The following is a 70,096-nucleotide window of genomic DNA, read 5'->3' as shown; positions in this document are numbered from 1 at the left end:
CTAACGGAATGCCTAAGCTCGTCTCCCCTGGAGGTTTTCCTAATGTATCTGTGCCAGGGAATGCTAGGGTGGTTTGCAGGTTATCCCAGTGACAGAGGCTGCCTCCCCAAGGTCAGGGAAAGTATTTCTCGGACTTCCCCGAACAGGGAACACCTGTGACTGACGAGAGCTGCATGGAGTTGTCTCTCGAGCTCCCCCACGCAATGACAATTGTTCCGGAATCCTGAGCGTGGGGAGGTTCCACCAACTTTCGGTAGCGCGTGGTTTCTAACGGAATGCCTAAGCTCGTCTCCCCTGAGGGTTTTCCTAATGTCTCTGTGCCAGGGAATGCTAGGGGGGTATGCAGGATATCCCAGTGACAGAGGTTGCTTCCCCAAGGTCAGGGAAGGTATTTCTAGGACTTCCCCGAACAGGGAACACATGTGACTGAAGAGAGCTGCGTGGAGATTTCTCTCGAGCTCCCCAACGCACTGAAAATGGTTCCGGAATCCTGAGCGTGGGGAGGTTCCACCAACGGTCGGCAGCGCGTGGGTTCTAACGGAATGCCTAAGCTCGTTTCCCCTGAGGGTTTTCCTAATTTCTCTGTGCCAGGGAATGCTAGGGCGGTTTGCAGGATATCCTAGTGTAAGAGACTGCCTCCCCAAGGTCAGGGAAGGTTTTTCTCGGACTTCCCCATACAGGGAACACCTGTGACTGAAGAGAGCTGCGTGGAGTTGTCTCTCGAACTCCCCCACGCACTGACAATGGTTCCGGAATCCTGAGCGTGGGGAGGTTCCACCAACGGTCGGCCGCGCGTGGGTTCTAACGGAGTGCCTAAGCTCGTCTCCCCTGAGGGTTTTCCTAATTTCTCTGTGCCAGGGAATGCTAGTGGGGTTTGCATGATATCCCAATGACATTGGATGCCCCCAAGATCAGGGAAGTTATTTCTCGGACTTCCACGAACAGGGAACACCTGTGACTGAAGAGAGCTGCGTGGAGTTTTCTCTCGAGCTCCCCCACGCACTGACAATCGTTCCGGAATCCTGAGCGTGGGGAGGTTCCACCAACGGTCGGCAGCGCGTGGGTTCTAACGGAATGACTAAGCTCGTCTCCCCTGAGGGTTTTCCTAATATCTCTGTGCCAGGGAATGCTAGGGGGTTTTGCAGGATATCCCAGTGACAGAGGCTGCCTCCCCAAAGTCAGGGAAGGTAATTCACGGACTTCCCCGAACAGGGAACACCTGTGACTGAAGAGAGCTGCGTGGAGTTGTCTCTCGAACTCCCCCACGCACTGACAATGGTTCCGGAATCCTGAGCGTGGGGAGGTTCCACCAACGGTCGGCAGCGAGTGGGTTCAAATGGAATGCCTAAGCTCGTCTCCCCTGAGGGTTTTCTTATGTATCTTGCCAGGGAATTCTAGGGATGTTTACAGGATATCCCAGTGACAGAGGTAGCCTCACCAAGGACAGGGAAGGTATTTCTCGGACTTCCCCGAAGAGGGAACACCTGTGACTGAAGAGAGCTGCGTGGAATTGTCTCTCGTTCTCCCCCACGCACTGACAATGGTTCTGGAATCCTGAGCGTGGGGAGATTCCACCAACGGTCAGTAGCGCGTGGGTTCTAATGGAATGCCTAAGCTCGTCTCCCCTGAGTGTTTTCCTAATGTCTCTGTGCCAGGGAATGCTAGGGGGGTTTGCAGGATATCCCAGTGACAGAGGCTGCCTCCCCAAGGTCAGGGAAGTTATTTCTCGGACTTCCCCGAACAGGGAACACCTGTGACTGAAGAGAGCTACGTGTATTTGTCTCTCGAGATCCCCCACGCACTGACAATGGTTCCGGAATCTTGAGCGTGGGGAGGTTCCACCAACGGTCGGCAGCGCGTGAGTTCTAACGGAATGCCTAAGCTCGTTTCCCCTGAGGTTTTTCCTAATATCTCTATGCCAGGGAATGCAAGCGGTGATTGCAGGATATCCCAGTGTCAGAGGCTGCCTCCACATGTTCAAAGAAGTTATTTCTCGGACTTCCCCGAACATGGAACAACTGTGACTGAAGAGAGCTGCGTGGTGTTTTCTCTCGAGCTCCCCCACGCACTGACATTGGTTCCGGAATCCTGAGCGTGGGGAGGTTCCACCAACGGTCGGCAGCGCGTGGGTTATAACGTAATGCCTAAGCTCGTCTCCCCTGAGTGTTTTCCTAATTTCTCTGTGCCAGGGTATGCTAGGGGTATTTGCAGGGTATCCCAGTGACAGAGGCTGTCACCCCAAGTTCAGGGAAGTTATTTCTCAGACTTCTCCGAACAGGGAACTCTTGTGACTGAAGAGAGCTGCGTGGAGTTGTCTCTCGAGCTCCCCCACGCACTGACAATGGTTCCAGAATCCTGAGCGTGGGGAGGTTCCACCAACGGTCGGCAGCGCTTGGGTTCTAACGGAATGCCTAAGCTCGTCTCCCCTGAGGGTTTTCCTAATGTCTCTGTGCCAGGGAATGCTAGGGGTGTTTGCAGGATATCCCAGTGACAGAGGCTGACCCCCAAGGTCAGGGAAGGTATTTCTCGGACTTCCCCGATCAGGGAACACCTCTGACTGAAGAGAGCTGCGTGGAGTTGTCTCTCGAGCTCCCCCACGCACTGACAATGGTTCCGGAATCCTGAGCGTGGGGAGGTTCCACCAACAGTAGGCAGCGCGTGGGTTCTAACGGAATGCCTAAGCTCGTCTCCCCTGATTGTTTTCCTAATGTGTCTCTGCCAGGGAATGCTAGGGGTGTTTGCAGGATATCCCAGTGACAGAGGCTGCCTCCCCAACGTCAGGGAAGGTATTTCTCGGACTTCCCCGAACAGGGAACACCTGTGACTGAAGAGAGCTGCGTGGAGTTGTCTCTCGAGCTCCCCCACGCACTGACAATGGTTCCGGAATCCTGAGTGTGGGGAGGTTCCACCAACGGTCGGCAACGCGTGGGTTCTAACGTAAAGCCTAAGCTAGTCTCCCCTGAGGGTTTTCCTAATGTCTCTGTGCCAGGGAATGCTAGGGGGGTTTGCAGGATATCCCAGTGACAGAGGATGCCTCCCCAAGTTCAGGGAAGGTATTTCTCGGACTTCCCCAAACAGGGAACACCTGTGACTGAAGAGAGCTGCATGGAGTTGTCTCTCGAGCTCCCCCACGCACTGACAATGGTTCTGGAATCCTGAGCGTGGGGAGGTTCCACCAACGGTCAGCAGCGCGTGGGTTCTAACGAATAGCCTAAGCTCGTCTCCCCTGAGTGTTTTCTTAATATCTCTGTGCCAGGGAATGCTGGGGGGGTTTGCAGGATATCCCAGTGACAGAGGCTGACTCCCCAAGTTCAGGGAAGATATTTCTCTCCCTTCCCCGAACAGGGAACACCTGTGACTGAAGAGAGCTGAGTGGAGTTTTCTCTCGAGCTCCCCCATGCACTGACAATGGTTCCGGGATCCGGAGCGTGGGAAAGTTCCAACAACGGTCGGCAGCGCGTGGTTTCTAACGGAATACCTAAGATCGTCTCCCCTGAGGGTTTTCCTAATGTCTCTGTGCCAGGGAATTCTAGGGGGTTTGCAGGATATACCAATGACAGAGGTTGCCTCCCCAAGGTCAGGGAATGTATTTCTCGGACTTCCCCGAACAGGGAACACCTGTGACTGAAGAGAGCTGCGTGGAGTTGTCTCTCGAGCTCCCCCACGCACTGACAATTGTTCTGGAATCCTGAGCGTGAGGATTTTCCACCAACTGTCGGCAGCGCGTGGGTTCTAACGGAAAGGCTAAGCTCGTCTCCCCTGAGGGTTTTCCTAATGTCTCTGTGCCAGGGAATGCTAGGGGTGTTTGCAGGATATCCCAGTGACAGAGGCTGCCTCCCCAAGGTCAGGGAAGGTATTTCTCGGACTTCCCCAAACAGGGAACACCTGTGACTGAAGAGAGCTGCGTGGAGTTGTCTCTCGAGCTCCCCCACGCACTGACAATGGTTCCAGAATCCTGAGCGTGGGGAGGTTCCACCAACGGTCGGCAGCGCGTGGGTTCTAACGGAATGCATAACCTCGTCTCCCCTGAGGGTTTTCCTAATGTTTCTGTGCCAGGGAATGCAAGGGTTGTTTGCAGGATATCCCAGTGACAGAGACTGCCTCCCCAAGGTCAGGGAAGTTTTTTCTCGGACTTCCCCGAACAGGGAACACCTGTGACTGAAGAGAGCTGCGTGGAGTTGTCTCTCGAGCTCCCCCACACACTGACAATGGTTCCGGAATCATGAGCGTGGGGAGGTTCCACCAACGGTCGGCAGTGCCTGGGTTCGAATGGAAAGCCTAAGCTCGTCTACCCTGAGGATTTTCCTAATGTCTCTTTGCCAGGGAATGCTAGAGGTGTTTGCAGGATATCCCAGTGACAGAGGCTGCCTCCCGAACGTCAGGGAAGGTACTTTTCGGACTTCCCCGAACAGGGAACAACTGTGACTGAAGAGAGCGGCGTGGAATTGTCTCTCGAGCTCCCCACGCACTGATAATGTTTCCGGGATCCTGAGCGAGGGGAGGTTCCACCAACGGTCGGCAGCGCGTGGGTTCTAACGGAAAGCCTAAGCTCGTCTCCCCTGAGGGTTTTCCTAATGTCTCTGTGCCAGGGAATGCTAGGGGGGTTTGCAGGATATCCCAGTGACAGAGGCTGCCTCCCCAATATCAGGGAAGGTTTTTCTCGGACTTCCCCGAACAGGGAACACCTGTGACTGAAGAGAGCTGCGTGGAATTGTCTCTCGAGGTCCCCCACGCACTGACAATTGTTCCGGAATCCTGAGCGTGGGGAGGTTCCACCAACGGTCGGCAGCGCGTGGGTTCTAACGGAAAGCCTATGCTCGCCTCCCCTGAGGGTTTTCCTAATGTCTCTGTGCAAGGGAATGCTAGGGGTGTTTGCAGGATATCCCAGTGACAGAGGCTGCCTCCCCAAAGTCAGGGAAGGTATTTCTCGGACTTCCTCGTACAGGGAACACCTGTGACTGAAGAGGGCTGCGTGGAGTTGTCTCTCGAGCTCCCCCACGCACTGACAATGATTTCGGAATCCTGAGCGTGGGGAGGTTGCACCAACGGTCGGCAGCGCGTGGGTTCTAACGGAATGCATAAGCTCGTCTCCCCTGAGGGTTTTCCTAATGTCTCTGTGCCAGGGAATGCAAGGGTTGTTTGCAGGATATCCCAGTGACAGAGGCTGACCCCCAAATTCAGGGAAGGTATTTCTCGGACTACCCCGAACAGGGAAAACCTGTGACTGAAGAGAGCTGCGTGGAGTTGTCTCTCGAGCTCCCCCACGCACTGACAGTGATTCCGGAATCCTGAGCGTGGGGAGGTTCCACCAACGGTCGGCAGCGCGTGGGTTCTAACGGAAAGCCTAAGCTCGTCTCCCCTGAGGGTTTTCCTAATGTCTCTGTGCCAGGGAATGCTAGGGGTGTTTGCAGGATATCCCAGTGACAGAGGCTGCCTCCCCAAGGTCATGGAAGTTATTTCTCGGACTTCCCCGAACAGGGAACACCTGTGACTGAAGAGAGCTGCGTGGAGTTGTCTCTCGAGCTCCCCCACGCACTGACAATGGTTCTCGAATCCTGAGCGTTAGGAGGTAGCACCAACGGTCGGCAGCGCGTGGGTTCTAACGGAAGCCTAAGCTCGTCTCCCCTGAGGGTTTTCCTAATTTCTCTGTGCCAGGGACTGCTAGGGGTGTTTGCAGGATATCCCAGTGACAGAGGCTGCCTCCCCAAGGTCAGGGAAGGTATTTCTCGGACTTCCCCGAACAGGGAACACCTGTGACTGAAGAGAGCTGCGTGGAGTTGTCTCTCGATCTCCCCCATGCACTGAGAATGCTTCCGGAATCATGAGCGTGGGGAGGTTCCACCAACGGTCGGCAGCGCCTGGGTTCTAACGGAATGCCTAAGCTCGTCTCCCCTGAGGGTTTTCCTAATATCTCTGTGCCAGGGAATGCTAGGGGGGTTTGCAGGATATCCCAGTGAAAGAGGCTGCCTCCCCAACGTCAGGGAAGGTACTTCTCGACTTCCCCGTACAGGGAACAACTGTGACTGAAGAGAGCTGCGTGGAGTTGTCTCTCGAGCTCCCCCACGCACTGACAATGGTTCCGGAATCCGGAGCGTGGGGAGGTTCCATCAACTGTCGGCAGCACGTGGGTACAAGGGAAAGCCTAAGCCCGTCTCCCCTGAGGGTTTTCCTGATATCTCTGTGCCAGGGAATGCTAGGGGGGTTTACAGGATATCCCAGTACAAGAGGCTGCCTCGCCAAAGTCAGGGAAGTTATTTCTCGGACTTCCCCGAACAGGGAACACCTGTGACTGTAGAGAGCTGCGTGGAATTGTCTCTCGAGCTCCCCCACGCACTGACATTGGTTCCGGAATCCTGAGCTTGGGGAGGTTCCACCAACGGTCGGCAACGCAAGGGTTCAAACGGAAAGCCTAAGCTCGTCTCCCCTGAGGGTTTTCCTAATGTCTCTGTGCCAGGGAATGCTAGGGGGATTTGCAGGATATCCCAGTGACAGAGGATGCCTCCCCAAGGTCAGGGAAGGTATTTCTCGGACTTCCCCGAACAGGGAACACCTGGGACTGAAGAGAGCTGCATGGAGTTGTCTCTCGAGCTCCCCCACGCACTGACAATGGTTCCGGAATCCTGAGCGTGGGGAGGTTCCACCAAAAGTAGGCAGCGCGTGTGTTCTAACGGAATGCCTAAGCTCGTCTCCCCTTAGGGTTTTCCTAATGTCTCTGTGCCAGGGAATGCTAGGGGTGTTTGCAGGATATCTCAGTGACAGAGACTGCCTCCCCAAGGTCAGGGAAGGTATTTCGCGGACTTCCCCGAACAGGGAACACCTGTGACTGAAGAGAGCTGCGTGGAGTTGTCTCTCGATCTCCCCCACGCACTGAGAATGCTTCCGGAATCCTGAGCGTGGGGAGGTTCCACCAACGGTCGGCAGCGCCTGGGTTCTAACGGAAAGCCTAAGCTCGTCTACCCTGAGGGTTTTCCTAATGTCTCTGTGCCAGGGAATGCTAGGGGGGTTTGCAGGATATCCCAGTGCCAGAGGCTGCCTCCCCAAGGTCAGGGAAGGTATTTTTCGGACTTCCACGTACAGGGAACACCTGTGACTGAAGAGAGCTGCGTGGAGTTGTCTCTCGAACTCCCCCACGCACTGACAATGGTTCCGGAATCCTGAGCGTGGGGAGGTTCCACCAAAGGTCGGCAGCGCGTGGGTTCTAACGGAATGCCTAAGCTCGTCTCCCCTGAGGGTTTTCCTAATGTCTCTGTGCCAGGGAATTCTAGGGGGGTTTGCAGGTTATCCCAGTGACAGAGGCTGCCTCCTCAAGGACAGGGAAGATATTTCTCGGAATTCCTCGAACATGGAACACATGTGTCTGAAGAGAGCTGCGTGGAGTTGTCTCTCCAGATCCCCCACGCACTGACAATGATTCCGGAATCCTGAGCGTGGGGAGGTTCCTCCAACGGTCGGCAGCGCGTGGGTTCTAACGGAATGCCTAAGCTCGTCTCCCCTGAGGGTTTTCCTAATGTCTCTGTGCCAGGGAATGCTAGGGTTGTTTGCAGGATATCCCAGTGACAGAGGCTGACCCACAAATTCAGGGAAGGTATTTCTCGGACTTCCCCGTACAGGGAAAACCTGTGACTGAAAAGAGCTGCGTGGAGTTGTCTCTCGAGGTCCCCCACGCACTGACAGTGATTCCGGAATCCTGAGCGTGGGGAGGTTCCACCAACGGTAGGCAGCGCGTGGGTTCTAATGGAATGCCTAAGCTCGTCTCCCCTGAGGTTTTTCCTAATGTCTCTGTGCCAGGGAATTCTAGGGGGGTTTGCAGGATATCCCAGTGACAGAGGCTGCCTCCCCAAATTCAGGGAAGTTTTTTCTCGGACTTCCCCGAACAGGGAACACGTGTGACTGAAGAGAGCTACGTGGAGTTGTCTCTCGAGCTCCCCCACGCACTGACAATTGTTCCGGAATCCTGAGCGTGGGGAGGTTCCACCAACGGTCGGCAGCGCGTGGGGTCTAACGGAATGCATAAGCTCGTCTCCCCTGAGGGTTTTCCTAATGTCTCTGTGCCAGGGAATGCTTGGGGGGTTTGCAGGATATCCCAGTGACAGAGGCTGCCTCCCCAAGGTGACGGAAGTTATTTCTCGGACTTACCCGATCAGGGAATACCTGTGACTTAAGAGAGCTGCGTGGAGTTGTCTCTCGAGCTCCCCCACCCACTGACAATGGTTCCGGAATCCTGAGCGTGGGGAGGTTCCACCAACGGTCGGCAGCGCGTGGGTTCTAACGGAAAGCCTAAGCTCGTCTCCCCTGAGGGTTTTCCTAATGTCTCTGTGCCAGGGAATGCTAGGGTTTTTTGCAGGATATCCCAGTGACAGAGGTTGCCTCCCCAAGGTCAGGGAAGGTATTTCTCGGACTTCCCCGAACAAGGAACACCTGTGACTGAAGAGAGCTGCGTGGAGTTGTCTCTCGAGCTCCCCCACGCACTGACATTTGTTCCGGAATCCTGAGCGTGGGGAGATTCCACCAACGGTCGGCAGCGCGTGGGTTCTAACGGAAAGCCTAAGCTCGTCTCCCCTGAGGGATTTCCTAATGTCTCTGTGCCAGGGAATGCTAGGGGTGTTTGCAGGATATCCCAGTGAAAGAGGCTGCCTCCCCAAGGTCAGGGAAGTTATTTCTAGGACTTCCCCGAACAGGGAACACCTGTGACTGAAGAGAGCTGCGTGGATTTGTCTCTCGTGCTCCCCCTCGCACTGACAGTGATTCCGGAATCCTGAGCGTGGGGAGGTTCCACCAACGGTCTGCAGCGCGTGGGTTCTAACGGAATGCCTAGGCTCATCTCCCCTAAGGGTTTTCCTAATGTCTCTGTGCCAGGGAATGCTAGGGGGGTTTGCAGGATATCCCAGTGACAGAGGCTGCCTCCCCAAAGTCAGGGAAGTTATTTCTCGGGCTTCCCCGAACAGGGAACACCTGTGACTGAAGAGAGCTGCGTGGAGTTGTCTCTCGAGCTCCCCCACGCACTGACAATTGTTCCGAAATCCTGAGCGTGGGGAGGTTCCACCAACGGTCGGCAGCACGTGGGTTCTAACGGAATGCCTAAGCTCGTCTCCCCTGAGGGTTTTCCTAATGTCTCTGTGCCAGGGAATGCTAGGGGTGTTTGCAGGATATCCCAGTGACAGAGGCTGCCTCCCCAAGGTCAGGGAAAGTGTTTCTCGGACTTCCCCGAACAGGGAACACCTGTGACTGAAGAGAGCTGCGTGGAGTTGTCTCTCGAGCTCCCCCACGCACTGACAATGGTTCCGGAATCCTGAGCGTGGGGAGGTACCACCAACGGTCGGCAGCGCGTGGGTTCTAACTGAATGCCTGAGCTCGTCTCCCCTGAGGGTTTTCCAAATGTCTCTCTGCCAGGGATGTCTAGTGGGGTTTGCAGGATATCCCAGTGTCGGAGGATGCCTCCCCAAGGTCAGGGAAGGTTTTTCTCGGACTTCCCCGAACAGGGAACACCTGTGACTGAAGAGAGCTGCGTGGAGTTGTGTCTCGAGCTCCCCTACGCACTGACAATGGTTCCGGAATCCTGAGCGTGGGGAGGTTCCACCAACTGTCGGCAGCGCGTGGGTTCTAACGGAATGCCTAAGCTCGTCTCCCCTGATGGTTTTCCTAATGTCTCTGTGCCAGGGAATGCTAGGGGGGTTTGCAGGATATCCCAGGGACAGAGGCTGCCTCCCCAAGTTCAGGGAAGGTATTTCTCGGAATTCCCCGAACAGGGAACACCTGTGCCTGAAGAGAGTTGCGTGGATTTGTCTCTCGAACTCCCCCACGCACTGACAATGATTCCGGAATCCTGAGCGTGGGGAGGTTCCACCAACGGTCGGCAGCGCGTGGGTTCTAACGGAATGCCTAAGCTCGTCTCCCCTGAGTGTTTTCCTAATGTCTCTGTGCCAGGGTATGCTAGGGGGGTTTTCAGGATATCCCAGTGACAGAGGCTGCCTCCCCAAGATCAGGGAAGATATTTCTCGGACTTCCCCGAACAGGGAACACCTGTGACTGAAGAGAGCTTCGTGGAGTTGTCTCTCGATCTCCCCCACGCACTGACAATGTTTCCGGAATCCTGAGCGTGGGGAGGTTCCACCAACGGTCGGCAGCGCGTGGGTTCTAACGGAAAGACTAAGCTCGTCTCCCCTGAGGTTTTTCCTAATATCTCTGTGCCAGGGAATGCTAGGGGGGTTTGCAGGATATCCCAGTGACCGAGGCTGCCTCCACAAGGTCAGGGAAGTTATATCTCGGACTTCCCCGAACAGGGATCACCTGTGACTGAAGAGAGCTGCGTGGAGTGGTCTCTCGAGCTCCCCGACGCACTGAAAATTGTTCCGGAATCCTGAGCGTGGGGAGGTTCCACCAACGGTCGGCAGTGCGTGGGTTCTAACGGAATGCCTAAGCTCGTCTCCCCTGAGTGTTTTCCTAATGTCTCTGTGCCAGGGAATTCTAGGGGGGTTTGCAGGATATCCCAGTGACAGAGGCTGCCTCCCCAAGTTCAGGGAAGGTATTTCTCGGACTTCCCCGTACAGGGAACACCTGTGACTGAAGAGAGCTGCGTGGAGTTGTCTCTCGAGCTCCCCCACGCACTGACAATGGTTCCGGAATCCTGAGCGTGGGGAGGATCCACCAACGTTCGGCAACGCGTGGGTTCTAACGTAAAGCATAAGCTCGTCTCCCCTGAGGGTTTTCCTAATGTCTCTGTGCCAGGGAATGCTAGGGGGGTTTGCAGGATATCCCAGTGACAGAGGATGCCTCCCCAAGTTCAGGGAAGGTTTTTCTCGGACTTCCCCAATCAGGGAAAACCTGTGACTGAAGAGAGCTGCGTGGAGTTGTCTCTCGAGCTCCCCCACGCACTGACAATGGTTCCGGAATCCTGAGCCTGGGGAGGTTCCACCAACGGTCAGCAGCGCGTGGGTTCTAACGGAAAGCCTAAGCTCGTCTCCCCTGAGGTTTTTCCTAATGTCTCTGTGCCAGTGAATGCTAGGGGTGTTTACAGGATATCCCAGTGAAAGAGGCTGCCTCCCCAAGGTCAGGGAAGTTATTTCTCCGACTTCCCTGTACAGGGAAAACCTGTGACTGAAGAGAACTGCGTGGAGATATCTCTCGAGCTCCCCCACGCACTGACAATGGTTCCGGAATTCTGAGCGTGGGGAGGTTCCACCAACGGTCGGAAGCGCGTGGGTTCTAACGTAAAGCCTAAGCTCGCCTCCCCTTAGGGTTTTCCTAATATCTCTGTGTCAGGGAATGCTAGGGGGGTTTGCAGGATATCCCAGTGACAGAGGCTGACTCCACAAGGTCAGGGAAGGTATTTCTCGGACTTCCCCGAACAGGGAACACCTGTGACTGAAGAGAGCTGCGTGGAGTTGTCTCTCGAGTTCCCCCACGCACTGACAATTGTTCCGGAATCCTGAGCGTGCGCAGGTTCCACCAACGGTCGGCAGCGCGTGGGTTCGAACGGAAAGCCTAAGCTCGTCTCCACTGAGGGTTTTCCTAATGTCTCTGTGCCAGGGAATGCTAGGGGGGTTTGCAGTATATCCCAGTGACAGAGGCTGCCTCCCCAAGGTCAAGGAAGGTATTTCTCGGACTTCCCCGAACAGGGAACTCCTGTGACTGAAGAGAGCTGCGTGGAGTTGTCTCTCAAGTTCCCCCACGCACTGACAATGGTTCCGGAATCCTGAGCGTGGGGAGGTTCCAACAACGGTCGGCAGCGCGTGGGTTCTAACGGAAAGCCTAAGCTCGTCTCCCCTGAGGGTTTTCCTAATGTCTCTGTGCCAGGGAAAGATAGGGGTGTTTGCAGGATATCCCAGTGACAGAGGCTGCCTCCCCAAGGTCAGGGAAGTTATTTCTCGGACTTCCCCGAACAGGGAACACCTGTGACTGAAGAGAGCTGCGTGGAGTTGTCTCTCGAGCTCCCCCACGCACTGACAATGGTTCTGGAATCCTGAGCGTGAGGAGGTTCCACCAACGGTCGGCAGCGCGTGGGTTCTAACGGAAAGCCTAAGCTCGTCTCCCCTGAGGGTTTTCCTAATGTCTCTGTGCCAGGGAATGCTAGGGGTGTTTGCAGGATATCCCAGTGACAGAGGCTGCCTCCCCAAGGTCAGGGAAGGTATTTCTCGGACTTCCCCGAACATGGAACACCTGTGACTGAAGAGGGCTGCGTGGAGTTGTCTCTCGAGCTCCCCCACGCACTGACAATGGTTTCGGAATCCTGACAGTGGGGAGGTTCCACCAACGGTCGGCAGCACGTGGGTTCTAACGGAATGCCTAAGCTCGTCTCCTCTTAGGGTTTTCTTAATGTCTATGTGCCAGGGAATGCTAGGGGGGTTTGCAGGATATCCCAGTGACAGAGGCTGACTCCAAAAGGTCAGGGAAGGTATTTCTCGGACTTCCCCGAACAGGGAACACCTGTGACTGAAGAGAGCTGCGTGGAGTTGTCTCTCGAGGTCCCCCACGCACTGACAATATTTCCGGAATCCTGAGCGTGGGGAGGTTCCACCGACGGTCGGTAGCGCGTGGGTTCTAACGGAAAGCCTAAGCTCGTCTCCCCTGATGGTTTTCCTAATATCTCTGTGCCAGGGAATGCTAGGGGGGATTGCAGGATATCCCAGTGACAGATTCTGCCTCCCCAAGGTCAGGGAAGGTATTTCTCGGACTTCCCCGATCAGGGAAAACCTGTGACTGAAGAGAGCTGCTTGGAGTTGTCTCTCGAGCTTCCCCACGCACTGACAATGGTTCCGGAATCCTGAGCGTGGGGAGGTTCCACCAACGGTCGGCAGCGCGTGGGTTCTAACGGAAAGCCTAAGCTCGTCTCCCCTGAGGATTTTCCTAATGTCTCTGTGCCAGGGAATGCTAGGGGGGTTTGCAGGATATCCCAGTGACAGAGGCTGCCTCCCCAAGGTCAGGGAAGGTATTTCTCGGACTTCCTCGTACAGGGAACACCTGTGACTGAAGAGAGCTGCGTGGAGTTGTCTCTCGAGCTCCCCCACGCACTGACAGTGACTCCGGAATCCTGAGCGTGGGGAGGTTCCACCAAAGGTAGGCAGCGCGTGGGTTCTAACGGAATGCCTAAGCTCGTCTCCCCTTAGGGTTTTCCTAATTTCTCTGTGCCAGGGAATGCTAGGGGTGTTTGCAGGATATCCCAGTAACAGAGGCTGACTCCCCAAGGTCAGGGAAGGTATTTCGCGGACTTCCCCGAACAGGGAACACCTGTGACTTAAGAGAGCTGCGTGGAGTTGTCTTTCGATCTCCCCCACGCACTGGGAATGCTTCCAGAATCCTGAGCGTGGGGAGGTTCCACCAACGGTCGGCAGCGCGTGGGGTCTAACGGAATGCCTAAGCTCGTCTCCCCTGAGGGTTTTCCTAATGTCTCTGTGCCAGGGAATGCTAGGGGGGTTTGCAGGATATCCCAGTGACAGAGGCTGCCTCACCAAGGCCAGGGAAGGTATTTCTCGGACTTCCCCGAACAGGGAACACCTGTGACTGAAGAGAGCTGCGTGGAGTTGTCTCTCGAGGTCCCCCACGCTCTGACAATTGTTCCGGAATCCTGAGCGTGGGGAGGTTCCACCAACGTTCGGCAGCGCGTTGGTTCTAACGGAAAGATTAAGCTCGTCTCCCCTGAGGGTTTTCCTAATGTCTCTGTGCCAGGGAATGCTAGTGGTGTTTGCAGGATATCCCAGTGACAGAGGCAGCCTCCCCAACGTCAGGGAAGTTACTTCTCGGACTTCCCCGAACAGGGAACAACTGTGCCTGAAGAGAGCTGCGTGGAGTTGTCTCTCGAGCTCCCCCACGCACTGACAATGGTTCCGGAATCCTGAGATTGGGGAGGTTCCACCAACGGTCGGCAGCGCGTGAGTTCTAACGGAATGCCTAAGCTCGTCTCCCCTGAGGGTATTCCTAATGTCTCTGTGCCAGGGAATGCTAGGGGGGTTTGCAGGATATCCCAGTGACAGACGCTACATCCCCAAGGTCAGGGAAGATATTTCTCGGACTTCCCCGAACAGGGAACACCTGTGACTGAAGAGAGCTGCGTGGAGTTGTCTCTCGAGATCCCCCACGCACTGACAATGGTTCCGGAATCCTGAGCGTGGGGAGGTTCCACCAACGGTCGGCAGCGCGTGGGGTCTAACGGAATGCCTAAGCTCGTCTCCCCTGAGGGTTTTACTAATGTCTCTGTGTCAGGGAATGCTAGGGGGGTTTGCAGGATATCCCAGTGACAGAGGATGCCTCCCCAAGTTCAGGGAAGGTATTTCTCGGACTTCCCCAAACAGGGAAAACCTGTGACTGAAGAGAGCTGCGTGGAGTTGTCTCTCGAGCTCCCCCACGCACTGACAATGGTTCCGGAATCCTGAGCCTGGGGAGGTTCCACCAACGGTCAGCAGCGCGTGGGTTCTAACGGAAAGCCTAAGCTCGTCTCCCCTGAGGTTTTTCCTAATGTCTCTGTGCCAGTGAATGCTAGGGGTGTTTACAGGATATCCCAGTGAAAGAGGCTGCCTCCCCAAGGTCAGGGAAGTTATTTCTCCGACTTCCCTGTACAGGGAAAACCTGTGACTGAAGAGAACTGCGTGGAGATATCTCTCGAGCTCCCCCACGCACTGACAATGGTTCCGGAATTCTGAGCGTGGGGAGGTTCCACCAACGGTCGGAAGCGCGTGGGTTCTAACGTAAAGCCTAAGCTCGCCTCCCCTGAGGGTTTTCCTAATATCTCTGTGTCAGGGAATGCTGGGGGGGTTTGCAGGATATCCCAGTGACAGAGGCTGACTCCACAAGGTCAGGGAAGGTATTTCTCGGACTTCCCCGAACAGGGAACACCTGTGACTGAAGAGAGCTGCGTGGAGTTGTCTCTCGAGTTCCCCCACGCACTGATAATTGTTCCGGAATCCTGAGCGTGCGGAGGTTCCACCAACGGTCGGCAGCGCGTGGGTTCGAACGGAAAGCCTAAGCTCGTCTCCACTGAGGGTTCTCCTATTGTCTCTGTGAAAGGGATTGCTTGGGGTTTTGCAGGATATCCCAGTGACAGAGGCTGCCTCCCCAAGGTCAGGGAAGTTATTTCTCGGACTTCCCCGTGCAGGGAAAACCTGTGACTGAAGAGAACTGCGTGGAGATGTATCTCGAGCTCCCCCACGCACTGACAATGGTTCCGGAATCCTGAGCGTGGGGAGGTTCCACCAACGGTCGGCAACGCGTGGGTTATAACGGAAAGCCTAAGCTCGTCTCCCCTGAGGGTTTTCCTAATGTCTCTGTGCCAGGGAATGCTAGGGGGGTTTGCAGTATATCCCAGTGACAGAGGCTGCCTCCCCAAGGTCAAGGAAGGTATTTCTCGGACTTCCCCGAACAGGGAACTCCTGTGACTGAAGAGAGCTGCGTGGAGTTGTCTCTCAAGTTCCCCCACGCACTGACAATGGTTCCGGAATCCTGAGCGTGGGGAGGTTCCAACAACGGTCGGCAGCGCGTGGGTTCTAACGGAAAGCCTAAGCTCGTCTCCCCTGAGGGTTTTCCTAATGTCTCTGTGCCAGGGAATGCTAGGGGGGTTTGCAGGATATCCCAGTGACAGAGGCTGCCTCCCCAAGTTCAGGGAAGGTATTTCTCGGACTTCCCCGAACAGGGAACACCTGTGACTGAAGAGAGCTGCGTGGAGTTGTCTCTCGAGGTCCCCCACGCACTGACAATGTTTCGGGAATCCTGAGCGTGGGGAGGTTCCACCAACGGTCGGCAGCGCGTGGGTTCTAACGGAAAGCCTAAGCTCGTCTCCCCTGATGGTTTTCCTAATGTCTCTGTGCCAGGGAATGCTAGGGGTGTTTGCAGGATATCCCAGTGCCAGAGGCTGCCTCCCCAAGGACAGGGAATGTATTTCTCGGACTTCCCCGAACAGGGAACACCTGTGACTGAAGAGAGCTGCGTGGAGTTGTCTCTCGAGCTCCCCCACGCACTGACAATGGTTCCGGTATCCTGAGCGTGGGGAGGTTCCACCAAAGGTCGGCAGCGCGTGGGTTCTAACGGAAAGCCTAAGCTCGTCTCCCCTGAGGGTTTTCCTAATGTCTCTGTGCCAGGGAATGCTAGGGGGGTTTGCAGGATATCCCAGTGACAGAGGCTGCCTCCCCAAGTTCAGGGAAGGTATTTCTCGGTCTTCCCCGAACAGGGAACACCTGTGACTGAAGAGAGCTGCGTGGAGTTGTCTCTCGAGGTCCCCCACGCACTGACAATGTTTCGGGAATCCTGAGCGTGGGGAGGTTCCACCAACGGTCGGCAGCGCGTGGGTTCTAACGGAAAGCCTAAGCTCGTCTCCCCTGATGGTTTTCCTAATGTCTCTGTGCCAGGGAATGCTAGGGGGGTTTGCAGGATATCCCAGTGACAGAGGCTGCCTCCCCAAGGTCAGGGAAGGTATTTCTCGGACTTCCCCGAACAGGGAACACCTGTGCCTGAAGAGAGATGCGTGGAGTTGTCTCTCGAGCTCCCCCACGCACTGACAATTTTTCCGGAATCCTGAGCGTGGGGAGGTTCCACCAACGGTCGGCAGCGCGTGAGTTCTAACGGAATGCCTAAGCTCGTCTCCCCTGAGGGTATTCCTATTGTGTCTGTGCCAGGGAATGCTAGGGGGGTTTGCAGGATATCCCAGTGACAGAGGCTGCATCCCCAAGGTCAGGGAAGGTATTTCTCGGACTTCCCCGATCAGGGAAAACCTGTGACTGAAGAGAGCTGCGTGGAGTTGTTCTCGAGCTCCCCCACGAACTGACAGTGATTCCGGAATCCTGAGCGTGGGGAGGTTCCACCAAAGGTAGGCAGCGCGTGGGTTCTAACGGAATGCCTAAGCTCGTCTCCCCTTATGGTTTTCCTAATGTCTCTGTGCCAGGGAATGCTAGGGGTGTTTGCAGGATATCCCAGTGCCAGAGGCTGCCTCCCCAAGGTCAGGGAAGGTATTTCTCGGACTTCCTAGAACAGGGAACACCTGTGACTTAAGAGAGCTGCGTGGAGTTGTCTCTCAAGCTCACCCACGCACTGACAATGGTTCCAGAATCCTGAGCGTGGGGAGGTTCCACCAACGGTCGGCAGCGCGTGGGTTCTAACGGAAAGCCTAAGCTCGTCTCCCCTGAGGGTTTTCCTAATGTCCCTGTGCCAGGGAATGCTAGGGGGGTTTGTAGGATATCCCAGTGAAAGAGGCTGCCTCCCCAAGTTCAGGGAAGTTATTTCTCCGACTTCCCGGAACAGGGAACACCTGTAACTGAAGAGAGCTGCGTGGAGTTTTCTCTCGAGCTCCCCCACGCACTGACAATGGTTCCGGAATCCTGAGATTGGGGAGGTTCCACCAACGGTCGGCAGCGCGTGAGTTCTAACGGAATGCCTAAGCTCGTCTCCCCTGAGGGTTTTCCTAATGTCTCTGTGCCAGGGAATGCTAGGGGGTTTGCAGGTTATCCCAGTGCCAGAGGCTGCCTCCCCAAGGTCAGGGAAGTTATTTCTCGGACTTCCTCGAACAAGGAACACCTGTGACTGAAGACAGCTTCGTGGAGTTGTCTCTCGAGCTCCCCCACGCACTGACAATGATTCCGGATTCCTGAGTGTGGGGAGGTTCCACCAACGGTCGGCAGCGCGTGGGTTCTAACGGAATGCCTAAGCTCGTCTCCCCTGAGGTTTTTCCTAATGTCTCTGTGCCAGGGAATGCTAGGGTTTTTTGCAGGATATCCCAGTGACAGAGGCTGACCCCCAAATTCAGGAAGGTATTTCTCGGACTTCCCCGAACTGGGAACACATGTGACTGAAGAGAGCTGCGTGGAGTTGTCTCTCGAGCTCCCCCACGCACTGACTTTGGTTCCGGAATCCTGAGCATGGGGAGGTTCCACCAACGGTCGGCAGCGCGTGGGTTCTAACGGAAAGCCTAAGCTCGTCTCCCCTGAGGGTTTTCCTAAATTCTCTGTGCCAGGGAATTCTAGGGGGGTTTGCAGGATATCCCAGGGACAGATACTCACTCCCCAAGGTCAGGGAAGGTGTTTCTCGGATTTCCCAGAACTGGGAACACCTGTGACTGAAGAGAGATGCGTGGAATTGTCTCTCGAGCTCCCCCATGCACTGACAATGGTTCCGGAACCCTGAGCGTGTGGAGGTTTCACCAAAGGTCGTCAGCGCGTGGGTTCTAACGGAATGCCTAAGCTCGTCTCCCCTGAGGGTTTTCCTAATGTCTCTGTGCCAGGGAATGCTAGGGGGGTATGCAGGATATCCCAGTGACAGAGGCTGCCTCCCCTAGTTCAGGGAAGTTATTGCTCAGACTTCCCCGAACAGTGAACACCTGTGACTGAAGAGAGCTGCGTGGAGTTGTCTCTTGAGCTCCCCCACGCACTGACAATACTTCCGGAATCCTGAGCGTGGGGAGGTTACACCAACGGTCGGCAGCGCATGAGTTCTAACGGAATGCCTAAGCTCGTCTCCCCTGAGGGTTTTCCTAATGTCTCTGTGCCAGGGAATGCTAGGGGGGATTGCAGGATATCCCAGTGACAGAGGCTGCCTCCCCAAGGTCAGGGAAGTTATTTCTCGGACTTCCCCGAACAGGGAACACTTGTGACTGAAGAGAGCTGCGTGGAGTTTTCTCTCGAGCTCCCCCACGCTTTGACAATGGTTACGGAATCCTGAGCGTGGGGAGGTTCCACCAACGGTCGGCAGCGCGTGGGTTCTAACGGAATGCCTAAGCTCGTCTCCCCTGAGGGTTTTCCTAATGTCTCTGTGCCAGGGTATGCTAGGGGGGTTTGCAGGTTATCCCAGTGACAGAGGCTGCATCCCCAAGGTCAGGGAAGGTATTTCTCGGACTTCCCCGAACAGGGAACACCTGTGACTAAAGAGAGCTGCGTGGAGTTGTCTCTCGAGCTCCCTCACTCACTGACAATGGTTCCGGAATCCTGAGAGTGGGGAGGTTCCACCAACGGTCGGCAGCGCGTGGGTTCTAACGGAAAGCCTAAGCTCGTCTCCCCTGAGGGTTTTCCTAATGTCTCTGTGCCAGGGAATTCTAGGGGTGTTTGCAGGATATCCCAGTGCCAGAGGCTGCCTCCCCAAGGACAGGGAAGGTATTTCTCGGACTTCCCCGAACAGGGAACACCTGTGACTGAAGAGAGCTGCGTGGAGTTGTCTCTCGAGTTCCCCCACGCACTGACAATTGTTCCGGAATCCTGAGCGTGGGGAGGTTCCACCAACGGTCGGCAGCGCGTGAGTTCTAACGGAATGCCTAAGCTCGTCTCCCCTGAGGGTTTTCCTGATGTCTCTGTGCCAGGGAATGCTAGGGGGGATTGCAGGATATCCCAGTGCAGAGGCTGCCTCCCCAATGTCAGGGAAGGTATTTCTCGGACTTCCTCGAACAGGGTACACCTGTGACTGAAGAGAGCTGCGTGGAGTTGTCTCTCGAGCTCCCCCACGCACTGACAGTGATTTCGGAATCCTGAGCGTGGGGAGATTCCACCAAAGGTAGGCAGCGCGTGGGTTCTAACGAAATGCCTAAGCTCGACTCCCCTTAGGCTTTTCCTAATGTCTCTGTGCCAGGGAATGCTAGGGGGGTTTGCAGGATATCCCAGTGACAGAGGCTGCCTCCCCAAGGTCAGGGAAGGTATTTTGCGGACTTCCCCGAACAGGGAACACCTGTGACTGAAGAGAGCTGCGTGGAGTTGTCTCTCGATCTCAACCACGCACTGACAATGCTTCCGGAATCCTGAGCATGGGGAGGTTCCACCATCGGTCGGCAGCGCCTGGGTTCTAACGGAATGCCTATGCTCGTCTCCCCTGAGGGTTTTCCTAATGTCTCTGGGCCAGGGAATGCTAGGGGGGTTTGCAGGATATCCCAGTGAAAGAGGCTGCCTCCCCAACGTCAGGGAAGGTACTTCTCGGACTTCCCCGTACAGGGAACACCTGTGACTGAAGAGAGCTGCGTGGAGTTGTCTCTCGAGCTCCCCCACGCACTGACAATGGTTCCGGAATCCTGAGCGTGGGGAGGTTCCATCAACGGTCGGCAGCGCGTGGGTTCTAACGGAAAGCCTAAGCCCGTCTCCCCTGAGGGTTTTCCTGATGTCTCTGTGCCAGGTAATGCTAGGGGGGTTTGCAGGATATCCCAGTGACAGAGGCTGACCCCCAAATTCAGGGAATGTATTTCTCGGACTTCCCCGAACAGGGAAAACCTGTGACTGAAAAGAGCTGCGTGGAGTTGTCTCTCGAGTTCCCCACGCACTGACAGTGATTCCGGAATCCTGAGCGTGGGGAGGTTCCACCAACGGTCGGCAGCGCGTGGGTTCTAACGGAAAGCCTAAGCTCGTCTCCCCTGAGGGTTTTCCTAATGTCTCTGTGCCAGGGAATGCTAGGGGGGTTTGCAGGATATCGAAGTGACAGAGGCTGCCTCCCCAAGGTGACGGAAGGTATTTCTCGGACTTCCCCGAACAGGGAACACCTGTGACTGAAAAGAGCTGCGTGGAGTTGTCTCTCGAGCTCCCCCACGCATTGACAATGGTTCCGGAATCCTGAGGGTGGGGTGGTTCCACCAACGATCGGCAGCGCGTGGGGTATAACGGAATGCATAACCTCGTCTCCCCTGAGGATTTTCCTAATGTCTCTGTGCCAGGGAATGCTAGGGGGGTTTGCAGGATATCCCAGTGACAGAGGCTGCCTCCCCAAGGTGACGAAAGGTATTTCTCGGACTTACCCGAACAGGGAACACCTGTGACTTAAGAGAGCTGCGTGGAGTTGTCTCTCGAGCTCCCCCACGCACTGACAATGGTTCCAGAATCCTGAGCGTGGGGAGGTTCCACCAACGGTCGGCAGCGCATGGGTTCTAACGGAAAGCCTAAGCTCGTCTCCCCTGAGGGTTTTCCTAATGTCTCTGTGCCAGGGAATGCTAGGGGGGTTTGCAGGATATCCCAGTGAAAGAGGCTGCCTCCCCAAGTTCAGGGAAGTTATTTCTCGGACTTCCCCGAACAGTGAACACCTGTGACTGAAGAGAGCTGCGTGGAGTTGTCTCTCGAGCTCCCCCACGCACTGACAATGATTCCGGAATCCTGAGATTGGGGAGGTTCCACCAACGGTCGGCAGCGCGTGTGTTCTAACGGAATGCCTAAGCTCGTCTCCCCTGAGTGTTTTACTAATGTCTCTGTGCCAGGGAATGCTAGGGGGTTTGCAGGTTATCCCAGTGCCAGAGGCTGCATCCCCAAGGTCAGGGAAGGTATTTCTCGGACTTCCTCGAACAGGGAACACCTGTGACTGAAGAGAGCTTCGTGGAGTTGTCTCTCGAGCTCCCCCACGCACTGAAAATGATTCCGGAATCCTGAGTGTGGGGAGGTTCCACCAACTGTCGGCAGCGCGTGGGTTCTAACGGAATGCCTAAGCTCGTCTCCCCTGAGGTTTTTCCTAATGTCTCTGTGCCAGGGAATGCTAGGGTTTTTTGCAGGATATCCCAGTGACAGAGGCTGACCCCCAAATTCAGGGAAGGTATTTCTCGGACTTCCCCGAACTGGGAACACCTGTGCCTGAAGAGAGCTGCGTGGAGTTGTCTCTCGAGCTCCCCCACGCACTGACTATGGTTCCGGAATCCTGAGCGTGGGGAGGTTCCACCAACGGTCGGCAGCGCGTGGGTTCTAACGGAAAGCCTAAGCTCGTCTCCCCTGAGGGTTTTCCTAATGTCTCTGTGCCAGGGAATGCTAGGGGGATTTGCAGGATATCCCAGTGACAGAGGATGCCTCCCCAAGGTCAGGGAAGGTATTTCTCGGACTTCCCAGAACAGGGAACACCTGTGACTGAAGAGAGCTGCGTTGAGTTGTCTCTCGAGATCCCCCACGCACTGACAATGGTTCCGGAATCCTGAGCGTGGGGAGGTTCCAGCAACGATCGGCAGCGCGTGTGTTCAAACGGAAAGCCTAAGCTCGTCTCCCCTGAGGGTTTTCCTAATGTCTCTGTGCCAGGGAATGCTAGGGGGGTTTGCAGGATATCCCAGTGACAGAGGCTGCCTCCCCAAGGTCAGGGAAGGTATTTCTCGGACTTCCTCGTACAGGGAACACCTGTGACTGAAGAGAGCTGCGTGGAGTTGTCTCTCGAGCTCCCCCACGCACTGACAGTGATTTCGGAATCCTGAGCGTTGGGAGATTCCACCAAAGGTAGGCATCGCGTGGGTTCTAACGAAATGCCTAAGCTCGACTCCCCTTAGTGTTTTCCTAATGTCTCTGTGCCAGGGAATGCTAGGGGTGTTTGCAGGATATCCCAGTGACAGAGGCTGCCTCCCCAAGGTCAGGGAAGGTATTTTGCGGACTTCCCCGAACAGGGAACACCTGTGACTGAAGAGAGCTGCGTGGAGTTGTCTCTCAATCTCAACCACGCACTGACAATGCTTCCGGAATCCTGAGCGTGGGGAGGTTCCACCAACGGTCGGCAGCGCCTGGGTTCTAACGGAATGCCTAAGCTCGTCTCCCCTGAGGGTTTTCCTAATGTCTCTGTGCCAGGGAATGCTAGGGGGGTTTGCAGGATATCCCAGTGAAAGAGGCTGCCTCCCCAACGTCAGGGAAGGTACTTCTCGGACTTCCCCGTACAGGGAACACCTGTGACTGAAGAGAGCTGCGTGGAGTTGTCTCTCGAGCTCCCCCACGCACTGACAATGGTTCCGGAATCCTGAGCGTGGGGAGGTTCCATCAACGGTCGGCAGCGCGTGGGTTCTAACGGAAATCCTAAGCCCGTCTCCCCTGAGGGTTTTCCTGATGTCTCTGTGCCAGGGAATGCTAGGGGGGTTTACAGGATATCCCAGTGCCAGAGGCTGCCTCCCCAAGTTCAGGGAAGATATTTCTCGGACTTCCCCGAACAGGGAAAACCTGTGACTGAAAAGAGCTGCGTGGAGTTGTCTCTCGAGTTCCCCACGCACTGACAGTGATTCCGGAATCCTGAGCGTGGGGAGGTTCCACCAACGGTCGGCAGCGCGTGGGTTCTAACGGAAACCTAAGCTCGTCTCCCCTGAGGGTTTTCCTAATGTCTCTCTGCCAGGGAATGCTAGAGGGGTTTGCAGGATATCCCAGTGACAGAGGCTGCCTCCCCAAGATCAGGGAATGTATTTCTCGGACTTCCCCGAACAGGGAACACCTGTGACTGAAGAGAGCTGTGTGGAGTTGTCTCTCGAGCTCCCCCACGCACTGACAATGGTTCCGGAATCCTGAGCGTGGGGAGGTTCCACCAACGGTCGGCAGCGTATGGGGTCTAACGGAATGCATAAGCTCGTCTCCCCTGAGGGTTTTCCTAATGTCTCTGTGCCAGGGAATGCTAGGGGGGTTTGCAGGATATCCCAGTGATAGAGGCTGCCTCCCCAAGGTGACGGAAGTTATTTCTCGGACTTCCCCGAACAGGGAACACCTGTGACTGAAGAGAGCTGCGTGGAGTTGTCTCTCGAGCTCCCCCACGCACTGACAATGGTTCCGGAATCCTGAGCGTGGGGTGGTTCCACCAACGATCGGCAGCGCGTGGGGTCTAACGGAATGCATAAGCTCGTCTCCCCTGAGGATTTTCCTAATGTCTCTGTGCCAGGGAATGCTAGGGGGGTTTGCAGGATATCCCAGTGACAGAGGCTGCCTCCCCAAGGTGACGAAAGGTATTTCTCGGACTTACCCGAACAGGGAACACCTGTGACTTAAGAGAGCTGCGTGGAGTTGTCTCTCGAGCTCCCCCACGCACTGACAATGGTTCCAGAATCCTGAGCGTGGGGAGGTTCCACCAACGGTCGGCAGCGCGTGGGTTCTAACGGAAAGCCTAAGCTCGTCTCCCCTGAGGGTTTTCCTAATGTCTCTGTGCCAGGGAATGCTAGGGGGGTTTGCAGGATATCCCAGTGAAAGAGGCTGCCTCCCCAAGTTCAGGGAAGTTATTTCTCGGACTTCCCCGAACAGTGAACACCTGTGACTGAAGAGAGCTGCGTGGAGTTGTCTCACGAGCTCCCCCACGCACTGACAATGATTCCGGAATCCTGAGATTGGGGAGGTTCCACCAACGGTCGGCAGCGCGTGAGTTCTAACGGAATGCCTAAGCTCGTCTCCCCTGAGGGTTTTCCTAATGTCTCTGTGCCAGGGAATGCTAGGGTTTTTTGCAGGAAATCCCAGTGACAGAGGCTGACACCCAAATTCAGGGAAGGTATTTCTCGGACTTCCCCGAACTGGGAACACCTGTGACTGAAGAGAGCTGCGTAGAGTTGTCTCTCGAGCTCCCCCACGCACTGACTATGGTTCCGGAATCCTGAGCGTGGGGAGGTTCCACCAACGGTCGGCAGCGCGTGGGTTCTAACGGAAAGCCTAAGCTCTTCTCCCCTGAGGGTTTTCCTAAAGTCTCTGTGCCAGGGAATTCTAGGGGGGTTTGCAGGTTATCCCAGTGACAGAGGCTGCCTCCCCAAGGTCAGGAAAGGTATTCCTCGGACTTCCCCGAACAGGGAACACCTCTGACTGAAGAGAGCTGCGTGGAGTTGTCTCTCGAGCTCCCCCACGCACTGACAATGTTTCCGGAATCCTGAGCTTGAGGAGGTCCCACCAACGGTCGGCAGCGTGTGGGTTCTAAAGGAATGCCTAAGCTCGTCTCCCCTGAGGGTTTTCCTAATGTCTCTGTGCCAGGGAATGCTAGGGGGGTTTGCAGGATATCCCAGGGACAGATGCTCACTCCCCAAGGACAGGGAAGGTGTTTCTCGGATTTCCCCGAACTGGGAACACCTGTGACTGAAGAGAGATGCGTGGAATTGTCTCTCGAGCTCCCCCATGCACTGACAATGGTTCCGGAACCCTGAGCGTGTGGAGGTTTCACCAAAGGTCGTCAGCGCGTGGGTTCTAACGGAATGCCTAAGCTCTTCTCCCCTGAGGGTTTTCCTAATGTCTCTGTGCCAGGGAATGCTAGGGGGGTATGCAGGATATCCCAGTGACAGAGGCTGCCTCCCCTAGTTCAGGGAAGTTATTGCTCAGACTTCCCCGAACAGTGAACACCTGTGACTGAAGAGAGCTGCGTGGAGTTGTCTCTCGAGCTCCCCCACGCACTGACAGTGATTCCGGAATCCTGAGCGTGGGGAGGTTCCACCAACGGTCGGCAGCGCCTGGGTTCTAACGGAATGCATAAGCTCGTCTCCCCTGAGGGTTTTCCTAATGTCTCTGTGCCAGGGAATGCTAGGGGGGTTTGCAGGATATCCCAGTGACAGAGGCTGCCTCCCCAAGGTCAGGAAAGTTATTCCTCGGACTTCCCCGAACAGGGAACACCTCTGACTGAAGAGAGCTGCGTGGAGTTGTCTCTCGAGCTCCCCCTCGCACTGACAATAGTTCCGGAATCCTGAGCGTGGGGAGGATCCACCAACGGTCGGCAGCGTGTGGGTTCTAACGGAATGCCTAAGCTCGTCTCCCCTGAGGGTTTTCCTAATGTCTCTGTGCCAGGGAATGCTAGGGGGTTTTGCAGGATATCCCAGGGACAGATGCTGCCTCCCCAAGGTCAGGGAAGGTGTTTCTCGGATTTCCCCGAACTGGGAACACCTGTGACAGAAGAGAGATGCGTGGAATTGTCTCTCGAGCTCCCCCATGCACTGACAATGGTTCCGGAATCCTGAGCGTGGGGAGGTTCCACCAACGGTCGTCAGCGCGTGGGTTCTAACGTAATGCCTAAGCTCGTCTCCCCTGAGGGTTTTCCTAATATCTCTGTGTCAGGGAATGCTAGGGGGGTATGCAGGATATCCCAGTGACAGAGGCTGCCTCCCGTAGTTCAGGGAAGTTATTGCTCAGACTTCCCCGAACAGTGAACACCTGTGACTGAAGAGAGCTGCGTGGAGTTGTCTCTCGAGCTCCCCCACGCACTGACAATTGTTCCGGAATCCTGAGCGTGGGGAGGTTCCACCAACGGTCGGCAGCGCGTGAGTTCTAACGGAATGCCTAAGCTAGTCTCCCCTGAGGGTTTTCCTAATGTCTCTGTGCCAGGGAATGCTAGGGGGGATTGCAGGATATCCCAGTGCAGATGCTGCCTCCCCAATGTCAGGGAAGGTATTTCTCGGACTTCCCCGAACAGGGAACACTTGTGACTGAAGAGAGCTGCGTGGAGTTTTCTCTCGAGCTCCCCCACGCACTGACAATGGTTCCGGAATCCTGAGCGTGGGGAGGTTCCACCAACGGTCGGCAGCGCGTGGGTTCAAACGGAATGCCTAAGCTCGTTTCCCCTGAGGGTTTTCCTAATGTCTCTGTGCCAGGGAATGCTAGGGGGGTTTGCAGGTTATCCCAGTGACAGAGGCTGCCTCCCCAAGGACAGGGAAGGTATTTCTCGGACTTCCTCGAACAGGGAACACCTGTGACTGAAGAGAGCTGCGTGGAATTGTCTCTCGAGCTCCCCCATGCCCTGACAGTGATTCCGGAATCCTGAGCGTGGGGAGGTTCCACCAACGGTAGGCAGCGCGTGGAATCTAACGGAAAGCCTAAGCTCGTCTCCCCTGAGGGTTTTCCTAATGTCTCTGTGCCAGGGAATGCTAGGGGGGTTTGCAGGATATCCCAGTGACAGAGGCTGCCTCCCCAAGTTCAGGGAAGTTATTTCTCGGACTTCCCCGAACAGGGAACACCTGTGACTGAAGAGAGCTGCGTGGAGTTGTCTCTCGAGCTCCCCCACGCACTGACAATGGTTCCGGAATCCTGAGCGTGGGGAGGTTCCAGCAACGGTCGGCAGCGCGTGGGTTCTAACGGAAAGCCTAAGCTCGTCTCCCCTGAGGGTTTTCCTAATGTCTCTGTGCCAGGGAATGCTAGGGGGGTTTGCAGGATATCCCAGTGACATACGCTGCCTCCCCAACGTCAGGGAAGGTACTTCTCGGACTTCCCCGTACAGGGAAAAACTGTGACTGAAGAGAGCTGCGTGGAGTTGTCTCTCGAGCTCCCCCACGCACTGACAATTGTTCCGGAATCCTGAGCGTGGGGAGGTTCCATCAACGGTCGGCAGCGCGTGGGTTCTAATGGAAAGCCTAAGCCCGTCTCCCCTGAGGGTTTTCCTGATGTCTCTGTGCCAGGGAATTCTAGGGGGGTTTGCAGGTTATCCCAGTGCCAGAGGCTGCCTCTCCAAGGTCAGGGAAGTTATTTCTCGGACTTCCCCGAACAGGGAACACCTGTGACTGAAGAGAGCTGCGTGGAATTGTCTCTCGAGCTCCGCCACGCACTGACATTGGTTCCGGAATCCTGAGCGTGGGGAGATTCCACCAAAGGTAGGCAGCGCGTGGGTTCTAACGAAATGCCTAAGCTCGACTCCCCTTAGGGTTTTCCTAATGTCTCTGTGCCAGGGAATGCTAGGGGTGTTTGCAGGATATCCCAGGGACAGAGGCTGCCTCCCCAAGGTCAGGGAAGGTATTTTGCGGACTTCCCCGAACAGGGAACACCTGTGACTGAAGAGAGCTGCGTGGAGTTGTCTCTCGATCTCAACCACGCACTGACAATGCTTCCGGAATCCTGAGCGTGGGGAGGTTCCACCAACGGTCGGCAGCGCCTGGGATCTAACGGAATGCCTATGCTCGTCTCCCCTGAGGGTTTTCCTATTGTCTCTGTGCCAGGGAATGCTAGGGGGGTTTGCAGGATATCCCAGTGAAAGAGGCTGCCTACCCAACGTCAGGGAAAGTACTTCTCGGACTTCCCCGTACAGGGAACACCTGTGACTGAAGAGAGCTGCGTGGAGTTGTCTCTCGAGCTCCCCCACGCACTGACAATGGTTCCGGAATCCTGAGCATGGGGAGGTTCCATCAACGGTCGGCAGCGCGTGGGTTCTAACGGAAAGCCTAAGCCCGTCTCCCCTGAGGGTTTTCCTGATGTCTCTGTGCCAGGGAATGCTAGGGGGGTTTGCAGGATATCCCAGTGCCAGAGGCTGCCTCCCCAAGTTCAGGGAAGATATTTCTCGGACTTCCCCGAACAGGGGACACCTGTGACTGAATAGAGCTGCGTGGAGTTGTCTCTCGAGCTCCCCCACGCACTGACAATGATTCCGGAATCCTGAGCGTGGGGAGGTTCCTATAACGGTCGGCAGCGCGTGGGTTCTAACGGAATGCCTAAGCTCGTCCCACTGAGGGTTTTCCTAATGTCTCTGTGCCAGGTAATGCTAGGGGGGTTTGCAGGATATCCCAGTGATAGAGGCTGACCCCCAAATTCAGGGAAGGTATTTCTCGGACTTCCCCGAACAGGGAAAACCTGTGACTGAAAAGAGCTGCGTGGAGTTGTCTCTCGAGCTCCCCCACGCACTGAAAATGTTTCCGGAATCCTGAGCGTGGGGAGGTTCCACCAACGGTCGGCAGCGCGTGGGTTCTAAAGGAATGCCTAAGCTCGTTTCCCCTGAGGGTTTTCCTAATTTCTCTGTGCCAGCGAATGCTAGGGGTGTTTGCAGGTTATCCCAGTGACAGAGGCTGCCTCCCCAAGGTCAGGGAAGGTATTTCTCGGACTTCCTCGAACAGGGAACAGCTGTGACTGAAGAGAGCTGCGTTGAGTTGTCTCTCGAGGTCCCCCACGCTCTGACAATGGTTCCGGAATCCTGAGCGTGGGGAGGTTCCACCAACGGTCGGCAGCTCGTGGGTTCTAACGGAAAGCCTAAGCTCGTCTCCCCTGAGGGTTTTCCTAATGTCTCTGTGCCAGGGAATGCTAGGGGGATTTGCAGGATATCCCAGTGACAGAGTCTGCCTCACCAACGTCAGGGAAGGTACTTCTCGGACTTCCCCGAACAGGGAACAACTCTGACTGAAGAGAGCTGCGTGGAGTTGTCTCTCGAGCTCCCCCACGCACTGACAATGTTTCCGGAATCCTGAGAGTGGGGAGGTTCCACCAACGGTCGGCAACGCGTGGGATCTAACGGAAAGCCTAAGATCGTCTCCCCTGAGATTTTTCCTAATGTCTCTGTGCCAGGGAATGCTAGGGGGGTTTGCAGGATATCCCAGTGACAGAGGCGGCCTCCCCAAGGTCAGGGAAGATATTTCTCGGACTTCCCCGAACAGGGAACTCATGTGACTGAAGAGAGCTGCGTGGAGTTGTCTCTCAAGCTCCTCCACGCACTGACAATGGTTCCGGAATCCTGAGCGTGGGGAGGTTCCACCACCGGTCGGCAGCGTGAGGGTTCTAACGGAAAGCCTAAGCTCGTCTCCCCTGAGTGTTTTCCTAATGTCTCTGTGCCAGGGAATGCTTGGGGGGTTTGCAGGATACCCCAGTGACAGAGGCTGTCTCCCCAAGGTCAGGGAAGGTATTTCTCGGACTTCCCCGAACAGGGAACACCTGTGACTGAGAGAGCTGCGTGGAGTTGTTTCTCGAGCTCTCCCACGCACTGACAATGATTCCGGAATCCTGAGCGTGGGGAGGTTCCACCAACGGTTAGCAGCGCGTGGGTTCTACCGGAATGCCTAAGCTCGTCTCCCCTGAGGATTTTCCAAATGTCTCTGTGCCAGGGAATGCTAGGGTTTTTTGCAGGATATCCCAGTGACAGAGGCTGACCCCCAAATTCAGGGAATGTATTTCTCGGACTTCCCCGAACAGGGAAAACCTGTGACTGAGAGAGAGCTGCGTGGAGTTGTCTCTCGAGCTCCCCCACGCACTGACAATGGTTCCACAATCCTGAGCGTGGGGAGGTTCCACCAAAGGACGGCATCGCTTGGGTTCTAACGGAATGCATAAGCTCGTCTCCCCTGAGGGTTTTCCTAATGTCTCTGTGCCAGGGAATGATAGGGGGGTTTGCAGGATATCCCAGTTACAGAGGCTGCCTCCCCAAGGTCACGGAAGGTATTTCTCGGACTTCCCCGAACAGGGAACACCTGTGACTGAAGAGAGCTGCGTGGAGTTGTCTCTCGAGCTCCCCCACGCACTGACAATGGTTCCCGAATCCTGAGCGTGGGGAGGTTCCACCAAAGGTCGGCAGCGCTTGGAGTCTAACGGAATGCCTAAGCTCGTCTCCCCTGAGGGTTTTCCTAATGTCTCTGTGCCAGGGAATGCTAGGGGGTTTGCAGGATATCCCAGTGACAGAGGATGCCTCCCCAAGGTCAGGGAAGTTATTTCTCGGACTTCCCCGAACTGGGAACACCTGTGACTGAAGAGAGCTGCGTGGAGTTGTCTCTCGAGCTCCCCCACGCACTGACAATGGTTCCGGAATCCTGAGCGTGGGGAGGTTCCACCAACGGTCGGCAGCACGTGGGTTCTAACGGAAAGCCTAAGCTCGTCTACCCTGAGGGTTTTCCTAATGTCTCTGTGCCAGGGAATGCTAGGGGTGTTTGCAGGATATCCCAGTGACAGAGGCTGCCTCCCCAAGGTCAGGGAAGTTATTTCTCGGACTTCCCCGAACAGGGAACACCTGTGACTGAAGAGAGCTGCGTGGAGTTGTCTCTCGAGCTCCCCCACCCACTGACAATGGTTCCGGAATCCTGAGCATGGGGAGGTTCCACCAACGGTCGGCAGCGCGTGGGTTCTAACGGAAAGCCTAAGCTCGTCTCCCCTGAGGGTTTTCCTAATGTCTCTGTGCCAGGGAATGCTAGGGGGGTTTGCAGGATGTCCCAGTGACAGAGGCTGCCTCCCCAAGGTCATGGAAGGTATTTCTCGGACTTCCCCGTACAGGGAACAACTGTGACTGAAGAAAGTTGCGTGGAGTTGTCTCTCGAGCTCCCCCACGCACTGAAAATGTTTCCGGAATCCTGAGCGTGGGGAGGTTCCACCAATGGTCGGCAGCGCGTGGGTTCTAAAGGAATGCCTAAGCTCGTCTCCCCTGAGGGTTTTCCTAATTTCTCTGTGCCAGCGAATGCTAGGGGTGTTTGCAGGTTATCCCAGTGACAGAGGCTGCCTCCCCAAGTTCAGGGAAGGTATTTCTCGGACTTCCTCGAACAGGGAACAGCGGTGACTGAAGAGAGCTGCGTTGAGTTGTCTCTCGAGGTCCCCCACGCTCTGACAATGGTTCCGGAATCCTGAGCGTGGGGAGGTTCCACCAACGGTCGGCAGCGCGACGGTTCTAACGGAAAACCTAAGGTCGTCTCCCCTGAGTGTTTTCCTAATGTCTCTGTGCCAGGGAATGCTTGGCGTGTTTGCAGGATATCCCAGTGATAGAGGCTGCCTCCCCAAGGTCTGGGAAGGTATTTCACGGACTTCCCCAAACAGGGAACACCTGTGAGTGAGAGAGCTGCGTGGAGTTGTCTCTCGAGCTCTCCCACGCACTGACAATGATTCCGGAATCCTGAGCGTGGGGAGGTTCCACCAACGTTCGGCAGCGCGTGGGTTCTACCGGAATGCCTAAGCTCGTCTCCCCTGAGGATTTTCCTAATGTCTCTGTGCCAGGGAATGCTAAAGGTGTATGCAGGATATCCCAGAGACAGAGGCTGCCTCCCCAAGGTCAGGGAAGGTATTTCTCGGACTTCCCCGAAGAGGGAACACCTGTGACTGAAGAGAGCTGCGTGGAGTTGTCTCTCGAGCTCCCCCACGCACTGACAATGGTTCCGGAATCCTGAGAGTGGGGAGGTTCCACCAACGGTCGGCAGCGAATGGGGTCTAACGGAATGCATAAGCTCGTCTCCCCTGAGGGTTTTCCTAATGTCTCTGTGCCAGGGAATGCTAGGGGGGTTTGCAGGATATCCCAGTGACAGAGGCTGCCTCCCCAATGTGACGGAAGGTATTTTTCGGACTTCCCCGAACAGGGAACACCTGTGACTGAAGAGAGCTGCGTGAAGTTGTCTCTCGAGCTCCCCCACGCACTGACAATGGTTCCGGAATCCTGAGAGTGGGGAGGTTCCAACAAAGGTCGGCAGTGCGTGGGTTCTAACGGAAAGCCTATGCTCGTCTCCCCTGAGGGTTTTCCTAATTTCTCTGTGCCAGGGAATGCTAGGGGGGTTTGCAGGATATCCCAGTGACAGAGGCTGCCTCCCCAAGGTCACGGAAAGTATTTCTCGGACTTACTAGAACAGGGAACACCTGTGACTTAAGAGAGCTGCGTGGAGTTTTCTCTCGAGCTCCCCCACCCACTGACAATGGTTCCCGAATCCTGAGCATGGGGAGGTTCCACCAACGGTCGGCAGCGCGTGGGTTCTAACGGAAAGCCTAAGCTCATCTCCCCTGAGGGTTTTCCTAATGTCTCTTTGCCAGGGAATGCTAGGGGTGTTTGCAGGTTATCCCAGTGACAGAGGTTGCCTCCCCAAATTCAGGGAAGTTATTTCTCGGACTTCCCCGAACAGGGAACACCTGTGACTGAAGAGAGATGCGTGGAGTTGTCTCTCGAGATCCCCCACGCACTGACATTGGTTCCGGAATCCTGAGCGTGGGGAGGTTCCACCAACGGTCGGCAGCGCGTGGGTTCTAACGGAAAGCCTAAGCTCGTCTCCCCTGAGGGTTTTCCTAATGTCTCTGTGCCAGGGAATGCTAGGGGGGATTACAGGATATCCCAGTGACAGAGGCTGCCTCCCCAAGGTCAGGGAAGTTATTTCTCGGACTTCCCCAAACAGGGAACACCTGTGACTGAAGAGAGCTACGTGGAGCTGTCTCTCGAGCTCCCCCACGCACTGAAAATGTTTCCGGAATCCTGAGCGTGGGGAGGTTCCACCAATGGTCGGCAGCGCGTGGGTTCTAAAGGAATGCCTAAGCTCGTCTCCCCTGAGGGTTTTCCTAATGTCTCTGTGCCAGCGAATGCTAGGGGTGTTTGCAGGTTATCCCAGTGACAGAGGCTGCCTCCCCAAGGTCAGGGAAGGTATTTCTTGGACTTCCTCGAACAGGGAACAGCTGTGACTGAAGAGAGCTGCGTTGAGTTGTCTCTCGAAGTGCCCCACGCTCTGACAATGGTTCCGGAATCTTGAGCGTGGGGAGGTTCCACCAACGGTCGGCAGCGCGTGGGTTCTAACGGAAAGCCTAAGCTCTTCTCCCCTAAGGGTTTTCCTAATGTCTCTGTGCCAGGGAATGCTAGGGGGTTTGCAGGATATCCCAGTGACAGAGGCTGCCTCCCCAAGGTCAGGGAAGTTATTTCTCGGACTTCCCCGAACAGGGAACACCTGTGACTGAGAGAGCTGCGTGGAGTTGTCTCTCGAGCTCTCCCACGCACTGACAATGGTTCCGGAATCCTGAGCGTGGGGAGGTTCCACCAACGGTTGGCAGCGCGTGGGTTCTACCGGAATGCCTAAGCTCGTCTCCCCTGAGGATTTTCCAAATGTCTATGTGCCAGGGAATGCTAGGGTTGTTTGCAGGATATCCCAGTGACAGAGGCTGATCCCCAAATTCAGGGAATGTATTTCTCGGACTTCCCCGAACAGGGAAAACCTGTGACTGAAGAGAGCTGCGTGGAGTTGTCTCTCGAGCTCCCCCACGCACTGACAATGGTTCCACAATCCTGAGCGTGGGGAGGTTCCACCAAAGGTCGGCAACGCTTGGGTTCTAACGGAATGCATAAGCTCGTCTCCCCTGAGGGTTTTCCTAATGTCTCTGTGCCAGGGAATGATAGGGGGGTTTGCAGGATATCCCAGTGACAGAGGCTGCCTCCCCAAGGTCAGGGAAGGTATTTCTCGGACTTCCCCGAAGAGGGAACACCTGTGACTGAAGAGAGCTGCGTGGAGTTGTCTCTCGAGCTCCCCCACGCACTGACAATCGTTCCGGAATCCTGAGCGTGGGGAGGTTCCACCAACGGTCGGCAGCGCGTGGGTTCTAACGGAAAGCCTAAGCTCGTCTCCCCTGAGGGTTTCCCTAATGTCTCTGTGCCAGGGAATGCTAGGGGGGTTTGCAGGATATCCCAGTGACCGAGGCTGCCTCCCCAAGGTCATGGAAGGTATTTCTCGGACTTCCCCGTACAGAGAACAACTGTGACTGAAGAGAGCTGCGTGGAGTTGTCTCTCGAGCTCCCCCACGCACTGACAATGGTTCCGGAATCCTGAGCGTGGGGAGGTTCCAAAAACGGCCGGCCGCGCGTGGGTTCTAACGGAAAGCCTAAGCTCGTCTCCCCTGAGGGTTTCCCTAATGTCTCTGTGCCAGGGAATGCTAGGGGGGTTTGCAGGATATCCCAGTGACAGAGGCTGCCTCCCCAAGGTCATGGAAGGTTTTTCTCGGACTTCCCCGTACAGAGAACAACTGTGACTGAAGAGAGCTGCGTGGATTTGTCTCTCGATCTCCCCCAGCACTGAAAAAGTTTCCGGAATCCTGAGCGTGGGGAGGTTCCACCAACGGTCGGCAGCGCGTGGGTTCTAACGGAAAACCTAAGCTCGTCTCCCCTGAGTGTTTTCCTAATGTCTCTGTGCCAGGGAATGCTAGGGGGGTTTGCAGGATATCCCAGTGACAGAGGCTGCCTCCCCAAGTATAGGGAAGATATTTCTCGGACTTCCCCGAACAGGGAACTCCTGTGACTGAAGAGAGCTGCGTGGAGTTGTCTCTCAAGCTCCTCCACGCACTGACAATGGTTCCGGAATCCTGAGCGTGGGGAGGTTCCACCAACGGTCGGCAGCGCGTGGGTTCTAACGGAAAGCCTAAGCTCGTCTCCCCTGAGTGTTTTCCTAATGTCTCTGTGCCAGGGAATGCTAGGGGGGTTTGCAGGATATCCCAGTGACAGAGGCTGCATCCCCAAGGTCAGGGAAGTTATTTCTCGGACTTCCCCGAACAGGGAACACCTGTGACTGAGAGAGCTGCGTGGAGTTGTCTCTCGAGCTCTCCCACGCACTGACAATGATTCCGGAATCCTGAGCGTGGGGAGGTTCCACCAACGGTCGGCAGCGCGTGGGTTCTACCGGAATGCCTAAGCTCGTCTCATCTGAGGATTTTCCAAATGTCTCTGTGCAAGGGAATGCTAGGGTTGTTTGCAGGATATCCCAGTGACAGAGGCCTACCCCCAAATTCAGGGAATGTATTTCTCGGACTACCCCGAACTGTGAAAACCTGTGACTGAAGAGAGCTGCGTGGAGTTGTCTCTCGAGCTCCCCCACGCACTGACAGTGATTCCGGAATCCTGAGTGTGGGGAGGTTCCACCAACGGTAGGCAGCGCGTGGGTTCTAACGTAATGCATAAGCTCGTCTATCCTGAGAGTTTTCCTAATGTCTCTGTGCCAGGGAATGATAGGGGGGTTTGCAGGATATCCCAGGGACAGAGGCTGCCTCCCCAAGTTCAGGGAAGGTATTTCTCGGACTCCCCCGAACAGGGAACACCTGTGCCTGAAGAGAGATGCGTGGATTTGTCTCTCGAGCTCCCCCACGCACTGACAATTGTTCCGGAAACCTGAGCGTGGGGAGGTTCCACCAACGGTCGGCAGCGCGTGAGTTCTAACGGAATGCCTAAGCTCGTCTCCCCTGAGGGTTTTCCTAATGTCTCTGTGCCAGGGAATGCTAGGGGTGTTTGCAGGATATCCCAGTGACAGAGGCTGCCTCCCCAAGGTCAGGGAAGGTATTTCTCGGACTTCCCCGAACAGGGAACACCTGTGACTGAAGAGAGCTGCGTGGAGTTTTCTCTCGAGCTCCCCCACCCACTGACAATGGTTCCCGAATCCTGAGCATGGAGAGGTTCCACCAACGGTCGGCAGCGCGTGGGTTCTAACCGAAAGCCTAAGCTCGTCTCCCCTGAGGGTTTTCCTAATGTCTCTGTGCCAGGGAATGCTAGGGGGGTTTGCAGGATATCCCAGTGACAGAGGCTGCCTCCCCACGGCCAGGGAAGTTATTTCTCGGACTTCCCCGAACAGGGAACACCTGTGACTGAAGAGAGCTGCGTGGAGTTGTCTCTCGAGCTCCCCCACGCACTGACAGTGATTCCGGAATCCTGAGCGTGGGGAGGTTCCACCAACGGTAGGCAGCGCGAGGGTTCTAACGGAGTGCCTTAGCTCGTCTCCCCTGAGGGTTTTCCTAATGTCTCTGTGAAAGGGAATGCTAGGGGGGTTTGCAGGATATCCCAGTGACAGAGGCTGCCTCCCCAATGTCAGGGAAGTTATTTCTCGGACTTCCCCGAACATGGAACACCTGTGCCTGAAGAGAGCTGCGTGGAGTTTTCTCTCGAGCTCCCCCACGCACTGATAATGGTTCCGGAATCCTGAGCGTGGGGAGGTTCCACCAACGGTCTGCAGCGCGTGGGTTCTAACGGAAAGCCTAAGCTCGTCTCCCCTGAGGGTTTTCCTAATGTCTCTGTGCCAGGGAATGCTAGGGGGGTTTGCAGGATATCCCAGTGACAGAGGCTGCCTCCCCAAGGTCAGGGAAGGTATTTCTCGGACTTCCCCTAACAGGGAACACTTGTGACTGAAGAGAGCTGCGTGGAGTTGTCTCTCGAGCTCCCCCACGCACTGACAATGGTTCCGGAATCCTGAGCGTGAGGAGGTTCCACCAACGGTCGGCAGCGCGTGGGTTCTAACGGAAAGCCTAAGCTCGTCTCCCCTGAGGGTTTTCCTAATGTCTCTGTGCCAGGGAATGCTAGGGGTGTTTGCAGGATATCCCAGTGACAGAGGCTGCCTCCCCAAGGTCAGGGAAGTTATTTCTCGGACTTCCCCGAACAGGGAACACCTGTGACTGAGAGAGCTGCGTGGAGTTGTCTCTCGAGCTCTCCCACGCACTGACAATGATTCCGGAATCCTGAGTGTGGGGAGGTTCCACCAACGGTTGGCAGCGCGTGGGTTCTACCGGAATGCCTAAGCTCGTCTCCCCTGAGGATTTTCCAAATGTCTCTGTGCCAGGGAATGCTAGGGTTGTTTGCAGGATATCCCAGAGACAGAGGCTGACCCCCAAATTCAGGGAATGTATTTCTCGGACTTCCCCGAACAGGGAAAACCTGTGACTGAAGAGAGCTGCGTGGAGTTGTCTCTCGAGCTCCCCCATGCACTGACAATGGTTCCACAATCCTGAGCGTGGGGAGGTTCCACCAAAGGTCGGCAGCGCTTGGGTTCTAACGGAATGCATAAGCTCGTCTCCCCTGAGGGTTTTCCTAATGTCTCTGTGCCAGGGAATGATAGGGGGGTTTGCAGGATATCCCAGTGACAGAGGCTGCCTCCCCAAGGTCAGGGAAGGTATTTCTCGGACTTCCCCGAAGAGGGAACACCTGTGACTGAAGAGAGCTGCGTGGAGTTGTCTCTCGAGCTTCCCCACGCACTGACAATGGTTCCGGAATCCTGAGCGTGGGGAGGTTCCACCAACGGTCGGCAGCGCGTGGGTTCTAACGGAAAGCCTAAGCTCGTCTCCCTTGAGGGTTTCCCTAATGTCTCTGTGCCAGGGAATGCTAGGGGGGTTTGCAGGATATCCCAGTGACAGAGGCTGCCTCCCCAAGGTCATGGAAGGTTTTTCTCGGACTTCCCCGTACAGAGAACAACTGTGACTGAAGAGAGCTGCGTGGAGTTGTCTCTCGAGCTCCCCCACGCACTGAAAACGTTTCCGGAATCCTGAGCGTGGGGAGGTTCCACCAATGGTCGGCAGCGCGTGGGTTCTAAAGGAATGCCTAAGCTCGTCTCCCCTGAGGGTTTTCCGAATGTCTCTGTGCCAGCGAATGCTAGGGGTGTTTGCAGGTTATCCCAGTGACAGAGGCTGCCTCCCCAAGGTCAGGGAAGGTATTTCTCGGACTTCCTCGAACAGGGAACAGATGTGACTGAAGAGAGCTGCGTTGAGTTGTCTCTCGAAGTCCCCCACGCTCTGACAATGGTTCCGGAATCCTGAGCGTGGGGAGGTTCCACCAACGGTCGGCAGCGCGTGGGTTCTAACGGAAAACCTAAGCTCGTCTCCCCTGAGGGTTTTCCTAATGTCTCTGTGCCAGGGAATGCTAGGCGGGTTTGCAGGATATCCCAGTGACAGAAGCTGCCTCACCAACGTCAGGGAAGGTACTTCTCGGACTTCCCCGAACAGGGAACAACTGTGACTGAAGAGAGCTGCGTGGAGTTGTCTCTCGAGCTCCCCCACGCACTGACAATATTTCCGGAATCCTGAGCGTGGGGAGGTTCCACCAACGGTCGGCAGCGCGTGGGTTCTAACGGAAAGCCTAAGCTCGTCTCCCCTGAGGGTTTTCCTAATGTCTCTGTGCCAGGGAATGCTAGTGGGGTTTGCAGGATATCCCAGTGACAGAGGCTGCCTCCCCAAGGTCAGGGAAGATATTTCTCGGACTTCCCCGAACAGGGAACTCCTGTGACTGAAGAGAGCTGCGTGGAGTTGTCTCTCAAGCTTCTCCACGCACTGACAATGGTTCCGTAATCCTGAGCGTGGGGAGGTTCCACCAACGGTCGGCAGCGCGTGGGTTCTAACGGAAAGCCTAAGCTCGTCTCCCCTGAGGGTTTCCCTAATGTCTCTGTGCCAGGGAATGCTAGGGGGGTTTGCAGGATATCCCAGTGACAGAGGCTGCCTCCCCAAGGTCATGGAAGGTATTTCTCGGACTTCCCCGTACAGAGAACAACTGTGACTGAAGAGAGCTGCGTGGAGTTGTCTCTCGAGCTCCCCCACGCACTGACAATGGTTCCGGAATCCTGAGCGTGGGGAGGTTCCAAAAACGGCCGGCAGCGCGTGGGTTCTAACGGAAAGCCTAAGCTCGTCTCCCCTCAGGGTTTCCCTAATGTCTCTGTGCCAGGGAATGCTAGGGGGGTTTGCAGGATATCCCAGTGACAGAGGCTGCCTCCCCAAGGTCATGGAAGGTATTTCTCGGACTTCCCCGTACAGAGAACAACTGTGACTGAAGAGAGCTGCGTGGAGTTGTCTCTCGAGCTCCTCCACGCACTGAAAATGTTTCCGGAATCCTGAGCGTGGGGAGGTTCCACCAATGGTCGGCAGCGCGTGGGTTCTAAAGGAATGCCTAAGCTCGTCTCCCCTGAGGGTTTTCCTAATGTCTCTGTGCCAGGGAATGCTAGGGGGGTTTGCAGGATATCCCAGTGACAGAGGCTGCCTCCCCAAGGTCAGGGAAGGTATTTCTCGGACTTCCCCGAACAGGGAACACCTGTGACTGAGAGAGCTGCGTGGAGTTGTCTCTCGAGCTCTCCCACGCACTGACAATGATTCCGGAATCCTGAGCGTGGGGAGGTTCCACCAACGGTCGGCAGCGCGTGGGTTCTACCGGAATGCCTAAGCTCGTCTCCCCTGAGGATTTTCCAAATGTCTCTGTGCAAGGGAATGCTAGGGTTGTTTGCAGGATATCCCAGTGACAGAGGCCTACCCCCAAATTCAGGGAATTTATTTCTCGGACTACCCCGAACAGTGAAAACCTGTGACTGAAGAGAGCTGCGTGGAGTTGTCTCTCGAGCTCCCCCACGCACTGACAGTGATTCCGGAATCCTGAGTGTGGGGAGGTTCCACCAACGGTACGCAGCGCGTGGGTTCTAACGGAATGCATAAGCTCGTCTATCCTGAGAGTTTTCCTAATGTCTCTGTGCCAGGGAATGATAGGGGGGTTTGCAGGATATCCCAGGGACAGAGGCTGCCTCCCCAAGGTCAGGGAAGGTATTTCTCGGACTCCCCCGAACAGGGAAAACCTGTGACTGAAGAGAGCTGCGTGGAGATTTCTCTCGATATCCCCCACGCACTGAGAATTCTTCCGGAATCCTGAGCGTGGGGAGGTTCCACCAACGGTCGGCAGCGCGTGGGTTCTAACGGAATGCCTAAGCTCGTCTCCCCTGAGGGTTTTCCTAATGTCTCTGTGCCAGGGAATGCTAAAGGGGTTTGCAGGATAGCCCAGAGACAGAGGCTGCCTCTCCAAGGTCAGGGAAGGTATTTCTCGGACTTCCCGGAACAGGGAACACCTGTGACTGAAGAGAGCTGCGTGGAGTTGTCTCTCGAGCTCCCCCACGCACTGACAATATTTCCGGAATCCTGAGCGTGGGGAGGTTCCACCAACGGTAGGCAGCGAGTGGGGTCTAACGGAATGCCTAAGCTCGTTTCCCCTGAGGATTTTCCTATTGTCTCTGTGCCAGGGAATGCTAGGGGGGTATGCAGGATATCCCAGTGACAGAGGCTGCCTCCCCAAGGTCAGGGAAGGTATTTCTCGGACTTCCCCGAACAGGGAACACCTGTGACTTAAGAGAGCTGCGTGGAGATATCTCTCGTGGTCCCCCACGCACTGACAATGGTTCCGGAATCCTGAGCGTGGGGAGGTTCCACCAACGGTCGGCAGCGCGTGGGTTCTAACGGAAAGCCTAAGCTCGTCTCCCCTGAGGTTTTTCCTAATGTCTCTGTGCCAGGGAATGCTAGGGGTGATTGCAGGATATCCCAGTGAAACAGGCTGCCTCCCCAAGGTCAGGGAAGTTATTTCTAGGACTTCCCCGAACAGGGAACAACTGTGACTGAAGAGAGCTGCGTGGAGTTGTCTCTCGAGCTCCCCCACGCACTGACAATGGTTCCGGAATCCTGAGCGTGGGGAGGTTCCACCAACGGTCGGCAGCGCGTGGGTTCTAACGGAAAGCCTAAGCTCGTCTCCCCTGAGTGTTTTCCTAATGTCTCTGTGCCAGGGAATGCTAGGGGTGTTTGCAGGATATCCCAGTGACAGAGGCTGCTTCCCCAAGGTCAGGGAAGTTATTTCTCAGACTTCCCCGAACAGGGAACACCTGTGACTGAAGAGAGCAGCGTGGAGTTGTCTCTCGAGATCCCCCACGCACTGAGAATGTTTCCGGAATCCTGAGCGTGGGGAGGTTCCACCAACGGTCGGCAGCGCCTGGGTTCTAACGGAATGCCTAAGCTCGTCTCCCCTGAGTGTTTTCCTAATGTCTCTTTGCCAGGGATTTCTAGGGGGGTTTGCAGGATATCCCAGAGGCAGAGACTGCCTCCCCAAGTTTAGGGAAGGTATTTCTCGGACTTCCCCGAACAGGGAAAACCTGTGAATGAAGAGAGCTGCGTGGAGTTGTCTTTCGAACTACCCCACCCACTGACATTGGTTCCGGAATCCTGAGCGTGGGGAGGTTCCACCAACGGTCGGCAGCGCGTGGGTTCTAACGGAAAGCCTAAGCTCGTCTCCCCTGAGTGTTTTCCTAATGTCTCTGTGCCAGGGAATGCTAGGGGGGTTTGCAGGATATCCCAGTGACAGAGGCTGCTTCCCCAAGGTCAGGGAAGTTATTTCTCAGAATACCCCGAACAGGGAACACCTGTGACTGAAGAGAGCTGCGTGGAGTTGTCTCTCGAGATCCCCCACGCACTGACAATGCTTCCGGAATCCTGAGCGTGGGGTGGTTCCACCAACGGTCGGCAGCGCATGGGTTCTAACGGAAAGCCTAAGCTCGTCTCCCCTGAGGGTTTTCCTAATGTCTCTGTGCCAGGGAATGCTAGGGGGGTTTGCAGGATATCCCAGTGACAGAGGCTGCCTCCCCAAGGTCAGGGAATGTATTTCTCGGGCTTCCCCGAACAGGGAACACCTGTGACTGAAGAGAGATGCGTGGTGTTTTTCTCTCGTTCTCCCCCACGCACTGAGAATGCTTCCGGAATCCTGAGCGTGGGGAGGTTCCACCAACGGTCGGCAGCGCGTGGGTTCTAACGGAATGCATAAGCTCGTCTCCCCTGAGGGTTTTCCTAATGTCTCTCTGCCAGGGAATGCTAGGGGTGATTGCAGGATATCCCAGTGGCCGAGGCTGCCTCCGCAAGGTCAGGGAAGGTATTTCTCGGACTTCCCCGAACAGGGAACACCTGTGACTGAAGAGAGCTGCGTGGAGTTGTCTCTCGAGCTCCCCCACGCACTGAAAATGGTTCCGGAATCCTGAGCGTGGGGAGGTTCCACCAACGGTCGGCAGCGCGTGGGTTCTAACGGAATGCCTAAGCTCGTCTCCCCTGAGGGTTTTCCTAATGTGTCTGTGCCAGGCAATGCTAGGGGTGATTGCAGGATATCCCAGTGACCGAGGCTGCCTCCCCAAGGTCAGGGAAGGTATTTCCCGGACTTCCCCGAACAGGGAATACCTGTGACTGTAGAGAGCTGCGTGGAGTTGTCTCTCGAGCTCCCCCACGCACTGACAATGGTTCCGGAATCCTGAGCGTGGGGAGGTTCCACCAACGGTCGGCAGTGCATGGGTTCTATCGGAATGCCTAAGCTCGTCTCCCCTGAGGGGTTTCCTAATGTCTCTGTGCTAGGGAATGCTAGGGGTGATTGGTGGATATCCCAGTGACCGAGGCTGCCTCCACAAAGTCAGGGAAGGTATTTCTCGGACTTCCCCGAACAGGGAACACCTGTGACTGAAGAGAGCTGCGTGGAGTTGTCTCTCGAGCTCCCCACGCACTGACAATTGTTCCGGAATCCTGAGCGTGGGGAGGTTCCACCAACGGTCGGCAGCGCAGTGTGTTCTAACGGAATGCCTAAGCTCGTCTCCCCTGAGGTTTTTCCTAATGTCTCTGTGCCAGGGAATGCTAGTGGTGATTGCATTTTATCCCAGTGACCGAGGCTGCCTGCCCAAGGTCAGGGAATGTATTTCTCAGACTTCCCCGAGCAGGGAACACCTGTGACTGAAGAGAGCTGCGTGGAGTTTTCTCTCGAGCTCCCCCACGCACTGACAATTGTTCCGGAATCCTGAGCGTGGTGAGGTTCCAGGAACGGTCGGCAGCGCGTGGGTTCTAACGGAATGCCTAAGCTCGTCTACCCTGAGGGTTTTCCTAATGTCTCTGTGCCAGGGAATGCTAGGGGTGATTGCAGGATATCCCAGTGGCCGAGGCTGCCTCCGCAAGGTCAGGGAAGGTATTTCTCGGACTTCCCCGAACAGGGAAAACCTGTGACTGAAGAGAGCTGCGTGGAGTTGTCTCTCGAGCTCCCCCATGCACTGACAATGCTTCCGGAATCCTGAGAGTGGGGAGGTTCCACCAACTGTCGGCAGCGCGTGGGTTCTAAGGGAATGCCTAAGCTCGTCTCCCCTTAGTGTTTTCCTAATTTCTCTGTGCCAGGGAATGCTAGGGGTGATTGCAGGATATCCCAGTGACCGAGGCTGCCTCCCCAATTTCAGGGAAGGTATTTCCCGGACTTCCCCGAACAGGGAAATCCTGTGACTGAAGAGAGCTGCGTGGAGTTGTCTCTCGAGCTCCCCCACGCACTGACAATGGTTCCGGAATCCTGAGCGTGGGGAGGTTCCACCAACGGTCGGCAGCGCGTGGGTTCTAACGGAATGCCCAAGCTCGTCTCCCCTGTGTGTTTTCCTATTTCTCTGTGCCAGGGAATGCTTGGGGTGATTGCAGGATATCCCAGTGGCCGAGGCTGCCTCAGTAAGTTCAGGGAACGTATATCTCGGACTTCCCCGAACAGGGAACACCTGTGACTGAAGAGAGCTGCGTGGAGTTTTCTCTCGAGCTCCCCCACGCACTGACAATGGTTCGGGTTTCCTGAGCGTGGGGAGGTTCCACCAACGGTCGACAGCGCGTGGGTTCTAACGGAATGCCTAAGCTCGTCTCCCCTGAGGGTTTTCCTAATGTCTCTTTGCCAGGGAATGCTAGGGGTGATTGCAGGATATCCCAGTGACCGAGGCTGCCTCCGCAAGGTCAGGGAAGGTATTTCTCGGACTTCTCCGAACAGGGATCACCTGTGACTGAAGAGAGCTGCGTGGAGTTGTCTCTGAGCTCCCCTACGCACTGACAATGGTTCCGGAATCCTGAGCGTGGGGAGGTTCCACCAACGGTCGGCAGCGCGTGGGTTCTAACGGAATGCCTAAGCTCGTCTCCCCTGAGGGTTTTCCTAATGTCTCTGTGCCAGGGAATGCTAGGGGTGATTGCAGGATATCCCAGTGACCGAGGCGGCCTCCCCAAGTTCAGGGAAGTTATTTCATAGACTTCCCCGAACAGGGAACACCTGTGACTGAAGAGAGCTGCGTGGAGTTTTCCCTCGAGCTCCCCCACACACTGACAATTGTTCCGGAATCCTGAGCGTGGGGAGGTTCAACCAACGGTCGGCAGCACGTGGGTTCTAACGGAATGCCTAAGCTCGTCTCCCCTGAGGGTTTTCCTAATGTCTCTGTGCCAGGGAATGCGAGGGGGGTTTGCAGGATATCCCAGTGACCGAGGCTGCCTCCCCAAGGTCAGGGAAGGTATTTCTCAGACTTCCCCGAACAGGGAACACCTGTGACTGAAGAGAGCTGCGTGAAGTTTTCTCTCGAGCTCCCCCACGCACTGACAATGTTTCCGGAATCCTGAGCGTGGGGAGGTTCCAGCAACAGTCGACAGCGCGTGGGTTCTAACGGAATGCCTAAGCTCGTCTCCCCTGAGGGTTTTCCTAATATCTCTGTGCCAGGGAATGCTAGGGGTGATTGCAGGATATCCCAGTAGCCGAGACAGCCTCCGCAAGTTCAGGGAATGTATTTCTCGGACTTCCCCGAACAGGGAACACCTGTGACTGAAGAGAGCTGCGTGGAGTTGTCTCTCGAGCTCCCCCACGCACTGAAAATGGTTCCGGAATCCTGAGCGTGGGGAGGTTCCAACAACGGTCGGCAGCGCGTGGGATCTAACGGAATGCCTAAGCTCGCCTCCCCTGAGGTTTTTCCTAATGTCTCTGTGCCAGGGAATGCTAGGGGTGATTGCAGGATATCCCAGTGACCGAGGCTGCCTCCCCAAGGTCAGGGAAGCTATTTCCCGGACTTCCCCGAACAGGTAATACCTGTGACTGAAGAGAGCTGCGTGGAGTTGTCTCTCGAGCTCCCCCACGCACTGACAATGTTTCCGAAATCCTGAGCGTGGGGAGGTTCCACCAACGGTCGGCAGCGCGTGGGTTCTAACGGAATGCCTAAGCTCGTCTCCCCTGAGGGTTTTCCTAATGACTCTGTACCAGGGAATGCTAGGGGTGATTGCAGGTTATCCCAGTGAACGAGGCTGCCTCCCCAAGGTCAGGGAAGGTATTTACCGGACTTCCCCGAACAGGGAACACCTGTGACTGAAGAGAGCTGCGTGGAGTTGTCTCTCGAGCTCCCCACGCACTGACAATTGTTCCGGAATCCTGAGCGTGGGGAGGTTCCACCAACGGTCGGCAGCGCAGTGTGTTCTAACGGAATGCCTAAGCTCGTCTCCCCTGAGGTTTTTCCTAATGTCTCTGTGCCAGGGAATGCTAGTGGTGATTGCATTATATCCCAGTGACCGAGGCTGCCTCCCCAAGGTCAGGGAATGTATTTCTCAGACTTCCCCGAGCAGGGAACACCTGTGACTGAAGAGAGCTGCGGGGAGTTTTCTCTCGAGCTCCCCCACGCACTGACAATTGTTCCGGAATCCTGAGCGTGGTGAGGTTCCAGGAACGGTCGGCAGCGCGTGGGTTCTAACGGAATGCCTAAGCTCGTCTACCCTGAGGGTTTTCCTAATGTCTCTGTGCCAGGGAATGCTAGGGGTGATTGCAGGATATCCCAGTGGCCGAGGCTGCCTCCGCAAGGTCAGGGAAGGTATTTCTCGGACTTCCCCGAACAGGGAAAACCTGTGACTGAAGAGAGCTGCGTGGAGTTGTCTCTCGAGCTCCCCCATGCACTGACAATGCTTCCGGAATCCTGAGCGTGGGGAGGTTCCACCAACTGTCGGCAGCGCGTGGGTTCTAAGGGAATGCCTAAGCTCGTCTCCCCTTAGTGTTTTCCTAATTTCTCTGTGCCAGGGAATGCTAGGGGTGATTGCAGGATATCCCAGTGTCCGAGGCTGCCTCCCCAATTTCAGGGAAGGTATTTCCCGGAATTCCCCGAACAGGGAAATCCTGTGACTGAAGAGAGCTGCGTGGAGTTGTCTCTCGAGCTCCCCCACGCACTGACAATGGTTCCGGAATCCTGAGCGTGGGGAGGTTCCACCAACGGTCGGCAGCGCGTGGGTTCTAACGGAATGCCCAAGCTCGTCTCCCCTGTGGGTTTTCCTATTTCTCTGTGCCAGGGAATGCTTGGGGTGATTGCAGGATATCCCAGTGGCCGAGGCTGCCTCAGTAAGTTCAGGGAACGTATATCTCGGACTTCCCCGAACAGGGAACACCTGTGACTGAAGAGAGCTGCGTGGAGTTGTCTCTCGAGCTCCCCCACGCACTGACAATGGTTCGGGTATCCTGAGCGTGGGGAGGTTCCACCAACGGTCGACAGCGCGTGGGTTCTAACGGAATGCCTAAGCTCGTCTCCCCTGAGGGTTTTCCTAATGTCTCTTTGCCAGGGAATGCTAGGGGTGATTGCAGGATATCCCAGTGACCGAGGCTGCCTCCGCAAGGTCAGGGAAGGTATTTCTCGGACTTCTCCGAACAGGGAACACCTGTGACTGAAGAGAGCTGCGTGCAGTTGTCTCTGAGCTCCCCTAGGCACTGACAATGGTTCCGGAATCCTGAGCGTGGGGAGGTTCCACCAACGGTCGGCAGCGCGTGGGTTCTAACGGAATGCCTAAGCTCGTCTCCCCTGAGGGTTTTCCTAATGTCTCTGTGCCAGGGAATGCTAGGGGTGATTGCAGGATATCCCAGTGACCGAGGCGGCCTCCCCAAGTTCAGGGAAGTTATTTCATAGACTTCCCCGAACAGGGAACACCTGTGACTGAAGAGAGCTGCGTGGAGTTTTCCCTCGAGCTCCCCCACACACTGACAATTGTTCCGGAATCCTGAGCGTGGGGAGGTTCAACCAACGGTCGGCAGCACGTGGGTTCTAACGGAATGCCTAAGCTCGTCTCCCCTGAGGGTTTTCCTAATGTCTCTGTGCCAGGGAATGCGAGGGGGGTTTGCAGGATATCCCAGTGACAGAGGCTGCCTCCCCAAGGTCAGGGAAGGTATTTCTCAGACTTCCCCGAACAGGGAACACCTGTGACTGAAGAGAGCTGCGTGGAGTTGTCTCTCGAGCTCCCCCATGCACTGACAATGCTTCCGGAATCCTGAGCGTGGGGAGGTTCCACCAACGGTCGTCAGCGCGTGGGTTCTAACGGAATGCCTTAGCTCGTCTCCCCTGAGTGTTTTCCTAATTTCTCTGTGCCAGGGAATGCTAGGGGTGATTGCAGGATATCCCAGTGACCGAGGCTGCCTCCCTAAGGTCAGGGAAGGTATTTCCCGGACTTCCCCGAACAGGGAAATCCTGTGACTGAAGAGAGCTGCGTGGAGTTGTCTCTCGAGCTCCCCCACGCACTGACAATGGTTCCGGAATCCTGAGCGTGGGGAGGATCCACCAACGGTCGGCAGCGCGTGGGTTCTAACGGAATGCCTAAGCTCGTCTCCCCTGAGGGTTTTCCTAATGTCTCTGTGCCAGGGAATGCTGGGGGTGATTGCAGGATATCCCAGTGGCCGAGGCTGCCTCCGCAAGGTCAGGGAAGGTATTTCTCGGACTTCCCCGAACAGGGAACACCTGTGACTGAAGAGAGCTGCGTGGAGTTGTCTCTTGAGCTCCCCCATGCACTGACAATGCTTCCGGAATCCTGAGCGTGGGGAGGTTCCACCAACGGTCGGCAGCGCGTGGGTTCTAACGGAATGCCTAAGCTCGTCTCCCCTGAGGGTTTTCCTAATGTCTCTGTGACAGGGAATGCTAGGGGTGATTGCAGGATATCCCAGTGACCGAGGCTGCCTCCCTTAGGTCAGGGAAGGTATTTCCCGGACTTCCCCGAACAGGGAAATCCTGTGACTGAAGAGAGCTGCGTGGAGTTGTCTCTCGAGCTCCCCCACGCACTGACAATGGTTCCGGAATCCTGAGCGTGGGGAGGTTCCACCAACGGTCGGCAGCGCGTGGGTTCTAACGGAATGCCTAAGCTCGTCTCCCCTGAGGGTTTTCCTAATTTCTCTGTGCCAGGGAATGCTAGGGGTGATTGCAGGATATCCCAGTGGCCGAGGCTGCCTCCGTAAGGTCAGGGAAGGTATTTCTCGGACTTCCCCGAACAGGGAACATCTGTGACTGAAGAGAGCTGCGTGGAGTTGTCTCTCGAGCTCCCCCACGCACTGACAATGGTTCTGGAATCCTGAGCGTGGGGAGGTTCCACCAACGGTCGTCAGTGCGTGGGTTCTAACGGAATGCCTAAGCTCGTCTCCCCTGAGGGTTTTCCTAATGTCTCTGTGCCAGGGAATGCTAGGGGTGTTTGCAGGATATCCCAGTGACCGAGGCTGCCTCCGCAAGGTCAGGGAAGGTATTTCTCAGACTTCCCCGAACAGGGAACACCTGTGATTGAAGAGAGCTGCGTGGAGATGTCTCTCGAGCTCCCCCACGCACTGACAATGGTTCCGGAATCCTGACCGTGGGGAGGTTCCACCAACGGTCGGCAGCACGTGGGTTCTAACGGAATGCCTAAACTCGACTCCCCTGAGGGTTTTCCTAATGTCTCTGTGCCAGGGAATGCTAGGGGTGATTGCAGGATATCCCAGTGACCGAGGCGGCCTCCCCAAGTTCAGGGAATTTAGTTCAACGACTTCCCCGAACAGGGAACACCTGTGACTGAAGAGAGCTGCGTGGAGTTGTCTCTCGAGCTCCCCCACGCACTGACAATTATTCCGGAATCCTGAGCGTGGGGAGGTTCCACCAACGGTCGGCAGCGCGTGGGTTCTAACGGAATGCTTAAGCTCGTCTCCCCTGAGGGTTTTCCTAATATCTCTGTGCCAGGGAATGCTAGGGGTGATTGCAGGATATCCCAGTGTCCGAGGCTGACTCCCCAAGGTCAGGGAAGGTATTTCCCGGACTTCCCTGAACAGGGAATACCTGTGACTGAAGAGAGCTGCGTGGAGTTGTCTCTAGAGTTCCCCCACGCACTGACAATTGTTCCGGAATCCTGAGCGTGGGGAGGTTCCACCAAAGGTCGGCAGCGCGTGGGTTCTAACGGAATGCCTAAGCTCGTCTCCCCTGAGGGTTTTCCTAATGTCTCTGTGCCAGTGAATGCTAGGGGTCATTGCAGGATATCCCAGTGACCGAGGCTAGCTCCCCAAGTTCAGGGAAGCTATTTCCCGGACTTCCCCGTACAGGGAACACTTGTGACTGAAGAGAGCTGCGTGCAGTTGTCTCTCGAGCTCCCCTACGCACTGACAATGGTTCCGGAATCCTGAGCGTGGGGAGGTTCCACCAACGGTCGGCAGCGCGTGGGTTCTAACGGAATGCCTAAGCTCGTCTCCCCTGAGGGTTTTCCTAATAGCTCTGTGCCAGGAAATGCTAGGGGTGATTGCAGGATATCCCAGTGACCGAGGCTGCCGCCACAATGTCAGGGAATGTATTTCCCGGACTTCCCCGTACAGGGAACACCTGTGACTGAAGAGAGCTGCGTGGAGTTGTCTCTCGAGCTCCCCCACGCACTGACAATGGTTTCAGAATCCTGAGCGTGGGGAGGTTCCACCAACGGTCGTCAGCGCGTGGGTTCAAACGGAATGCCTAAGCTCGTCTCCCCTGAAGGTTTTCCTAATGTCTCTGTGCCAGGGAATGCTAGGGGTGATTGCAGGATATCCCAGTGACAGAGACTGCCTCCGCAAGGTCAGAGAAGGTATTTCTCGGACTTCCCCGAAAAGGGAACACCTGTGACTGAAGAGAGCTGCGTGGATTTGTCTCACGAGCTCCCCAACGCACTGACAATGGTTCCGGAATACTGAGCGTGGGGAGGTTCCACCAACGGTCGGCAGCGCGTGGGTCCTAACGGAATGCCTATGCTCGTCTCCCCTGAGTGTTTTCCTAATGTCTCTGTGCCAGGGAATGCTAGGAGTGATTGCAGGATATCCCAGTGACCGAGGCTGCTTCCCCAAGGTCAGGGAAGATATTTCCCGGACTTCCCCGAACAGGGAACACCTGTGACTGAAGAGAGCTGCGTGGAGTTGTCTCTCGAGCTCCCCCACGCACTGACAATGGTTCCGGAATCCTGAGCGTGGGGAGGTTCCACCAACGGTCGTCAGCGCGTGGGTTCTAACGGAATGCCTAAGCTCGTCTCCCCTGTGGGTTTTCCTAATGTCTCTGTGTCAGGGAATGCTAGGGGTGATTGCAGGATATCCCAGTGACAGAGGCTGCCTCCGCAAGGTCAGGGAAGGTATTTCTAGGACTTCCCCGAACAGGGAACACCTGTGACTGAAGAGAGCTGCGTGGAGTTGTCTCTCGAGCTCCCCCACGCACTGACAATGGTTCCGGAATCTTGAGCGTGGGGAGGTTCCACCAACGGTCGGCAGCGCGTGGGTTCTAACGGAATGCCTAAGCTCGTCTCCCCTGAGGGTTTTCCTAATTTCTCTGTGCCAGGGAATGCTAGGGGGGTTTGCAGGATATCCCAGTGACCGAGGCTGCCTCCCCAAGGTCAGGGAAGGTATTTCTCAGACTTCCCCGAAAAGGGAACACCTGTGACTGAAGAGAGCTGCGTGGAATTTTCTCTCGAGCTCCCCTACGCACTGACAATGGTTCCGGAATCCTGAGCGTGGTGAGGTTCCAGCAACGGTCGGCAGCGCGTGGGTTCTAACGGAATGCATAAGCTCGTCTCCCCTGAGGGTTTTCCTAATGTCTCTGTGCCAGGGAATGCTAGGGGTGATTGCAGGATATCCCAGTGACCGAGGCAGCCTCACCAAGGTCAGGGAAGTTATTTCCCGGACTTATCCGAACAGGGAAATCCTGTGACTGAAGAGAGCTGCGTGGAGTTGTCTCTCGAGCTCCCCCACGCACTGACAATGGTTCCGGAATCCTGAGCGTGGGGAAGTTCCACCAACGGTCGGCAGCGCGTGGGTTCTAACGGAATGCCTAAGCTCGTCTCCCCTGTGGGTTTTCCTTATTTCTCTGTGCCAGGGAATGCTAGGGGTGATTGCAGAATATCCCAGTGGCCGAGGCTGCCTCCGTAAGGTCAGGGAAGGTATTTCTCGGACTTCCCCGAACAGGGAACACCTGTGACTGAAGAGAGCTTGTGGAGTTGTCTCTCGAGCTCCCCCACGCACTGACAATGGTTCTGGAATCCTGAGCGTGGGGAGGTTCCACCAACGGTCGTCAGCGCGTGGGTTCTAACGGAATGCCTAAGCTCGTCTCCCCTGAGGGTTTTCCTAATGTCTCTGTGTCAGGGAATGCTAGGGGTGATTGCAGGATATCCCAGTGACCGAGGCGGCCTCCCCAATTTCAGGGAATTTATTTCACCGACTTCCCCGAACAGGGAAAACCTGTGACTGAAGAGAGCTACGTGGAGTTGTCTCTCGAGCTCCCCCACGCACTGACAATGGTTCCGGAATCCTGAGCGTGGGGAGGTTCCACCAACGGTCGGCAGCGCGTAGGTTCTAACGGATTGCCTAAGCTCGTCTCCCCTGAGGGTTTTCCTAATGTCTCTGTGCCAGGGAATGCTAGGGGTGTTTGCAGGATATCCCAGTGACCGAGGCTGCCTCCGCAAGGTCAGGGAAGGTATTTCTCGGACTTCCCCGAACAGGGAACACCTGTGACTGAAGAGAGCTGCGTGGAGTTGTCTCTCGAGCTCCCCCACGCACTGACAATGGTTCCGGAATCCTGAGCGTGGGGAGGTTCCACCAACGGTCGGCAGGGCGTGGGTTCTAACGGAATGCCTAAGCTCGACTCCACTGAGGGTTTTCCTAATGTCTCTGTGCCAGGGAATGCTAGGGGTGATTGCAGGATATCCCAGTGACCGAGGCTGCCTCCCCAAGGTCAGGGAATGTATTTCCCGGACTTCCCTGAACAGGGAATACCTGTGACTGAAGAGAGCTGCGTGGAGTTTCTCTCGAGTTCCCCCACGCACTGACAATGGTTCCGGAATCCTGAGCGTGGGGAGGTTCCACCAAAGGTCGGCAGCGCGTGGGTTCTAACGGAATGCCTAAGCTCGTCTCCCCTGAGGGTTTTCCTAATGTCTCTGTGCCAAGGAATGCTAGGGGTGATTGCAGGATATCCCAGTGACCGAGGCTGCCTCCCCAAGTTCAGGGAAGGTATTTCCCGGACTTCCCCGTACAGGGAACACATGTAACTGAAGAGAGCTGCGTGCAGTTGTCTCTCGAGCTCCCCCACGCACTGACAATGGTTTCAGAATCCTGAGCGTGGGGAGGTTCCACCAACTGTCGTCAGCGCGTGGGTTCAAACGGAATGCCTATGCTCGTCTCCCCTGAAGGTTTTCCTAATGTCTCTGTGCCAGGTAATGCTAGGGGTGATTTCAGTATATCCCAGTGACCGAGGCTGCATCCCCAAGGTCAGGGAAGGTATTTCTCAGACTTCCCCGAAAAGGGAACATCTGTGACTGAAGAGAGCTGCGTGGAGTTGTCTCTCGATCTCCCCCACGCACTGACAATGGTTCCGGAATCCTGAGTGTGGGGAGGTTCCACCAACGGTCGGCAGCGCGTGGGTTCTAACGGAATGCCTAAGCTCGTCTCCCCTGAGGGTTTTCCTAATGTCTCTGTGACAGGGAATGCTGGGGGTGATTGCAGGATATCCCAGTGACCGAGGCGGCCTCCCCAAGTTCAGGGAAGTTATTTCACTGACTTCCCCGAACAGGGAACACCTGTGACTGAAGAGAGCTGCGTGGAGTTGTCTCTCGAGCTCCCCCACGCACTGACAATGGTTCCGGAATCCTGAGCGTGGGGAGGTTCCACCAACGGTCGGCAGCGCGTGGGTGCTAACGGAATGCCTAAGCTCGTTTCCCCTTAGGGTTTTCCGAATGTCTCTGTGCCAGGGAATGCTAGGGGTGATTGCAGGCTATCCCAGTGGCCGAGGCTGCCTCCGCAAGTTCAGGAAATGTATTTCTCGACTTCCCCGAACAGGGAACACCTGTGATTGAAGAGAGCTGCGTGCAGTTCTCTCTCGAGCTCCCCCACGCACTGACAATGGTTCCGGAATCCTGAGCGTGGGGAGGTTCCACCAACGGTCGGCAGCGCGTGGGTTCTAACGGAATGCCTAAGCTCGTCTCCCCTGAGGGTTTTCCTAATGTCTCTGTGCCAGGGAATGCTAGGGGTGATGGCAGGATATCCCAGTGCCCGAGGCTACCCCCGCAATGTCAGGGAAGGTATTTCCCGGACTTCCCCGAACAGGGAACACCTGTGACTGAAGTGAGCTGCGTGGAGTTGTCTCTCGAGCTCCCCCACGCACTGACAATGGTTCCAGAATCCTGAGAGTGGGGAGGTTCCACCAACGGTCGGCAGCGCGTGGGTTCTAACGGAATGCCTAAGCTCGTCTCCCCTGAGGGTTTTTCTAATGTCTCTGTGCCAGGGAATGCTAGGGGTGATTGCAGAATATCCCAGTGACCGAGGCTGCCTCCCCAAGGTCGGGAAAGTTATTTCCCGGACTTCCCCGAACAGGGAACACCTGTGACTTAAGAGAGCTGCGTGGAGTTGTCTCTCGAGCTCCCCCACGCACTGACAATGGTTCCGGAATCCTGAGCGTGGGGAGGTTCCACCAAAGGTCGGCAGCGCGTGGGTGCTAACGGAATGCCTAAGCTCGTTTCCCCTGAGGGTTTTCCTAATGTCTCTGTGCCAGGGAATGCTAGGGGTGATTGCAAGCTATCCCAGTGCCCGAGGCTGCCTCCGCAAGGTCAGGGAAGGTATTTCTAGGACTTCCCCTTACAGGGAACACCTGTGAGTGAAGAGAGCTTGTGGAGTTGTCTCTCGAGCTCCCCCACGCACTGACAATGGTTCTGGAATCCTGAGCGTGGGGAGGTTCCACCAACGGTCGTCAGCGCGTGGGTTCTAACGGAATGCCTAAGCTCGTCTCCCCTGAGGGTTTTCCTAATGTCTCTGTGCCAGGGAATGCTAGGGGTGATTGCAGGATATCCCAGTGACCGAGGCGGCCTCCCCAATTTCAGGAAATTTATTTCACCGACTTCCCCGAACAGGGAAAACCTGTGACTGAAGAGAGCTACGTGGAGTTGTCTCTCGAGCTCCCCCACGCACTGACAATGGTTCCGGAATCCTGAGCGTGGGGAGGTTCCACCAACGGTCGGCAGCGCGTGGGTTCTAACGGATTGCCTAAGCTCGTCTCCCCCGAGGGTTTTCCTAATGTCTCTGTGCCAGGGAATGCTAGGGGTGTTTGCAGGATATCCCAGTGTCCGAGGCTGCCTCCGCAAGGTCAGGGAAGGTATTTCTCGGACTTCCCCGAACAGGGAACACCTGTGACTGAAGAGAGCTGCGTGGAGTTGTCTCTCGAACTCGCCCACGCACTGACAATTGTTCCGGAATCCTGAGCGTGGGGAGGTTCCACCAACGGTCGGCAGGGCGTGGGTTCTAACGGAATGCCTAAGCTCGTCTCCCCTGAGGGTTTTCCTAATGTCTCTGTGTCAGGGAATGCTAGGGGTGATTGCAGGATATCCCAGTGACCGAGGCTGCCTCCCCAAGGTCAGGGAAGGTATTTCCCGGACTTCCCTGAACAGGGAATACCTGTGACTGAAGAGAGCTGCGTGGAGTTGTCTCTCGAGTTCCCCCACGCACTGACAATGGTTCCGGAATCCTGAGCGTGGGGAGGTTCCACCAAAGGTCGGCAGCGCGTGGGTTCTAACGGAATGCCTAAGCTCGTCTCCCCTGAGATTTTTCCTAATGTCTCTGTGCCAAGGAATGCTAGGGGTGATTGCAGGATATCCCAGTGACCGAGGCTGCCTCCCCAAGTTCAGGGAAGGTATTTCCCGGACTTCCCCGTACAGGGAACACATGTGACTGAAGAGAGCTGCGTGCTGTTGTCTCTCGAGCTCCCCCACGCACTGACAATGGTTTCAGAATCCTGAGCGTGTGGAGGTTCCACCAACTGTCGTCAGCGCGTGGGTTCAAACGGAATGCCTAAGCTCGTCTCCCCTGAAGGTTTTCCTAATGTCTCTGTGCTAGGGAATGCTAGGGGTGATTTCAGTATATCCCAGTGACCGAGGCTGCCTCCCCAAGGTCAGGGAAGGTATTTCTCAGGCTTCCCCGAAAAGGAAACACCTGTGACTGAAGAGAGCTGCGTGGAGTTTTCTCTCGAGCTCCCCCACGCACTGACAATGGTTCCGGAATCCTGAGCGTGGGGAGGTTCCAGCAACGGTCGGCAGCGCGTGGGTTCTAACGGAATGCCTAAGCTCGTCTCCCCTGAGGATTTTCCTAATGTCTCTGTGCCAGGGAATGCTAGGGGTGATTGCAGGATATCCCAGTGGCCGAGGCTGCCTCCGCAAGATCAGGGAAGGTATTTCTTGGACTTCCCCGAACAGGGAACACCTGTGACTGAAGAGAGCTACGTGGAGTTGTCTCTCGAGCTCCCCCACGCACTGACAATGGCTCTGGTATCCTGAGCGTGGGGAGGTTCCAACAACGTTCGGCAGCACGTGGGTTCTAACGGAATGCCTACGCTCGTCTCCCCTGAGTGTTTTCCTACTGTCTCTGTGCCAGGGAATGCTAGCGGTGATTGCAGGATATCCCAGTGACCGAGGCTGCCTCCCCAAGGCCAGGGAAGGTATTTCTCGGAGTTCCCCGAACAGGGAACACCTGTGACTGAAGAGAGCTGCGTGGAGTTGTCTCTCGAGCTCCCCCACGCACTGACAATGGTTCCGGAATCCTGAGCGTGGGGAGGTTCCACCAACTGTCGGCAGCGCGTGGGTTCTAACGGAATGCCTAAGCTCGTCTCCCCTGAGGGTTTTCCTAATGTCTCTGTGCCAGGGAATGCTAGGGGTGATTGCAGGATATCCCAGTGACCGAGGCCGCCTCCCCAAGTTCAGGGAAGTTATTTCACTGACTTCCCCGAACAGGGAACACCTGTGACTGAAGAGAGCTGCGTGGAGTTGTCTCTCGAGCTCCCCCACGCACTGACAATGGTTCCGGAATCCTGAGCGTGGGGAGGTTCCACCAACGGTCGGCAGCGCGTGGGTTCTAACGGAATGCCTAAGCTCGTCTCCCCTGAGGGTTTTCCTAATGTCTCTGTGCCAGGGAATGCGAGGGGTGATGGCAGGTTATCCCAGTGGCCGAGGCTGCCCCCGCAATGTCAGGGAAGGTATTTCCCGGACTTCCCCGAACAGGGAACACCTGTGACTGAAGTGAGCTGCGTGGAGTTGTCTCTCGAGTTCCCCCACGCACAGAAAATGGTTCCAGAATCCTGAGAGTGGGGAGGTACCACCAACGGTCGGCAGCGCGTGGGTTCTAACGGAATGCCTAAGCTCGTCTCCCCTGAGGGTTTTCCTAATGTCTCTGTGCCAGGGAATGCTAGGGGTGATTGCAGGATATCCCAGTGACCGAGGCTGCCTCCCCAAGGTCGGGGAAGGTATTTCCCGGACTTCCCCGAACAGGGAACACCTGTGACTTAAGAGAGCTGCGTGGAGTTGTCTCTCGAGCTCCCCCACGCACTGACAATGGTTCCGGAATCCTGAGCGTGGGGAGGTTCCACCAACGGTCGGCAGCGCGTGGGTGCTAACGGAATGCCTAAGCTCGTTTCCCCTGAGGGTTTTCCTAATGTCTCTGTGCCAGGGAATACTAGGGGTGATTGCAGGCTATCCCAGTGGCCGAGGCTGCCTCCTCAAGGTCAGGAAATGTATTTCTCGGACTTCCCCGAACAGGGAACACCTGTGACTGAAGAGAGCTGCGTGCAGTTCTCTCTCGAGCTCCCCTACGCACTGACAATGTTTCCGGAATCCTGAGCGTGGGGAGGTTCCACCAACGGTCGACAGCGCGTGGGTTCTAACGGAATGCCTAAGCTCGTCTCCCCTGAGGGTTTTCCTAATGTCTCTGTGCCAGGGAATGCTAGGGGTGATAGCAGGATATCCCAGTGGCCGAGGCTGCCCCCGCAAGGTCAGGGAAGGTATTTCCCGGACTTCCCCGAACAGGGAACACCTGTGACTGAAGTGAGCTGCGTGGAGTTGTCTCTCGAGCTCCCCCACGCACTGACAATGGTTCCAGAATCCTGAGAGTGGGGAGGTTCCACCAACGGTCGGCAGCGCGTGGGTTCTAACGGAATGCCTAAGCTCGTCTCCCCTGAGGGTTTTCCTAATGTCTCTGTGCCAGGGAATGCTAGGGGTGATTGCAGGATATCCCAGTGACCGAGGCTGCCTCCCCAAGGTCGGGGAAGGTATTTCCCGGACTTCCCCGAACAGGGAACACCTGTGACTGAAGAGAGCTGCGTGGAGTTGTCTCTCGAGCTCCCCCACGCTCTGACAATGGTTCCGGAATCCTGAGAGTGGGGAGGTTCCACCAACGGTCGGCAGCGCGTGGGTGCTAACGGAATGCCTAAGCTCGTTTCCCCTGTGGGTTTTCCTAATGTCTCTGGGCCAGGGAATGCTAGGTGTGATTGCAGGCTATCCCAGTGGCCGATGCTGACCCCACAGGGTCAGGGAAGGTATTTCTCGGACTTCCCCGAACAGGGAACACCTGTGACTGAAGAGAGCTGCGTGGAGTTGTCTCTCGAGCTCCCCCACGCACTGACAATGGTTCCGGAATCCTGAGCGTGGGGAGGTTCCACCAACGGTCGGCAGCGCGTGGGTTCTAACGGAATGCCTAAGCTCGTCTCCCCTGAGGGTTTTCCTAATGTCTCTGTGCCAGGGAATGCTAGGGGTGATGGCAGGATATCCCAGTGGCCGAGGCTGCCCCCGCAAGTCCAGGGAAGGTATTTCTCGGACTTCCCCGTACAGGGAACACCTGTGACTGAAGTGAGCTGCGTGGAGTTGTCTCTCGAGCTCCCCCATGCACTGACAATGGTTCCAGAATCCTGAGAGTGGGGAGGTTCCACCAACGGTCGGCAGCATGTGGGTTCTAACGGAATGCCTAAGCTCGTCTCCCCTGAGGGTTTTCCTAATGTCTCTGTGCCGGGGATTGCTAGGGGTGATTGCAGGATATCCCAGTGACCGAGGCTGCCTCCCCAAGGTCGGGGAAGGTATTTCCCGGACTTCCCCGAACAGGGAACACCTGTGACTGAAGACAGCTGCGTGGAGTTGTCTCTCGAGCTCCCCCACGCTCTGACAATGGTTCCGGAATCCTGAGCGTGGGGAGGTTCCACCAACGGTCGGCAGCGCATGGGTGCTAACGGAATGCATAAGCTCGTTTCCCCTGAGGGTTTTCCTAATATCTCTGTGCCAGGGAATGCTAGGGGTGATTGCAGGCTATCCCAGTGGCCGAGGCTGCCTCCCCAAGGTCGGGGAAGTTTTTTCCCGGACTTCCCCGAACACGGAACACCTGTGACTGAAGAGAGCTGCGTGGAGTTGTCTCTCGAGCTCCCCCACGCACTGACAATGGTTCCGGAATCCTGAGCGTGGGGAGGTTCCACCAACGGTCGGCAGCGCGTGGGTTCTAACGGATTGCCTAAGCTCGCCTCCCCTGAGGGTTTTCCTAATGTCTCTGTGCCAGGGAATGCTAGGGGGGTTTGCAGGATATCCCAGTGACCGAGGCTGCGTCCCCAAGGTCAGGGAAGGTATTTCTCGGACTTCCCCGAACAGGGAACACCTGTGACTGAAGAGAGCTGCGTGGAGTTTTCTCTCGAGCTCCCCCACGCCCTGAGAATGTTTCCGGAATCCTGAGCGTGAGGAGGTTCCACCAACGGTCGGCAGCGCGTGGGTTCTAACGGAATGCCAAAGCTCGTCTCCCCTGAGGGTTTTCCTAATGTCTCTGTGCCAGGGAATGCTAGGGGTGATTGCAGAATATCCCAGTGGCCGAGGCTGCCTCCCCACGTTCAGGGAAGGTATTTCTCGGACTTCCCCGAACAGGTAACACCTGTGACTGAAGAGAGCTGCGTGGAGTTGTCTCTCGAGCTCCCCCACGCACTGACAATAGTTCCGGAATCCTGAGCGTGGGGAGGTACCACCAACGGTCGGCAGCGCGTGGGTTCTAACGGAATGCCTAAGCTCATCTCCCCTGAGGATTTTCCTAATGTCTCTGTGCCAGGGAATGCTAGGGGTGATTGCAGGATATCCCAGTGTCCGATGCTGCCTCCCCAAGTTCAGGGAAGGCATTTCCCGGACTTCAAAGAACAGGGAACACCTGTGACTGAAGAGAGCTGCGTGGAGTTGTCTCTCGAGCTCCCCCACGCACTGACAATGGTTCCGTTATCCTGAGCGTGGGGAGGTTCCACCAACGGTCGGCAGCGCGTGGGTTCTAACGGAATGCCTAAGCTCGTCTCCCCTGAGGTTTTTCCTAATGTCTCTGTGCCAGGGAATGCTAGGGTTGATGGCAGGATATCCCAGTGACCGAGGCTGCCTCCCCAAGGTCAGGGAAGTTATTTCCCGGACTTCCCCAAACAGGGAACACCTGTGACTGAAGAGAGCTGCGTGGAGTTGTCTCTCGAGCTCCCCCACGCACTGACAATGCTTCCGGAATCCTGAGGGTGGGGAGGTTCCACCAACGGTCGGCAGCGCGTGGGTTCTAACGGAATGCCTTAGCTCGTCTCCCCTGAGGGTTTTCCTAATGTCTCTGTGCCAGGGAATGCTAGGGGTGATTGCAGGATATCCCAGTGACCGAGGCTACCTCCCCGAGATCAGGGAAGTTATTTCCCGGACTTCCCCGAACAGGGAACACCTGTGACTGAAGAGAGCTGCGTGGAGTTTTCTCTCGAGCTCCCCCACGCACTGACAATGGTTCCGGAATCCTGAGCGTGGGGAGGTTCCACCAACGGTCGGCAGCGCGTGGGTTCTAACGGAATGCCTAAGCTCGTCTCCCCTGAGGGTTTTCCTAATGGCTCTGTGCCAGGGAATGCTAGGGGTGATTGCAGGATATCCCATTGACCGAGGCTGCCTCCCCAATGTCGGGGAAGGTATTTCCAAGACTTCCCCGAACAGGGAACACCTGTGACTTAAGAGAGCTGCGTGGAGTTGTCTCTCGAGCTCCCCCACGCACTGACAATGGTTCCGGAATCCTGAGCGTGGGGAGGATCCACCAACGGTCGGCAGCGCGTGGGTGCTAACGGAATGCCTAAGCTCGTTTCCCCTGAGGGTTTCCTAATGTCTCAGTGCCAGGGAATGCTAGGGGTGATTGCAGGCTATCCCAGTGGCCGAGGCTGCCTCCGCAAGGTCAGGGAAGTTATTTCTCGGACTTCCCCGAACAGGGAACACCTGTGACTGAAGAGAGCTGCGTGGAGTTGTCTCTCGAGCTCCCCCACGCACAGACAATGTTTTCGGAATCCTGAGCGTGGGGAGGTTCCACCAACGGTCGGCAGCGCGTGGGTGCTAACGGAATGCCTAAGCTCGTTTCCCCTGAGGGTTTTCCTAATGTCTCTGTGCCAGGGAATGCTAGGGGTGATTGCAGGCTATCCCAGTGGCCGAGGCTGCCTCCGCAAATACAGGGAAGGTTTTTCTCGGACTTCCCCGAACAGGGAACACCTGTGACTGAAGAGAGCTGCGTGCAGTTGTCTCTCGAGCTCCCCCACGCACTGACAATGGTTCCGGAATCCTGAGCTTGGGGAGGTTCCACCAACGGTCGACAGCGCGTGGTTTCTAACGGAATGCCTAAGTTCGTCTCCCCTGAGGGTTTTCCTAATGTCTCTGTGCCAGGGAATGCTAGGGGTGATGGCAGGATATCCCAGTGACCGATGCTGACCCCGCAAGGTCAGGGAAGGTATTTCACGGACTTCCCCGAACGGGGATCATCTGTGACTGAAGTGAGCTGCGTGGAGTTGTCTCTCGAGCTCCCACACGCACTGACAATGGTTCCAGAATCCTGAGAGTGGGGAGGTTCCACCAACGGTCGGCAGCATGTGGGTTCTAACGGAATGCCAAAGCTCGTCTCCCCTTATGGTTTTCCTAATGTCTCTGTGCCAGGGAATGCTAGGGGTGATTGCAGGATATCCCAGTGACCGAGGCTGCCTCCCCAAGGTCGAGGAAGGTATTTCCCGGACTTCCCCGAACAGGGAACTCCTGTGACTTAAGAGAGCTGCGTGGAGTTGTCTCTCGAGCTACCCCACGCACTGACAATGGTTCCGGGATCCTGAGCGTGGGGAGGTTCCACCAACGGTCGGCAGCGCGTGGGTGCTAACGGAATGCCTAAGCTCGTTTCCCTTGAGTGTTTTCCTAATGTCTCTGTGCCAGGGAAGGCTAGGGCTGATAGCAGGTTATCCCAGTGGCCGAGGCTGCCCCCGCAAGTTCAGGGAAGGTATTTCTCGGACTTCCCCGAACAGGGAACACCTGTGACTGAAGTGAGCTGCGTGGAGTTGTCTCTCGAGCTCCCCCACGCACTGACAATGGTTCCAGAATCCTGAGAGTGGGGAGGTTCCACCAACGGTCGGCAGCATGTGGGTTCTAACGGAATGCCTAAGCTCGTCTCCCCTGAGGGTTTTCCTAATGTCTCTGTGCCAGGGAATGCTAGGGGTGATTGCAGGATATCCCAGTGACCGAGGCTGCCTCCCCAAGGTCGGGGAAGGTATTTCCCGGACTTCCCCGAACAGGGAACACCTGTGACTGAAGAGAGCTGCGTGGAGTTTTCTCTCGATCTCCCCCACGCTCTGACAATGGTTCCGGAATCCTGAGAGTGGGGAGGTTCCACCAACGGTCGGCAGCGCGTGGGTGCTAACTGAATGCCTAAGCTCGTTTCCCCTGAGGGTTTTCCTAATGTCTCTGGGCCAGGGAATGCTAGGGGTGATTGCAGGCTATCCCAGTGGCCGAGGCTGCCTCCGCAAGGTCAGGGAAGGTATTTCTCGGACTTCCCCGAACAGGGAACACCTGTGACTGAAGAGAGCTGCGTGGAGTTGTCTCTCGTGCTCCCCCACGCACTGACAATGTTTGAGGAATCCTGAGCGTGGGGAGGTTCCACCAACGGTCGGCAGCGCGTGGGTTCTTACGGAATGCCTAAGCTCGTCTCCCCTGAGGGTTTTCCTAATGTCTCTGTGCCAGGGAATGCTAGGGGTGATGGCAGGATATCCCAGTGGCCGAGGCAGACCCCGCAAGTTCAGGGAAGGTATTTCTCGGACTTCCCCGTACAGGGAACACCTGTGACTGAAGTGAGCTGCGTGGAGTTGTCTCTCGAGCTCCCCCACGCACTGACAATGGTTACAGAATCCTGAGAGTGGGAAGGTTCCACCAACGGTCGGCAGCATGTGGGTTCTAACGGAATGCCTAAGCTCGTCTCCCCTGAGTGTTTTCCTAATGTCTCTGTGCCAGGGAATGCTAGGGGTGATTGCAGGATATCCCAGTGACCGAGGCTGCCTCCCCAAGGTCGGGGAAGGTATTTCCCGGACTTCCCCGAACAGGGAACACCTGTGACTGAAGAGAGTTGCGTGGAGTTGTCTCTCGAGCTCCCCCACGCTCTGACAATGGTTCCGGAATCCTGAGCGTGGGGAGGTTCCAATAACGGTCGGCAGCGCGTGGGTGCTAACGGAATGCATAAGCTCGTTTCCCCTGAGGGTTTTCCTAATGTCTCTGTGCCAGGGAATGCTAGGGGTGATTGCAGGCTATCCCAGTGGCCGAGGCTGCCACCCCAAAGTCGGGGAAGGTTTTTCCCGGACTTCCCCGAACACGGAACACCTGTGACTAAAGAGAGCTGCGTGGAGTTGTCTCTCGATCTCCGCCACGCACTGAAAATGTTTCCAGAATCCTGAGAGTGGGGAGGTTCCACCAACGGTCGGCAGCATGTGGGTTCTAACGGAATGCCTAAGCTCGTCTCCCTTGAGGTTTTTCCTAATGTTTCTGTGCCAGGGAATGCTAGGGGTGATTGCAGGATATCCCAGTTACCGAGGCTGCTTCCCCAATGTCGGGGAAGGTATTTCCCGGACTTCCCCGAACAGGGAACACCTGTGAGTGAAGAGAGCTGCGTGGAGTTGTCTCTCGAGCTCCCCCACGCACTGACAATGGTTCCGGAATCCTGAGCGTGGGGAGGTTCCACCAACGGTCGGCAGCGCGTGGGTGCTAACGGAATGCCTAAGCTCGTTTCCCCTGAGGGTTTTCCTAATGTCTCTCTGCCAGGGAATGCTAGGGGTGATTGCAGGCTATCACAGTGGCCGAGGCTGCCTCCGCAAGGTCAGGGAAGGTATTTCTCCGACTTCCCCGAACAGGGAACACCTGTGACTGAAGAGAGCTGCGTGGAGTTTTCTCTCGAGCTCCCCCACGCACTGACAATGGTTCCGGAATCCTGAGCGCGGGGAGGTTCCACCAACGGTCGGCAGCGAGTAGTTTCTAACGGAATGCCTAAGCTCGTCTCCCCTGAGGGTTTTCCTAATGTCTCTGTGCCAGGGAATGCTAGGGGTGATTGCAGAATATCCCAGTGGCCGAGGTTGCCTCCGCAAAGTCAGGGAAGGTATTTCTCGGACTTCCCCGAACAGGGAAGACCTGTGACTGAAGAGAGCTGCGTGGAGTTGTCTCTCGAGCTCCCCCACGCACTGACAATGATTCCGGAATCCTGAGCGTGGGGAGGTTCCACCAACGGTCGGCAGCGCGTGGGTTCTAACGGAATGCCTAAGCTCGTCTCCCCTGAGGGTTTTCCTAATGTCTCTGTGCCAGGGAATGCTAGGGGTGATTTCAGTATATCCCAGTGACCGAGGCTGCATCCCCAAGGTCAGGGAAGGTATTTCTCAGACTTCCCCGAAAAGGGAACATCTGTGACTGAAGAGAGCTGCGTGGAGTTGTCTCTCGATCTCCCCCACGCACTGACAATGGTTCCGGAATCCTGAGTGTGGGGAGGTTCCACCAACGGTCGGCAGCGCGTGGGTTCTAACGGAATGCCAAAGCTCGTCTCCCCTGAGGGTTTTCCTAATGTCTCTGTGCCAGGGAATGCTAGGGGTGATTGCAGGATATCCCAGTGACCGAGGCGGCCTCCCCAAGTTCAGGGAAGTTATTTCACTGACTTCCCCGAACAGGGAACACCTGTGACTGAAGAGAGCTGCGTGGAGTTGTCTCTCGAGCTCCCCCACGCACTGACAATGGTTCCGGAATCCTGAGCGTGGGGAGGTTCCACCAACGGTCGGCAGCGCGTGGGTTCTAACGTAATGCCTAAGCTCGTCTCCCCTGAGGGTTTTCCTAATGTCTCTGTGCCAGGGAATGCTAGGGGTGATGGCAGGATATCCCAGTGGCCGAGGCTGCCCCCGCAAGTTCAGGGAAGGTATTTCCCGGACTTCCCCGAACAGGGAACACCTGTGACTGAAGTGAGCTGCGTGGAGTTGTCTCTCGAGCTCCCCCACGCACTGACAATGGTTCTAGAATCCTGAGAGTGGGGAGGTACCACCGACGGTCGGCAGCGCGTGGGTTCAAACGGAATGCCTAAGCTCGTCTCCCCTGAGGGTTTTCCTAATGTCTCTGTGCCAGGGAATGCTAGGGGTGATTGCAGGATATCCCAGTGACCGAGGCTGCCTCCCCAAGGTCGGGGAAGGTATTTCCCGAACTTCCCCGAACAGGGAACACCTGTGACTTAAGAGAGCTGCGTGGAGTTGTCTCTCGAGCTCCCCCACGCACTGACAATGGTTCCGAAATCCTGAGCGTGGGGAGGTTCCACCAACGGTCGGCAGCGCGTGGGTGCTAACGGAATGCCTAAGCTCGTTTCCCCTTAGGGTTTTCCTAATGTCTCTGTGCCAGGGAATGCTAGGGGTGATTGCAGGATATCCCAGTGGCCGAGGCTGCCTCCGCAAGTTCAGGAAATGTATTTCTCGACTTCCCCGAACAGGGAACACCTGTGATTGAAGAGAGCTGCGTGCAGTTCTCTCTCGAGCTCCCCCACGCACTGACAATGGTTCCGGAATCCTGAGCGTGGGGAGGTTCCACCAACGGTCGGCAGCGCGTGTGTTCTAACGGAATGCCTAAGCTCGTCTCCCCTGAGGGTTTTCCTAATGTCTCTGTGCCAGGGAATGCTAGGGGTGATGGCAGGATATCCCAGTGCCCGAGGCTGCACCCGCAATGTCAGGGAAGGTATTTCCCGGACTTCCCCGAACAGGGAACACCTGTGACTGAAGTGAGCTGCGTGGAGTTGTCTCTCGAGCTCCCCCACGCACTGACAATGGTTCCAGAATCCTGAGAGTGGGGAGGTTCCACCAACGGTCGGCAGCGCGTGGGTTCTAACGGAATGCCTAAGCTCGTCTCCCCTGAGGGTTTTCCTAATGTCTCTGTGCCAGGGAATGCTAGGGGTGATTGCAGAATATCCCAGTGACCGAGGCTGCCTCCCCAAGGTCGGGGAAGTTATTTCCCGGACTTCCCCGAACAGGGAACACCTGTGACTTAAGAGAGCTGCGTGGAGTTGTCTCTCGAGCTCCCCCACGCACTGACAATGGTTCCGGAATCCTGAGCGTGGGGAGGTTCCACCAAAGGTCGGCAGCGCGTGGGTGCTAACGGAATGCCTAAGCTCGTTTCCCCTGAGGGTTTTCCTAATGTCTCTGTGCCAGGGAATGCTAGGGGTGATTGCAAGATATCCCAGTGCCCGAGGCTGCCTCCGCAAGGTCAGGGAAGGTATTTCTAGGACTTCCCCTTACAGGGAACACCTGTGAGTGAAGAGAGCTTGTGGAGTTGTCTCTCGAGCTCCCCCACGCACTGACAATGGTTCTGGAATCCTGAGCGTGGGGAGGTTCCACCAACGGTCGTCAGCGCGTGGGTTCTAACGGAATGCCTAAGCTCGTCTCCCCTGAGGGTTTTCCTAATGTCTCTGTGCCAGGGAATGCTAGGGGTGATTGCAGGATATCCCAGTGACCGAGGCGGCCTCCCCAATTTCAGGAAATTTATTTCACCGACTTCCCCGAACAGGGAAAACCTGTGACTGAAGAGAGCTACGTGGAGTTGTCTCTCGAGCTCCCCCACGCACTGACAATGGTTCCGGAATCCTGAGCGTGGGGAGGTTCCACCAACGGTCGGCAGCGCGTGGGTTCTAACGGATTGCCTAAGCTCGTCTCCCCCGAGGGTTTTCCTAATGTCTCTGTGCCAGGGAATGCTAGGGGTGTTTGCAGGATATCCCAGTGACCGAGGCTGCCTCCGCAAGTTCAGGGAAGGTATTTCTCGGACTTCCCCGAACAGGGAACACCTGTGACTGAAGAGAGCTGCGTGGAGTTGTCTCTCGAACTCCCCCACGCACTGACAATTTTTCCGGAATCCTGAGCGTGGGGAGGTTCCACCAACGGTCGGCAGGGCGTGGGTTCTAACGGAATGCCTAAGCTCGTCTCCCCTGAGGGTTTTCCTAATGTCTCTGTGCCAGGGAATGCTAGGGGTGATTGCAGGATATCCCAGTGACCGAGGCTGCCTCCCCAAGGTCAGGGAAGGTATTTCCCGGACTTCCCTGAACAGGGAATACCTGTGACTGAAGGGAGCTGCGTGGAGTTGTCTCTCGAGTTCCCCCACGCACTGACAATGGTTCCGGAATCCTGAGCGTGGGGAGGTTCCACCAAAGGTCGGCAGCGCGTGGGTTCTAACGGAATGCCTAAGCTCGTCTCCCCTGAGGTTTTTCCTAATGTCTCTGTGCCAAGGAATGCTAGGGGTGATTGCAGGATATCCCAGTGACCGAGGCTGCCTCCCCAAGTTCAGGGAAGGTATTTCCCGGACTTCCCCGTACAGGGAACACATGTGACTGAAGAGAGCTGCGTGCAGTTGTCTCTCGAGCTCCCCCACGCACTGACAATGGTTTCAGAATCCTGAGCGTGTGGAGGTTCCACCAACTGTCGTCAGCGCGTGGGTTCAAACGGAATGCCTAAGCTCGTCTCCCCTGAAGGTTTTCCTAATGTCTCTGTGCTAGGGAATGCTAGGGGTGATTTCAGTATATCCCAGTGACCGAGGCTGCCTCCCCAAGGTCAGGGAAGGTATTTCTCAGGCTTCCCCGAAAAGGGAACACCTGTGACTGAAGAGAGCTGCGTGGAGTTTTCTCTCGAGCTCCCCCACGCACTGACAATGGTTCCGGAATCCTGAGCGTGGGGAGGTTCCAGCAACGGTCGGCAGCGCGTGGGTTCTAACGGAATGCCTAAGCTCGTCACCCCAGAGGATTTTCCTAATGTCTCTGTGCCAGGGAATGCTAGGGGTGATTGCAGGATATCCCAGTGGCCGAGGCTGCCTCCGCAAGATCAGGGAAGGTATTTCTTGGACTTCCCCGAACAGGGAACACCTGTGACTGAAGAGAGCTACGTGGAGTTGTCTCTCGAGCTCCCCCACGCACTGACAATGGCTCTGGTATCCTGAGCGTGGGGAGGTTCCAACAACGTTCGGCAGCACGTGGGTTCTAACGGAATGCCTACGCTCGTCTCCCCTGAGTGTTTTCCTACTGTCTCTGTGCCAGGGAATGCTAGGGGTGATTGCAGGATATCCCAGTGACCGAGGCTGCCTCCCCAAGGCCAGGGAAGGTATTTCTGGGACTTCCCCGAACAGGGAACACCTGTGACTGAAGAGAGCTGCGTGGAGTTGTCTCTCGAGCTCCCCCACGCACTGACAATGGTTCCGGAATCCTGAGCGTGGGGAGGTTCCACCAACTGTCGGCAGCGCGTGGGTTCTAACGGAATGCCTAAGCTCGTCTCCCCTGAGGGTTTTCCTAATGTCTCTGTGCCAGGGAATGCTAGGGGTGATTGCAGGATATCCCAGTGACCGAGGCGGCCTCCCCAAGTTCAGGGAAGTTATTTCACTGACTTCCCCGAACAGGGAACACCTGTGACTGAAGAGAGCTGCGTGGAGTTGTCTCTCGAGCTCCCCCACGCACTGACAATGGTTCCGGAATCCTGAGCGTGGGGAGGTTCCACCAACGGTCGGCAGCGCGTGGGTTCTAACGGAATGCCTAAGCTCGTCTCCCCTGAGGGTTTTCCTAATGTCTCTGTGCCAGGGAATGCTAGGGGTGATGGCAGGTTATCCCAGTGGCCGAGGCTGCCCCCGCAATGTCAGGGAAGGTATTTCCCGGACTTCCCCGAACAAGGAACACCTGTGACTGAAGTGAGCTGCGTGGAGTTGTCTCTCGAGTTCCCCCACGCACAGAAAATGGTTCCAGAATCCTGAGAGTGGGGAGGTACCACCAACGGTCGGCAGCGCGTGGGTTCTAACGGAATGCCTAAGCTCGTCTCCCCTGAGGGTTTTCCTAATGTCTCTGTGCCAGGGAATGCTAGGGGTGATTGCAGGATATCCCAGTGACCGAGGCTGCCTCCCCAAGGTCGGGGAAGGTATTTCCCGGACTTCCCCGAACAGGGAACACCTGTGACTAAAGAGAGCTGCGTGGAGTTGTCTCTCGAGCTCCCCCACGCACTGACAATGGTTCCGGAATCCTGAGCGTGGGGAGGTTCCACCAACGGTCGGCAGCGCGTGGGTGCTAACGGAATGCCTAAGCTCGTTTCCCCTGAGGGTTTTCCTAATGTCTCTGTGCCAGGGAATACTAGGGGTGATTGCAGGCTATCCCAGTGGCCGAGGCTGCCTCCGCAAGGTCAGGAAATGTATTTCTCGGACTTCCCCGAACAGGGAACACCTGTGACTGAAGAGAGCTGCGTGCAGTTCTCTCTCGAGCTCCCCTACGCACTGACAATGGTTCCGGAATCCTGAGCGTGGGGAGGTTCCACCAACGGTCGACAGCGCGTGGGTTCAAACGGAATGCCTAAGCTCGTCTCCCCTGAGGGTTTTCCTAATGTCTCTGTGCCAGGGAATGCTAGGGGTGATAGCAGGATATCCCAGTGGCCGAGGCTGCCCCCGCAAGGTCAGGAAAGGTATTTCCCGGACTTCCCCGAACAGGGAACACCTGTGACTGAAGTGAGCTGCGTGGAGTTGTCTCTCGAGCTCCCCCACGCACTGACAATGGTTCCAGAATCCTGAGAGTGGGGAGGTTCCACCAACGGTCGGCAGCGCGTGGGTTCTAACGGAATGCCTAAGCTCGTCTCCCCTGAGGGTTTTCCTAATGTCTCTGTGGCAGGGAATGCTAGGGGTGATTGCAGAATATCCCAGTGACCGAGGCTGCCTCCCCAAGGTCGGGGAAGGTATTTCCCGGACTTCCCCGAACAGGGAACACCTGTTACTTAAGAGAGCTGCGTGGAGTTGTCTCTCGAGCTCCCCCACGCACTGACAATGGTTCCGGAATCCTGAGCGTGGGGAGGTTCCACCAACGGTCGGCAGCGCGTGGGTGCTAACGGAATGCCTAAGCTCGTTTCCCCTGAGGGTTTTCCTAATGTCTCTGTGCCAGGGAATGCTAGGGGTGATTGCAGGCTATCCCAGTTCCCGAGGCTGCCTCCGCAACGTCAGGGAAGGTATTTCTCGGACTTCCCCGAACAGGGAACACCTGTGACTGAAGAGAGCTGCGTGGAGTTGTCTCTCGAGCTCCCCCACGCACTGACAATGGTTCCGGAATCCTGAGCGTGGGGAGGTTCCACCAACGGTCGGCAGCGCGTGGGTGCAAACGGAATGCCTAAGCTCGTTTCCCCTGAGGGTTTTCCTAATGTCTCTGTGCCAGGGAATGCTAGGGGTGATTGCAGGCTATCCCAGTGGCCGAGGCTGCCTCCGCAAGGTCAGGGAAGGTATTTCTCTGACTTCCCCGAACAGGGAAAACCTGTGACTGAAGAGAGCTACGTGGAGTTGTCTCTCGAGCTCCCCCACGCACTGACAATGGTTCCGGAATCCTGAGCGTGGGGAGGTTCCACCAACGGTCGACAGCGCGTGGTTTCTAACGGAATGCCTAAGCTCGTCTCCCCTGAGGGTTTTCCTAATATCTCTGTGCCAGGGAATGCTAGGGGTGATGGCAGGATATCCCAGTGGCCGAGGCTGCCCCCGCAAGTTCAGGGAAGGTATTTCTCGGACTTCCCTGAACAGGGAACACCTGTGACTGAAGTGAGCTGCGTGGAGTTGTCTCACGAGCTCCCCCACGCACTGACAATGGTTCCAGAATCCTGAGAGTGGGGAGGTTCCACCAAAGGTCGGCAGCATGTGGGTTCTAACGGAATGCCTAAGCTCGTCTCCCCTGAGGGTTTTCCTAATGTCTCTGTGCCAGGGAATGCTAGGGGTGATTGCAGGATATCCCAGTGACCGAGGCTGCCTCCCCAAGTTCGGGGAAGGTATTTCCCGGACTTCCCCGAACAGGGAACACCTGTGACTGAAGAGAGCTGCGTGGAGTTGTCTCTCGAGCTCCCCCACGCTCTGACAATGGTTCCGGAATCCTGAGAGTGGGGAGGTTCCACCAACGGTCGGCAGCGCGTGGGTGCTAACGGAATGCCTAAGCTCGTTTCCCCTGTGGGTTTTCCTAATGTCTCTGGGCCAGGGAATGCTAGGGGTGATTGCAGGCTTTCCCAGTGGCCGAGGCTGACCCCACAGGGTCAGGGAAGGTATTTCTCGGACTTCCCCGAACAGGGAACACCTGTGACTGAAGAGAGCTGCGTGGAGTTGTCTCTCGAGCTCCCCCACGCACTGACAATGGTTCCGTTATCCTGAGCGTGGGGAGGTTCCACCAACGGTCGGCAGCGCGTGGGTTCTAACGGAATGCCTAAGCTCGTCTCCCCTGAGGTTTTTCCTAATGTCTCTGTGCCAGGGAATGCTAGGGTTGATGGCAGGATATCCCAGTGACCGAGGCTGCCTCCCCAAGGTCAGGGAAGATATTTCCCGGACTTCCCCAAACAGGGAACACCTGTGACTGAAGAGAGCTGCGTGGAGTTGTCTCTCGAGCT

This window comes from Vicugna pacos, unplaced genomic scaffold (genome assembly GCF_048564905.1).
Source record: "Vicugna pacos unplaced genomic scaffold, VicPac4 SAC-SAT, whole genome shotgun sequence".
NCBI lineage: Eukaryota > Metazoa > Chordata > Mammalia > Artiodactyla > Camelidae > Vicugna > Vicugna pacos.
This window is presented reverse-complemented; position numbering follows the sequence as displayed.